The 72,089-nt window shown below is 42.0% G+C and overlaps 1 protein-coding gene across 1 annotated transcript; it reads left to right on the top strand.

Annotated features, from left to right (window-relative positions):
* The first annotated feature begins 8,227 nt into the window (after nt 1–8,227).
* On the top strand, nt 8,228–40,654 carry RBM47 (RNA binding motif protein 47). Its single transcript, XM_087816896.1, has 5 exons — nt 8,228–8,291; nt 29,068–30,227; nt 31,061–31,267; nt 33,767–33,951; nt 37,938–40,654. Exons 2-5 carry the CDS (start codon nt 29,099–29,101, stop codon nt 38,172–38,174), a joined length of 1,758 nt encoding a protein of 585 aa, XP_087673022.1. The 5' UTR covers nt 8,228–8,291; nt 29,068–29,098; the 3' UTR covers nt 38,175–40,654.
* Nucleotides 40,655–72,089: the final 31,435 nt, after the last annotated feature.

Here is a 72,089-nt window from a genome sequence, read left to right on the forward strand (position 1 = left end):
TAGTGTGCGTTGTTTTTTACAAAGACCATATCTTTAATCAGAACCTAATGATTTAGTTTTATATAATATTTAACATGGGTTTAATCTTAAGACTCATTCTGGATTTTGACCCTGTACTAACCTGGTATTTCCTAGTCACTGTTGATAGCTTCAGATTGTATTACTGGCGAGTAATAAAACTGTCTCTTTTTAAAAATATAGGTAGATACATAGATTTAAAACTTTTTCACTCTGGCCTTTTTACGTCCCCTCTAGGCTACTTCATATTGCTATAGCTTACAGAATTTACCAAGGTTAACAATCGCAGAATAACCACTAAGGGAAAGCTGGAGACCACCACTTTGATATTTTTGTTTTAGGAAGAGTTACAAGATTTGCTTCTCTCTTGATATGCCGTGGAGCTCATTTTATTCCTGGTTCAGGAGTTCTCTAATCCCAGGTGTCACAAGGCTTTCAGGAGCCCCCCTGCATCCTCCTGCCCCCATCCCCGACCTCCCCACTGCCTGGACCTAAGTGCTTGAAAGGAGCGTATTTACTCTGCCGAAGGGCCCCAGGTCCTTCCCATCGGTTGTCATGTGCAGGCTGTTTTGGTATCACCACTCCCTTCTCTCTCTTTCTACACCCCTTCTACTGTTCTCCAATTTTTACCAGTAAATCCATTTCCAGCTCCAAGTGGATAAAGTAAAACAAGATGAAAGTTCAGTTGATGTGTTATTTTTGCCTGTACTCTTTTCCTTCCAGGCTTATCATAAACATGATTGTCGGTAGTGATTAGGAGGGAAGGTAAAGTGTACTCACTCCAGCCCACACCCCAGAAATGTAAGAAAAAAGCAGTATTTGCTAAAACTGTAACATTTCTAAGAAACCCATAGTAACATACATTTTTTTTTAATACTGTCTATATGCCAAGAAATTTCCTAAGCACTTTACACGTATTTTCCCTTCAGCCCCCATCACGAGCCGGGTGAAGTAGGAATTCTCTTTCTTGTCTCGTCCAGCAGCGCAGGTAGCCGGCGCCCATCATTCTAGGAAGGTGCATTTAAAAAATCATTCGTTTCCTTTTAATCAATACTGGTGTTTGGATAAAATATTTTGGTTAAATTTCCTTCTCTGTGGAATGCCAGAGCTTCTGTCTTCGGTCGCATTTCCTTTCGTTACAGTAGCACTTCCATGAAGTTTTCGGGCTGCTGGTGAGCATTTCATAACTTCAGTGTTAGCACCTCCCTCTCCCCACTCAGAGCCCACTCCAGGTGCCCTTAGCAAATGACTCCCAAGGCGTTTAAGTGGCCAAGGCTCGTTGACCAATGAGGACACGTGTGTCGTGTTATCAGAGTTACGCAGTTCCTGGGATCAGGAGCGAAGGTTGCTTAAGCAAAGCTTTTGTTACTATTAGCCTGTCGCATCCAGATTTCAGGACTGGAAAGGTAGGGGACACCTTATTTGTCTTAATTGTACAAGAGGAGGAGATGGTTGTGTTTTGTTAAAGTAATTTAGATCGGGTCGAATGAATACATGAGCCGTTTTGTTTGTTTTTAATTGAAGGCAAAAGAAAAAAGTGATGTTGGTGAGAATTTCAAATGCTGTACCGTTTATCTTACTAGCAGCAAAGCCAAAATTCTTAAGTTACGAACATTTTTTTAAAAGATCAGTTCACCTGGCAGCTCTTTACTATACACTATAGAAGCTAGGACTTTACAAAGTCATTATTTCATACATTGCTGCTGTTTCGACTGCGAGATAAAAAGCAGGATTTATCAATAAGGTCCACAGTTGTTTTCCACAGACATTCCAGATTCAGTCTCTAAAAGAAATCTATGATTTTAAGCTATGAGATAATGAAAATTTTTTTTAAGTTAATAGAATTAGCATTACGATAATTATCACATAAAGGTCAGCCACAATGCCGTTTTCTCTGAGAAAAGTTTTGGTACAAGAAGACTCCTGTATCAATCACTTTTTCAAAGTAAGGTTTATGAAACAGGATCAGTTACCTGTAGATTTTATGCTTTAAAGACTACAGAAAAGTTTCACTTTCATTAAAAAGAGTAGTTTAGTTATATTTTATGTGCTGTTTGAGATTTGTTCTAATATTATCTCAAAGAAACAAGAGAAATGGAATCATTTGCTTCTTTCTACCTGGAAATGGAGCAGTTTGAATAGCATTCGAAGCTAATCCTCAAAAGAAAAACCTTCCTCATTATGAATAAAATGATAAACCAATGTTACAATGAAGTGTATACATAAAAAATGTATGCCGTTATTGTCATTAGCCTACATCTAATGTTTAGTAGTAGAAGTAAATTTGGGTTCGAAGAAAAGTGTAACTGGTTTCCTATTATTGCTTTTCCCCCAAAGATGGCTTAATATGGGTTGTATTTTATAACAGAAGTTAGATAATACGTTTGTTTATTTTTGTCTAATTTGTAAAGAGAATTTTTTTGTCTAATTTGTAAAGAGAATTTTTTTAGTGCACATATCACTGAATATAAATGCCCAAAGATTTAAGTTATTTCACATTCCTCCTTTTCTTATTATTTTTATATACTATTTAAAAGTCTTGCATCCTGAAACTTTCTACGTTTATTAGATTTGTTCCAAATGCCATCTTATGGTAAGCCACTCTCAAGATCCCCCTCACAGCCTCTCACTCTGTTTGGCTCCTTGGGGGAGGGAGATGGGGTTGACCAACAGTCAGGGAGTTAACTATTCACAGCAGAGAAGCCCTGCTAGCCATCTTCTCCAGCACAAGTAAATGCTGTTTCTCAATTCCAAGCCAAGGGTCAAAGGTTTTAGACTAACTTCACAGATCAGAGGTCAGGCATGAATTGCTGCAATTTGTAGTTCAATTCTGCCGATATGACAGAATTTCACAGCTATGATGATTGCTTTTTTTCCACTTCTGCACACAGGCCAGGCCAGGCAGTTAACAGTGTAATTTGTACAAGTCAGCCCTTGGCACCCGAGTTTAATGAGTAACTAGCTGGTGCCTTAGGTTTCACTGGTACAAGGTGCATATTATAAAAAGGGTCAAATGTTAATGCACCAAGATGGGGTGGGGGTGGGGGTGGGGAGTGATAGCTCAATAACCACCACCTGTGAATCATATGTAACGAATTAGTAATTTGTATTTATTTTTAAAATCCTGTTTCTGTGGCGTGAATGTTAGTATGTTCATTTTCTTTGCTGCTAAAGAGGTAGATAATTTTTTAAGTGTAGCAAGAAAGAATGGTCTGATTAGAGATTATTGACTGAGCAGTAGAAAGTGAAATTGCAGGTTCTGTTTACTCCTTTTGTGGGTCTCTGAGGTTTCTCAAAAGCTTTCCAAAATGGGACAGGTTTTCAAGAATCTAGGGAACAAATTGGATAACCAGGGAGTTCTGAACCTAAGATATTTATGATATCCGGCATTCTCCTCAACAAAAAAATTAAACTCTTATATTTCTAACCCAGGTTGAAATTATCTTTTACTGCTTAAAGTTGAATACTGGGACTCTTGAGAAAGAAATTCTTTGACAGTGGGCCTTGACAATCCATGGGTTTGCCATTCACAGTTTTGAGCCATAAATGACTCTAAAGCTGCAATATAAATGCATATAATTCACCATTTTTGTTATAGCACAACTTTACTCTTCCAGACTCGGGTGCAGAAGCAATTGGAATTTTCCATGGAGCAGAATAGTTAAGAGCACAGATTCTGGTCTCAGACCTCCTGAGTTTGAATTCCAGCTCATCACTTTCAGCTAAGGGGCCTTAGCCAATGGGCAGCTTCCCTGTGCCTTAGTTCCCTCATCCCCAGAATGAAAATAACCATAGAATTTGCTTCATGGGATTGTGGTAGTGATTAAATAAAACAGTACCTGGTGCATAGTAAGCACTCACTGAATGTCATCTGTTGTTAACACTATTAATATTATTGTATCATGTAGCTTGTGAATAAGCCCAGCCTACCCCATACGTCATCCCAAGTTGGCTTAGTCTTGGTCTTTGCTCCATTCATGTCATTAGGGACACCACATACGGCATAGTTGGACAAGTTCTAGTCTAGCACTCTTTTAGATGCTATCTTTTCCCCCACTAGCTGACTTGCTGTTGCACGTGAAAGCTGTAAAAAGAGAGAAATCCAAACCATCTGGTTTCCTTTCCAAGTTGTTTTCATTCTGTCCTTCGGTGAGAAACATTTGAGTTAAAAGAAATTCATGAGCGATACCACACCAGGGGCTAATTTTATCCCTGATGATATGTATTATACTTACTAGGACTCATGCTTTCCAGAAATGCCAAAAATGAAAATCTTAAAAAGTAAATTTTTCATTCCATTTCTTCCCTTTATTCCCAAGGCACTTAGAAGTAGCATTTGAATAAAAACGTAATTTTTACTACCAGGGACAATATAAAAATTATGTGCTTAGCATTAAAAAGGTAGTATAACATCTCACATTAGTCAAAAAATTAAGCACCTACTGGGTGCTAGGATGGGGTGTGGGACACGGGTTATAGTAGTGAATCAAACCTAGATCTGTTATACCAAGTATTGTAAGGGGGTTAAACCAAATAAAATGGCCAGTAGTCTACCGTTTCTGTCCTCCTTCAGCTTCATGTGATTCGGCCTCATGTTATTGAGGAGTGCTGTGAGGGATTATAGGACGTTACAGGAACGTATCTCGGGCTCCAGGGATGACTTCGAGGGTGAGCTTTAAGGATGAGTGTAAGCTGGTTAGGCAGGGGCGCTGGCGAGGGTTGGAAGCGTTAGGAACAGCTTGTGTAAGAGGGAAAGTGACACAGGATGAGGCTGACAGAAGGAGCCAGTCTTCCTTTATTTATTTGTTTGTTTTCCAAAGTCTTCCTTATAGGACCTACAAAGAATATTGACTTTATCCTACGGCAGTGGGAAGATTGTTTAGAGGCTTAAGCAGGAAGGTGATATGATCAAATTGTGTGTTTTTAAAAGGTCACCTTTCCTGCCTTGGGAGCTACATTGACTGCAGTGGGCAAGAGCAGATGGGACAAAGTCAGTTGAGAGGCTCCTGCCAGCATCCAGGCAGGAACTGGTGGTTGGCAGTTTGCAAAGTGCTTTCAAATGTGCTATCTTATTTTATCACTGTAATAGTTCTTCCCTGAGGTGTTAATACCAGCTTCAGTCCAATGGCATGCCCATGGTGAGCTGGCGCCGGTGGCAGTGAGAACTAGAACTCATCTCACTCTTGCCCCGTGGTCTCCTGGTAGCATTAGGCCCACGTACCAGCATCGCTGGGTGTGCACAGTTGGTTTCTCTTAAGAAAGGATTTGCTTTTAAGAAACAGAACTCTCATTCCTTGGGGTGGAGGGTGGGGATGAAAGGGTTACTTTGTTAGCTTAGGGTTATGACTGAGAGTTGAAAGCAAGCAGAATGTGACCTGGAACTTAATATTGAACTAGAACATCTTTTTGGAAAAAATACATATATTCATTTCATGTATTTATTTCCTGCCTCATCCCCAAAATGGACTTGATACAACTTTCAAAACTACATATGGTACAACAAGAACAGAAGGTAAAAAGTCAGGGCAGGCACATTAAGATGATGCCACAGGTATCTTAAGTCCACCAAACATTTGCTGAAGAGAGAATCATAATCAACTCTAAGATTCATATACCCCAAAATAAAAACAAGCCAAGTGTTCTACTCAGAACAGCTTTTCCTTCTACTGGAATCTAGAAAAATTTCCCCATTGGGTCTTCATAAAGACTCTATGCTATAGCAAGCAATATCCGTACCTGTTTTACAGAATGAGTGAGGGGATTGGAGTGAGTTAATTAACCCAATTCATGTCTGGAGGCCATTTCTTATTAGTATACCAAGTTATGAGACCATTGATAAAAGTTTCCTCCACAGTAAAATCAAAGATATGGACTAGAGCTGGACTTCTCAAAGTGGGTGCCGTGGGGTACCTAATAATGTGTCAGGAGGAGTGTGAAGCCACAGGACAAAGTGGCATATGGGTTGTGTTTGAAGATTTTTATGACAAAACAACATTAAAATTGTTATGAAATGTGTTTGGAGTCGTTCTGGAAACAAACAACTGAACCTAAGTGTTTCATTTGGGGGAAGTTTTCTGTTTCTTGAACAGCCACGAGAGGCACATCAATAGCCCTTCTTTCCTTCATAAAGATATAATAAAAAACTAAGTAAAACCTATCATTTTATTAATATGTTAATAGTTTTCAATTCATGGAGTTTACGTGTCCATTGCCATGATCCTATTTTTTAAAGGGGGAAATTTTGCCATTATGTGAAAAGAGAAAACTCACAACTGTGCACAAACAATACGTGCCAGAATGGTGCTTGATAAATATTTTCTCTGTTCTCCATACAGTTCTGCAAGGAATTATCTCCACTTTTATGGATGTGGAAACTGAGGCTCAGAAAAGTTGAATAAATTTGTCTGGATTCACTTAGCTAGTAAATGAATAGTGCAGGAGTCTACATTTCATTTCGTTGCCAGAGTAGGGTAGGATTAATTTCAGGATGCAACTTGTACATTTGCATATTTATTTTTCCTTAACAAACATCGTGATGTTGATCATAAGGTGTTATCCAGGATGCAGCATTTAGGAAATCATCATCACAGACCTGGGTGTAGGTTATATACTTTGAGCAGTAGTTTAACAGCTGTTACTTTATGATTTATTTGAGGGTATGGTGCTCTCCCTCCCCCCCAGTAAATCATTGATAAAAATGATTAAAATCAGCTCCTTGTTTGGTCTTATTGCGTGTGTTCCCATCAGGTTGTGGATCCCATTGAATGCTTTGCCAGTCATTGCAATATAAAGATAGTTACAACAGAATAATTTTGGAGCTGCAACTATCTTTAGAGGCCATTTAATCAGCCGGTTCCAAACCGTGCTCTCTGTAGTCCAAACGGCCCTGCGGGGGCCCCCACAGCCCCTGTGGGCGGTGGAGCAGAATCGGTAGTGAGCTGGAGGGCCCTCCCCATATCATCCCCTTCCTCCACTTCAGCCAGCTCCTGTTTTCTCAGTTTTGTTTCTGCACCGAGATACATTTTTGGTGGAAGAAAGCGTGCTACACCTAAAAAAAATGAAGCAAAACAAATATTAAAACCGTTTGAAAACTACCAGTCATCCAACTCCTAATTTTCTTCAAGGGAACAAACTTTGGCTCAAATAAGTGAAGTGATTTGCCCAAGAACACAGAAAAAGGCACAGCAGAGCCAGGATTAAAACTATCAAACCATCAGATTCTACATTTTAAATATATACAATCATATTTGTCAATTTATTTCTCAATAAAGTTGGGAAAAATTAAAAAACAAAACAAAAACTAGTCTTCTAGCCCCCCAGTCTGGTCCTGCAGCCACTGTGCCATATTGAATCTTAGGGGGCTCTGTGAGGGCTCTCGGTAGTTGGGAGGGAATATTCTTAAAGTTGGGCAGATTATGTATCCAGATGTGAAATATAGGTAAAAGTTTTGTGCTTAGGATATACTTTAATGTCTCATCCAAAATTTCCTTATCTTGAACTCTTAAGTCTACTAAATTTGAATATTTTCTATGTCATGACTTTAAAGGTCCTTTATCCTAGGACCCCCAAATCCTGTGGGACTTTCCATGCAAAGAACATTCTCAGCAGAATCTCAGCTGCACATTTTAGGGCAGAATATCAAGTCACTTTGATAGCAGCTGTCATCAGTTGGCAGTGATGGTGGTTCCTATTGCAGTGGTCTTGGGACCCTCTCTGGATTCAGCAGGAAAAAGTGTGGTGATCTATCAGTGATGTGTAGCAAAGCCCCCAAGTGGGGACGGGGGCCCATGAGTTAGATTTACCATCCCTGTAAAGGGAACCACCTCATTTTTTAAGGGTCTGTAAGCATAAAATATAGGCTATATCTGTGTTCCTTCCTAAATATGTATTGTTCATCTTAGAGTCATGGGTGCTCTAAAGAAGGCAGAGGGGAAAAATAAGAAATGGAAGAAACTGGTCATTTTCATATTCCTGTTCCCTGTTCAAGGGCAGGAAGAAGAAAAGGGGTTGCGTTCCTTGGTTTGTGGAGAACATGATAGAGTAATGGCAGTCCATTTTTTGAAGAAAATGCTCCAAATTTCTAACGCATGTATGAAAATTATATTGAAATAGAAAACATTTCTAGCTTTTTTTTTTTTTTTATCCATAAGATCTGCCTTAAAGGGCACTCCGAAAATTGAACTGAGAAGCCCCAAGCAAGCTGCCTGAATTTCCCTGCGTGTTCCCACTCTACATCCTGTAAAGGACCAGACAAGTCAAATTGGTGGTTTTTGGTGAGTACACCAGCTGTGTCCTTAAGGAAAAACATAAATTTTCATTCCTGTTGACCGAGTTATCTGCTACTTAGCGTGCACCTGGTATGTCATTATGTGGCAACAGGAGCGGTTATACAGAGTAAGTCATTTTGAACCCACAACATAAATCCTTATTTCTTTGTTTCGTTTACATCTTTGTGGCTTAAGAGGAAAAATATTGCTGCCATACGCATGTGTGAGCATCTTAGGAAATAAGAGGTGAGGAATAATTATGTATTGCTTATAGTTTGTCTTTTGCACTCTCCCAACAGGGGTCAAGGGTATTTCAATCAGCATTGTCTTCCGAAAGGGCTGGACACAAGGAAGGGTCCTTTGTACAAGCTATGGAAGATGATTATATTTTCTTGAACAGTCCTCATTCCTTTTCTAATTTGTTTCCTCACTTGTCATATAAAGTAAAAGTAATTGTCATGTCAGACCCTAACTCATGGCAGTCCAGTGAATTACAACATATGTAAATACACTTTGACAACTCCATAATTCTCTACAGGTAGAAGGTAGTATTCTGTGGCTGATCATTTTAAGCACACTGTGGCAGGGATGGGAAGCATGAAAGAGAGGTCATGTGTATCGTCTTCATCTGGAACCCTGCATGGCCAGCCCTCCCCAGTCGCAGCCACAGCCCTCACATAGATCTGAAAGGTAAAGGCAATAGATCTTGTATGTCAGGGAGGGGTCCTAGTGACACTGATGTGCCCAAAAACTCCTCACCCCCAACCCCACCCCAAAAGTTCCTTCTTTTCATATCCTCTAGGGTGGAATCTGAACTGAATCAGGAACTTGGAGAGCTGATTTTTTTTTTTTTAATTATAATTTTTTTCTTTTTTTAAAAGCATACTTATTAAAGGAAACCTAGAAAAATAAAGCAACAATATAAAATTACTTAAAATCCCACGTACCAAAGAAACCGCAATTAACATTACGGTCTATTTATTCCTTTTTCATTGTTTTAAATATTTCATATACATTCTAAAATATGATTTTACAAAGTTAACATAGTTGAGAACATGAAATTAATATTCTAGTCTACAACTATCCCATAATTTATTTAGCCATTTCCATACTGTTGAAAGCTATGTTTGTTACTCACAATAGTAAATACAGGCTATTCTATTCATTACATTATGTTATAAATACCACTGTAGTGAACATAATTGGCTATAAATTTTACTTGTGTCACTGATTATTTTCTTGGGGTGAATTTCCCTAAATGGAACCACTGGACTAATGAGAATGAACACTGTAAAGCCCTGGATATATTCCAACTGTCCTCCAGAAATGTGCCAAATTATATTTGTCCTCTCGTGACATATGACACTGTTCGTTTCACTGCATGCATGTGATGATTGCGTTCTATCGCTTTAAGAAAGTTTAAAAATCAAATATTTCTACGGAAGCTCAGGAAATAAAAACCTATTTCCGCCCCCTGGCCCACCCCAGCCTTAACCAGTATCAGGTCCCTGCAGTCGAAGACAGTGTCATTGGATTGGCATTGTGTTTCAGTAGCAATTTCTCAGACCTGTTTATGGGGAAAGCATGTGTGAGCTTGTGGTCATTCGCTGGGTATTTGTTATCACCGCCTCTGTTCATTCTGTACTGTGTCCTTCAGGAGAACAGAGGAACACCCTTTCATTGTGAGAAGCTTCATTCAGTCGGGAGTCCAAACAGCAAACTTAATACTTATCCTAGGATAGGTCACTTACCTTCTCAAGGCCTGTTTCTTCTTTAAAGTGAGAGGCTCAGTCTGTCTGTATCTCAAGAGTGTCTGAAGTGGTCATTAGTAAACAGCGGTGAGTGCACATGGGGTGAAAACAACAGTAAAGGTCATTATGTAGGTTTCTGAACTTGACCGCGGACACCGTGATGTTCTGTCACTTCCGTTCTCCAGCAGTGAAAGCACATCACTTTAGGACAGAAATTAGGAGAATTTTTCAAGTTATTTTTTTTTAAGTGTGAAAGTAAATAGGAAAATCCTTCACTATGGCCTCTAAGGTTTCCTTTAGCTCTGACATCTATAATTCATAAATAACAGATAAGCTACCAAAGACTAAGCACCCCCAAAGCAAAGGAAAGGCCAGTGGGCTTCACAGAAGGGTTTGTATAATCATGACTAGAATTTAAAGGTGACAGATTCTACAGATTAGTTCTGTCTGATCTTCATCTTCACTCCAGTACTAGTTGCCCTCCGCCCCCTGCCAAACACACACTGAAAGACGACACTTGCACTGTTCATGGGTTTTTATCAGATTTTCAAGCTTTGGAACACACCAAACAGGTTTAAGGGGTAAATAAAATAACGAATATTTAGCTATCCTTCACCATTACCACCTACACCTGCCAGAAATGTTACAATTGTTGACTAAACTACTGAGCAATTTCAGGGAGACTGGGCAAACTTTGTGAGAAAACCTGCCACCTTCCAAGTGGTCTTTCTGATGTAGATTGCCCCTTGCATATTAATATAGAGTAGGTACTTCATAAATATTTTTTGGATTCCTCTCTACTCTTTTTTTTTTTTTTTTGGCCACTTTGTAATACTGGTTTGCTTTGTACTTTAAAATATATATATTTACATTTATGTTGGGACAACTTCCAAAATCTAAAAGCACAAAGGAATTGTAATAGTTCCCCAAACTGGCTCTAATCTTAATCTTGGAACAACATGGACACTTTTTTTTTTTTTTAAAATATATCTTTACTGATTTCAGAGAGAGGGAGGGAGAGAGAGACAGAGAGATAGAAACATCAGTGATGAGAGAGTTGTCATTGATGGTCTGCCTCCTGTATGCCCCCAACTGGGGATCAAGCCCACAACCCAGGCCTGTGCCCTGACCAGGAATCGAACTGTGATCTCCTGGATCCTAGGTGGATGTTCATCTGCTGAGCCACGCCCAGCTGGGCTGGACACTTTTTGACTATATCTCATACAGGAAAAAAGTCTCATTTGCTAATATATTGGTCATTTGTCTCTCTTTGCAATTTGAATTGCAAACATGAAGAAAAAGCTATAGCACCTAGAGCATCATTTTTCTAATCATTTCCCCACCTTCTCATAAAAATCTGCATTCTTTTTATTTCATATAATAACTCTGCTTATTTTCCAGGACTCTCTTGTTATTTATTGTGGTAAAATATATATAACATAATATTTACAATTTTAACCATTTTTAGGAGTACAGTCCAGGAACATTAAATACATTCACATTGTTGTGCAAATACCACCATTCATCTCCAGAACTTTTTCATTTTCCCAAACGGAAACTTTGTACCCATTAAACAATAACTCCCCATTCCTCCCTCCCCTCTGCTCCTGGCAACCACCTTTCTACTTCCTGTTTCTATGAATTTGATTATTCCAGGTATTTCATATAAGATGAATTATACAACACTTGTCATTTTGGGTCTGGCTTATTTCACTTAGCACAGTGTCTTCATGGTTTATCCATGTTGTTGCATGCGTCAGAATTTCCCTTTAGAGGCCGAATAATATTTTGTTGTGTATATATACCATATTTTGTTCATCCATGCATTGATGGACATTTGGGTTATTTCCACCTTTTGGCTATGTGGATAATAATGCTATGATCTTGGGTGTACAGATATCTGTTTGACTCCCTGCTTTCAGTTCTTTTGGGTATATACCCTATAGTGGAATTGGTGGATCATATGATAATTCTATGTCTAAGTTTTTAAGGGACCGCTTTAGTTTTCCATGGCAGCTGTGCCATTTTACATTCCCATGAGCAATGCACAAGGATTCCATTTCTCCACATCCTTACCAGCACTTGTTATTTTGGTTTTATTTTGTTTGTTGTTGTTGTTTTTAAAGTAGTAGCCATCCTAATGAGTATGAAGTGGTATATCATTGTGGTTTCGATTTGTATTTCCCAAGTGATTAGTGATGTTGAGCATCTTTTCATATTCTGGTTGGCTATTTGGGTATCACCCTTTGGAGAAATGCCTATTCATCCCTTTGCCCGTTTTAAAATTGGCTGATTTGTTTTGTTGCTGTTGCAGTGTAGGAGTTCCTTGTGTATTCTGGATATTAATTCCTTAATATTTTAAGGGATTAGTTTCTCCCATCCCATCGGTTGCCTTTTCACTCTGTTGATAGTATCCTTTGATTCATACAGGTTTTTCAAAGAGGTACTTTTCAGTCCGCTGAGTCTCAATGAAGATGTGTGTCAGCCAGTTAAGCACATGGCACACATTGACATCTAATGCTCATCCTCACTTATTTCTCTGCCTAGTGTCGGCTTTGGTGGTTTCGCAGCAGACAGGTGAGAGAAAGCTGAAGCAGTCGGGGAGCTAAGCGCTCAGCTGGTCAGCCCTTGTAACTAGGATGCAGCAGGGAGCCCGCGGCTGGGGTCAGGATGCGCGTTTTGATGTAAACATGCTGGATGAAACCCCCAGCAAAAGAACAGCAGAGTCGATAGCGCTTAGACTAAAAAGGGAAAAGTATATGTGTGATATGTATGTATGTCTTTTTAGCAGCAGAGGAAAAGAAGCAGGTCATGCCGCACTGAATGTGGCTGTGAATTATGGGCGACAGGCAATATTTATTTATTTTTGTACAAAAATTAATCTCTCCATGTTGCTTTAGAGAAACAAAACTTGTTTAGCCACATAAGCTGGATAGGTCTGCCTCGCCTTCACTTGGAGAACCTCGAGAGGTGAGAAGGACCCACCAGGCCCTGTAAACTACCTCTCCTGGTGTCGCCAAGGCCAAAGGTCTGCGCCTGGCTGGCTGCCCTCTGATGGGTTTGGAGAGAACAGCCCACGAGAACATAACTCAGAGCTGCAGGATTCTCCACACGAATTAGATTCTCAACATTAGAACATGGTCTTAACAGTTGGGTGTCCAAATCGCAAATAAATTAGTGTTAAATCTACTAAGACTCTGGCTTCAGGACCTATGAGAAACACACTGTGAGCCAATCCGCCCCCTCTTGGTTTTCAGGAGGACAGGTTTATGAGAGAGAAACCCCATTTGCTGCTGTAGGTCCTCATTTTCTCTTTGCCATAAAAGGGGATTTGGAGAAAGAGGAGATAACTTAGCCAAGTAAGTTTCTCCCATGCAGGTGGGATAAGATAAACCGTGCTTTCTGAAAACATTTTGCAAGACTGGTGTGGTATATTGTGTTTCCCTCGAAGCATTTGAAGTCATTTCACGCTTTATTAACCCAAAGAATATCCACTATTTTTCTTTGCAACTGGGAATAAATGACTAGCTAAAATCAGGGACATTTTTGCTGGTATATGAGTTTTTCAACTGAAATATTAGCTCAAGTGCACACAACAAAAGTACAGAATACGTAAGACATGAATGGCAGTCATACTCCAACACTAGTCCCAGGAGTTAATATACCTGGAAAATCATAAGCTTCCCAGCACTTGAACGTTTCATTCTAAATTCTCTGGGTTTCGTAGGACTGTGGATATGTAGGGTGTCCCAAAAAAATGTATACACACTTTAACAGCTCAACTGATGTTTCTTTCTTTTCAGATTTAACCCATTGGAATTAATAATTATTCAAAGCCTGTATACATTTTTTTTGAGGACACCCTGTATTTTCTGTTCCTTTCCATTCTTAAAATTTAAGTCTACATTTCATGAGCTTCTTTCATTAATCTAGTTCTACTTTCCATGTAACTTTTATGTTCCCCCCGCCCCTCTTCTCCTCTGTAAATAAATATCTTTCCTCAGAATAGAACAACTTTGTCTTTTCCAAAGATCTTCAAATTCCACCTCAAGAAAATGGTAAATTTAGCATTTAAGTAATGTGTAATTGACAAACTCTTTTCCCATCCCTAGTTTTAGATGATATTATTACTACATTTTGTTCAGATGGTGAATACCTGTTAAAAACTGGGGTGTGTGTGTTTTATTTAAACAATGATTAAAGCAAACAGCTAATCAGATGGTAGCATTGCTCTATGCCTATGCATTACTCTGGGGTACTTATTAACCAAGGTCATAGCATTATAAAAACAGTGGTCATACAAACACACTGCTGGACAAGTCTTGGAATGACTATTTGTGCACAGTCCTGGATGCAGGTAAACCACACAAGTTACATATAAATAGGTATATGAAAAAAAAATTTTCCAAAGCAATTTACTGGTAGTTATATATGATGATAAAACTATTTTTGTAATTGTATCCTGCCATGTTTCTTATAAAACACAATGCTCATTCATTGATTCTTTCATTCATTCCTCCCCTTATTGAAACATTCTTTCCTGCAGTGCTAGGCACTGGGGATACCAAAATAAGGGTCCCTGCCTTTGAAAAGCTTTGATCATAGCTAAAAAAACACACAAACATATTGCTTTAATTTTCTAATATAATTCAAACAGTGTAGAAGTGGAAATATCCTCAAGTATCTAAATCACTTCATAATAGGTGAATTTTACTTTTTGTGTTATTAAGGTAACATCTCTCTTAGACAGCCCCATTTCTAATAGAGCCCTTTGAAAAAACTGAAAAACAAATGAAGTTGATAAAACGTGCCGAGATATTCACAAATAGCCATCACAGGTTCCTTCTCAGACCAATGAATGTGTGGTCTTACATTCTTTCCATGTTTTTATAATAAAGAATCAAGCTATTGGGTATGAGGGTTTAACCTTAGCCACCCTTTTGCTTAGAAGGACCTACCTCTTCCTTTGTTTCTCACAGTATACCAAAAAATAAAAATAAAAATATCTAAGTAGCACCAGGGAACAAAGCTAGAAAGGTAGGAAAGGGAGAACAACACTTAAACATTCAATGAATAAAAGCAAATGTATTTTCTGGGTTAGTTTCAAGTAGCATTTTTAATACATATTGTCTTTTGTCTCCCACTGGAAAGTTCACTTCCTTTTATATTTTTTCTCATAAAGAGCCTATTATAGTCATATTGTCATGAAATGTTGTGGTATTTGAAGATATTTTTAACTTCAGAAATACCTCACATTCAACTTAAACATTTATAGAAGAAAGCAGCCCAGTATCTCAGTGTTGAGAGTATCCCTGGCCAAATGCTATTTCACTGTAATCATTGCCTTGAGGCATCCTAGTCAATGAAATACAGGAACATCAACATTAATAGGATCTGTTTTTTCTGTGGTAGCAGATATTGTTACACAGTCACAACTGAAATGACTAATGTTAACCAAACCAAATGTGAAGGTCACACCTAAAACTGAAGCCAATGTTTGACTGTGTCACTCTATTTCAGAGCCTTTGTTTGAGGACAGGCAATTTGTCATTTTTCTTACAAAGAGACCTGCGATATTCTTGTATACTACTCTTTGACACCACCAGAAGGTAATAAAGGAACATATCTTGTAGAGTATTTACTCATGTATAATATGACATTGTAATAATAGACCATACTAATACTGCATTACTACTTGCAAACTACCAGTATAGTTTGAAATTGGGAAGAAAAGCACTTACACATCATAAAGACTAAAAGCTTATATTTGGCAAAGTTCACTTTCTAAATCTGTTTTGGCATAAATTCAAGAAATCAAACAAATGAAAAATATCCTTTACAGACAAATTCTAGAATTTTAAAAAAGCTATTAATATGTGGATCTCTATTGTATATGGACTATCTGGGTTTGGCTTTGTTTCAAATATAAGCAGACTCTACTTTCAAGTAGAAGTTAAACTAGAGACTGTCACACCAAAGATGAGGCTTCTTTATTAAATTATAATCCCAAATTTACTATTATCTCATTGTTTTCAGCTAAACACATGATCACCTTTGTTCTCAGTTTCTTCATCAAGAAAATGGGACTGATACTTTTGCATAGTGTTGTAGGTATACAGGGTGTCCCCCAAAAATGTAGACACACTCTAACAGCTGATAGCTCAATTTTGAAAATGAAATGTATTTTAATCAACACTGACTTTATAATTCAAAGTGTGTGTATACGTTTTGGGGGGATACCCTGTATATACATACACAGGGAAAGTACATAAAGGGAAGATAGATAATACACAGATAGATAACTTGAATCAGACTCTAAATGACATGGAGGACTTCGGTCTAAAGAAATCCCTTTACAAATTAAAGAATATATATATATATGTTTTAATCCTCACCTGAGGATTTTTTTATTTTTATTGCTTTTTTAGAGAGAGTAGAAGAGAGGGAGGGAGAGGGAGAGAGAGAGACAGAGAGAGAGAGAGAAAGAGGTGAGAGAGACATTGACTGGTTGCCTCCGTACATGCCCTGACTGGGGACTGGGAGCGAACCCGCAACCGAGGTACATTCCCTTGACTGGGAACAGAACCTGAGACCCTTCGGTGTGCAGGCCGATGCTCTAACCACTGAGCCACACCAGCCAGGGCTAAAGACTATTTTTATAATAAAAAGAATCATTCATGAAACTGCCAATTCCCATATTCAAATGCTGGCACATAAAATTTTTCTGAGAATATTATGCCCAGGTTTCTTCCCCAAACTTCTTTTGGTAATTTTGATATCTCATGGTTAATAAACAATATTTAGGACCTACTACATTCAATGGGTAGGAACAAAACATCAGTGTAGGTATACTAAGTAGTATAAAAAATATAATATACAATTGGACAAATATCAAAAGAATATAGTATTTGCTTTTTGTGTAAGCATGGGTTTTAAAATGCATCATTATAATCACACATTTCACATGTACAGTGACTTTTTTTTAATAACAGTTTATTAAATTAATTGGAGTGACAATAGTTAATATGAACATAAAGATTTCAGGTGTGGGTTTCTATGTTACAGATCTGTATATTGCTCTATGTGCCCACCACCCAAAGTCATATCTTCTCCCGTCATTATATAGTAAGACGCCCTTCACCCCCACCCCCTTCCCTCTGGCAACCACCACACTGCTGTTAGTGTCCACAAGTTCCAGTTTTATATCCCACATAGGAGTGAAATCATACGGTTGTATAGCGTCTTAAAGCACTTTTCCCTATAAATATAGAAGGTACTAGTATATAAGTTCCCTTCCAGTTCGTCTACAACTTTTTGGAAGTAAATTCGCTAAGGTTCTTTAACTTTTGAAATTATATTGTCAAGCAGAAACTTTGTGATTCTGAGCTGTGATTACTATATAGTTCTCCACAAAGAGAAGATCCTTGGAAAACATCTGTTTGCACCAACTGAGATAATGATGATACAGAGATTTGAGCATTTACTGTAGCCTAGTACTTTTCTGTGTCTTTCATAGATGATCCCACTTAATCCTCACATCGTGAGGTGTGTTATCACCATTTTACAGATGGTGAAATTGAGGCTCAGGGAGATTAAGTGACTTGTGTGATGACACTTATTTCTCAAGTGCAGAAGCCAGTATATGAAGGCGGGCCGTCTGCCTCCAGAACCTGCGCGTGTGACCATTGTCCCCGCAGCCTCCTCGTAGTCCCAGCTCTCGCTTAAACATTTGGATTACGTGAATTCTAATCCTTAAACATTTCCATTTAAGAATTCAATTCCATAAAAGTTTAAGTCTAAAAAATAGAATTCAAGAATGTGAACTACTTTATAAAGGGCCAGAAATAGGCCTTGGAACAGTTTGCAGAAGAGGGGTGCGGCGCGACGAGGCACGTGGCAGGAAGGAATGGTTCCAGCTTCACTGCGGATCTGTGCTTGACTTTCCTTCACCTGTATCCGCCGGTGTCCATTTCTCACTGATAGTGTTTTCATTGTCAGCACTGTCTGTAGCTAACCCTGCTATCGCTAAGAAACCAGCAAAAACTGTACCATGGTAGAGAAGCTTGGGCTTCGTCATCAGCTAAGTGTCAATTCTGAGTGACTTTGGGCAAATTATTTGATTTCTCTGAGCCTCAAGCTTCTGAAATTTAAAAGGGAGTAACAATAGCTAACATTTATCAAGCCCTTGACTACGTATACTGTCCTCATATAACATCATCCATAGATTCTGCGAATTTAAGCGAAACGATGTATAACAAAACCAGTTTTACCACAGGCTAATTGATACAAGCAACAATTAAGTTCCTACCCATCTCATCAACATTCTAACAACGACAATGAGTAAAGTGATGTTATCTGAGGACCCACTGCACTGAGCTTTGTTCTAAGCCCTTGGCATATATTATCTCCTTTATCCCTCACAGTGATGCCTTGAGATGGTGATGATTAATACCACCATTCTCATTTTGCAGGTGAGGTTGGTGAGGAACTAAGACTTTAAATAAATTACCGACATCACCAGCTACACAGCGGAAGAGCTGGGGCTCAAGCTGAGGAAATCTGTCTCTAGAGCATGGCTCTTTTGCTGTAAAGGGCCAGACAGTAAATACTTTAGGTTTTGCAGGCCACACTGTCTCTGCTACAACAGCTCGCCTCTGCCACAGCAGCCACAGACAATAGGTGACAAAGGGGCGTGGCTGTGTTCCAGTAAAACTTCGTAAGAACAGCCAGAGGGTGGCATTTGGCCCACTGGTAGTAGTTTGCTGATAACCCCACTCGAGAGTCCACATTTGATGTCATAAAAATCAAATAACTTCCTTAAGGTATTTTATAAGTGCTCAAAATGGTAGCTATCATTAACTCAAGAGTTTTTCAACTATGCATTAAGGAAATTCTTTGAGAGAATATTTCTAGTCCATCGCCTTCCCACCAGGGAGAATTGTATTTAATTCACCTATACTCTTAGTGCCGCTCTCTTATCATGTGAGTGAAATACAGTCTACAGTCACTTTTCAAGAAGTACAGGACATGCTGTGGGACAGTGTCCTCCTCAGATCACCTCGCGGTGCTAAAAGATGGCAGTCAGCAGACTATCCAGCTCCTAAAGACACTCAGTGGAATGGGTTTTGATTTTCATGATTTCATTCCTTCATTACAGCATCATTGCTTATGTGTTATGTCTGCAACCACGTGGCGTATAACAGGATGAGTTCTGAAGCGTGGGAAGATAAGGAGAGCTCCACGCTCGCAGATTTTCCACCGCTAAACGTAGTGCAACTGGGCACGTGCCTGTGTTCAGTCCTTGCCCACCTCCTATACCTGCGTCGCTCCTTGGGTTCTGTTTTGACCCCTGGTCCATTGTTGCTTGCACACTTCACTCAGCCGCTGTTGTAGCTTTGGCACGCAATAAGATGTTTGTTGGAAGAGCAAATGTGACCTCCTAGGGATGAACAACCTTATTGGCTTCCCATTCTGCTCATGGTGGTCCCTCTGCTCTCTCTCTCCCTTTCCCTCCTCCGTCTACCCTTGGTAGACTAGGAGTCCCAAGGACTATGGAATGTCACCACTGTTTCCCCAAGCCCCTTGTATGGCCTGGCATACAGCAAATGTTTAATCAGTGTTTGAATGAATGAGTGAATGAATGAACGCATACATAAGTATCATTTGTCTATTCTATCAGACACTTTTTGCCTAAGGGGTAGAGAGGTTGGTGTGTTAGTACCAGTGAATTGACTATTCCAGGAGCGCGTTTTTAGTGATTGTTCATAGTATATCTAAAAAAAAACAAACACAACACCACACAAAAATCCACCTCTGAATCTTAAATGAGGCTTTCTACATTATTGAAGAAACCAGCAGTGACGTTTGAGCAAAGTCCAAAACTTTAAAACCAGACTGTCAGCAGTTTTCGTGTGTCCATGAAGCAAAGAGGTCTGAATTTAAATGAGGCACATCTACAGCTTGGCAGATCCTTAGCCTGATTTCAAAAGTAGTGGTTGTGTGACCCAGGCTTGTCTGTTTGTGATGACAAATCAGTTTGACACCAAATTAAATGGGTAGTTTGGCATCATAGAGACACTGCCTTGGACCTTTGAAAAGTGTAGCACATTTCTCAGTCTTGACGGCCTTGACAGTAAGAGCCAGGTCAAGACATGGAGCCCCTACTGAGGGTGGAGAGTATATAAAATAACAACTTCTCTATTTGATTTAGTGCCTGCCATGTGCAAGTATATAATCTGCTAATAGCGCCAAGACTTGGCCAGGAATTCTCAACAGTGAGCAGTTTGGGGTTGTCAAAGTGGGGGTGGGGGGCTTCTTGCATCTAGGAGAGAGGGTAGGGATGCCATGCACAGGACCACCCCCCACAGCACAGAATTATCACAACCCAAATGTCAGGGAACAAGGTCAAGAGACCCTGCATTAAATGATACCTAAGGTCCATCTGCAGCTCAGAGTCTGGGATTTGATGAAATTAAATGTATATGTGAAATAATTTTATAAATTGCAAAACACTTTATAAATGTAAGCTGCTATTACATGAGCCATTGCTGCTTCTCCCCTTCCTGCTCCGTTCTGGTATCTGTCTGCTGGTCAGCCTTTCTTTTCCTTGCCAGATCCTCGAAGGTTTAGGTCAAAGGAGCCAAATAAGGAGTGAAACTAGAAGTCTCTCCTCCTGATTGTTCAGAGTTTGGGAAAACATTAATCCACGGGGCAGATGTGTGCCGAATTTACGGGTTTCATTATTTTCAGCATTACCCCATCAACCTGTTGAGAAAAAGTGTCAGTGTGTAATGCTTATTTAAAGGGAACAAGATAACAGATTCCTAACGGGTATTGGTTTGCTGCCAAACGCCCGTGCACAGCCCCCTCCACCCCTTTCGGGCGGGTGACTTGATCCCTGGGAACCCACAGCAAAATGCCTCATTTTCAGGGATGTGTTGATAGAAATGCCTGGGAGAAGTGAGCCCCTTGGCTCTGCATCTGTTTATCAAACACAATCATTCATTGAAGGATATGCTTTGCCGTAACGAAGTCTATACAGGCATCCACACAGTTTAAGACCCAGTGGGAATGAACTCTTCTCACGCTAACCAGCAGTGGACACAGGTATGGCCCAGAATGTCGTTACTCCACTGCCTCTCTATCTCAGGATTTTACCGAAAAAAGAGAGTCATGGAAGGTTTTTATGTGTCCCGAGGGCCATGCTCTTACATAGAAGAAGGTTGCCTTCAGCTTATTATTTGGACTCCCAGGTAAATTCCAAGTATTTGCCTCCATTTTGAGCAGAACTTCTACCCTTTCAAACTTGGAGGTAGCAGAAATGTCCCCTGCCGGAGGCCTGCCTGCTAGGGGGGTGCTCTCCCCGCTGTTTACTCTAGTGGGTGGTGGCAGCTTGGCTCAGGGTGAGATAACCGCTCAGGGTGAGGCTGAATCTTGGAAACCTTTTGCAGGAGCTGGCCTTCGACTCCCGCCCCCCGCCACATACACCCCGGTCTGTGGCATTAAATGTCCTTTAATCCTGAAACTAATCCTCTGAAATGGGTGCTATCACTAGAACGGTCTTAGAGATGTGGGAATGGAATTCAGGTAATTCCCCTTGTATAACATGGACAGTAAGTGGCACAGTCCTGATTGGAACTTGCATTTCTTTGGCTCCCAAGGCTTCGCTCTTAAGCAGTATGGTATGTGCTCTGTTGTACCTATGTTGCGTGTATGTCAGGTCATGCCTATGAAGCAACTGTTTAGGAAAGACAAAATTTTCATGGTATGAATAAGGAACATCAATATAGAAATCTAATCACAGATGTAGAATTACCTCTTGGATAAATACATTTTAAAACCTTCCATTGAATTAAACGCCAGCTAGTGCTGGCAGATGCTGCTCCCCACTGAATATATCTTCAAACTGCAGTGTGTCCGCTGGCCAGCAAATAAAACTCTCCCAAGAATTCCAAATTGCATATTAATTTCAAACGTACACACCTAGAGAAGTGAACCAAAGTTAACCAGCGGTTTGGATAATTCTAGAGTAAATGCAGGCCTGTTTCGGTTCCTAGATAATGATGGGTTGGTAAACCTCAGAAGTATTTTCCTGTACAATGGTATCCCTTGCCCTCTAAAACATCCCATTTCAAAGTTAAAATCCTACTGAAAAGTACTCTGACCCATACTAAGAAAGGAATTCAAATCCTTGATGGTTTTTGCTTTACGTCTGAGTTAATCCTGAAATTTTATTTTACCCTGACAAGCTCAAACTCAACCTCAAACAAAGACAACAAAAATTCTAGCTAAATAGTTCAGAATAATAAATAAAAGCTTGATTTGAAAGGATATGTTTCTCTGTTTTATATGCCAAACTGTGCATAAGCGATTTGTTTCAAATGTAGTGCCATGTTTGTTTAACGCTAGCAACCTTCTGTGAACACCAATGTATTTTTAGTGTGTGTGTGAGAATGGCTGTGGATTGGGAGGGTCCTGCCTCAGGGGATTTGGCATCCACGTGGATGACTGATTGGACCTTTTGCATCCAATTCAGCAAGTCTCTTCAGGTTCATACTGGAAGAGCCTTTGCAAACTGCTCTGGCCAAGGGTTAGATGAGAAACAGGCTTACGCTTGGGTGCCTGAGCCACACCACCAGGGGAGAGTCACACTGCCAGGCAGCTTACTGCTGTGAATGGGACCTGGGAGACCCTGGCACACCAGTCTGCACCAGAACTCCCAGGCTGGGCTTCTCAGACTGACTGGTTTAAAGCTGACTACAATAATCTCTTGCCTGTTTCCCTGTAAAACTAAGAATCCTACATAGGGGCAAGATTCTTACAAGTTCAAATACTTTTTTTTTTTAGTTCGAATTTCTTAGGCTAAGATTTCTTGAGCACATAGTGCTAGGTTCTACACTGGGAGCTTTACAGGGATCACTGCATTTACTCTCACCACAGCCCTGTGATGAGGGTCACTCAGGGGCAGCTGGAGCAGACTTAAGCCAGGGTTCAAAGACCATCTCTGATGCTCATGAACTAAAAATCTACTAAAACTCTCTGTGCCTCAGTTTCTTTGTAAGGTAGAAATCCTAATTCCCATACGAACGTTGTGAGGATTGAAGTCAGTTAAGTACATATAAAGAGCTTAGCACACTGCCTGGCACATAATAGGCATTCAATAAATGTTTTTGTCACCATTTTAAAGATGAGAATATTGAGGCTTAAAGTAGTTAAATGGCTTTTTCCCGGGTTCACAACTAGTAAGCAGAGGAGCCAAGATTTAGAACTAGGTCCCTCTGACTCCACAGACTGTGTATTTATTCAGTGGGCTAGGCGGCCAAAATCAGACCGTCTGGTCCATTTAAAAACTGTCATATGCTGAATGAATGAAATTGGGTAATTATGTGTCATTTGTCCAGATTTTTAAAATTATGATTCACATACAAGTTTTACCTTATGAAGTCGGCTTATTAATCATTGTGTCCACACCTTTATCCCAAGGGTAATACTGTCATTCAAAAGGTAGTATTTCTCACTACTCAGTCGGCCTTCCCAAACACACACGCACACACATAATTGCACTCTCACCTTTGTAAAGAGAGTTTTTAAAGCATAATTCTGATGGTGGCTGGGTTTTAACTTCAGGAGCTATAGCCTTATGAGAAACAAATTGTTAATATATTGAGTACAACTCTTTTGAAGCAGTCTCTGGTCCTTGAGCACAAGTACAGAATGCCTTCAGCCTAACACTTTTGTATTTGAAGCATAATTCTTTAAGTAAGGAAAACTTCTTACTTAAATCTTTTCTGAGGAAAACTCCATGAGGACAGGGTATACCAGTGCCTCGCACATTCTAGGTGTCCAATAAATATTTGTTGAATGAATAAATGGACACAACCCCTCCTATTTGTGTCTCTTCTGAAATCTTAAGAAATCGTTGTTTACATGCGTTTTAGGAGCAGAGCCAACAACCTTTACCAGATGCCTTCTCTCCCAGGCATCATCAATTGGACCATGCAGTTAAATGGAAAACAGGTTAAAACGAGGGGGAAAAGGCAGGTCAGGAAGACTGTCTTTAAAATGTTAGAATTGAAAAACTGGTCCTGAAATTCAGTCTTTGCTCACCATAAGAAACAGAGGGAAAAGTGACTGTAATACTTAGCATTAGGAATCTACGTTATTTATCCTCAATGATGTTATCTGCACATCTCTTAGAGTAGAGGTTGGCAAACTTTTCTATACCTGACCAGGTAATAAATATTTTAGGCTTTGCAGGCCATAGACTGTCTGTGAGAACTATTCAGCTCTGCCATTGTGGTGCAAAATCAGCTATAGATGATACTTTTTTTTTTTAAGGGGGGTATGGCTGTGTTCCCTAACAAAACTTTATTTACAAAAACAAATGGCAGGCTGTATTTGGCCCACGGCATGGCTGAGGCCTGGTCTAAAGCATGTCTAATTGTAGTAAGTTACACATTCTGTTACATCTCTAAGAGAAAGGTCATGTTAGCTGTGTATTTCTCTTTTTAAGGCATTAAATAAATTATCTTTTATGTATCTAAACTTTGGGCTCAAATTCATTGCACAGCACACCATATAATTTTTCAACTATGTTATATTAGCTGTGAAGATAGGAGAAGAGAATTTGTAAACCATAAAATTTTCTTGAATGTGTTAAACTGACTCGATGTACCATTTTTTTTATGGCTTCCAATGACATTCTAATTTTATGGAATCTTATTTTTTACCATTTTGCATCTTTGAGTCTCACCACTTTTGTTTTTTCAGTTTTTAAAAATTGTGGTAAAAATATATATAACAAAATGAACCATTTTAACCTTGTTTTTTTAAGATTTTTAAAATTGATTTTTGGAGAGAGAGGAAGGAAGAGGGAGAGAGAGAAACATCGATATGAAAGGAAGACAGCTATTGACTGCCTTCTGCATGCCCCCTACTGGGGACAGAGTCTACAACCCAGGCCGGGAATTGAACCGGCAACCTTTGGTGCACAGGATGGTACCCAGGCAACGGAGCCACACCGGCCAGAGCACCATTTTAACCATTTTAAGTGTACAGTTCAGTGGCATTAAGTACATTCACATTGCTGTTCCCATCACCCCTAACAGACTCAGTAAACACTAATTCCCCTCTCTCCCTTTCCCCAACTCCTGGCAACCACCATTCTTTCTATCTCTGTGACGTTGACTATTCTCGGTACTTCATGTGTAAGTGGATCAGACAGTGTCTGTATTGTGTCTGGCTTTTTTCACTTAGCATAATGTCTTCATGGTTCATCCATGTTTTAGCACATCCATGTGTGAGCATGTGTCAGAATTTCCTTCCTTTTTTTTTTTTTTTTAAATCCTCACCCGAGGATATTTTTTCCATTGCTTTTCAGGGAGACTGGAAGGGAGAGAGAGAGAGATGGGCTGGTTGCCTCCCATCCTGTATGCTCCCCAACCAGTTCCGGGGATCAAGCCTGCAACCCTTGGCTGGAATCCAACCGGAGACCCTTCAGTGCCCAGGCCAATGCTCTAACCACTGAGCCAAACCAGCCAGGCAGAATTTCCTCCTTTTTTAAGGCTTCATAATATCCCATTGTGTATATATACCACATTTTGTTTATTCATTCGGCAATGGACATTTGGTTTTTTTCCACCTTTTGGCTGCTATGAATAATACTGTTATGGTCATTGGTGTACGAGTCCCAGTTTTCAATTCTTTTGGGTATATACCCAGTGGTGGAATTGGTAGGTCATATGTTTAAGTTTTTGAGGAACCACCACATTGTTTTCTAAAGCAGCTGCACCATTTTACATTCCCACCAGCAATGCGCCAGTGTTCCAATTTTTCCACATTCTTGCCAGCACATTTTGATTTTGTTTTAAGTAATTGCCATGCTAATGGGTGTGAAGTGGTATCTCACTGTGGCTCCACTTGTTTTTATGCTAATGTTTGTAGTTAATGTAATGGACAGTTTAGATACTACATTAGTGAACATCTGGTGCAAATTAGATTGATATATGCCTCTGTGTGTGTGTGTATGTGTGTGTGTGCATCTATTCCTCTCCTAGCTCCAAAATTATGTGAGATGGCTTCTAAGCACATGTAAACAATAAGATGAATAATATAAATAGCTCTAATCCTGGCATTGGGAATATAGACTAAAAAATAAAACTAGAGCCAAAATTAGATGAGCTTGAGAGTGTGTTGTAATGTTCTATACAATTACTAAAACTGAAGTGACAGATTCAGTCCTGAACTTGCTAATGGCCAAAGACAAAAGGGAAAGGAGGCCAGTAATGTGATTCATTTATTCCAGATGGTGAAAGTTTCGGGGGAGGGGAGGCTTTTCTTGACTTATAGATACAAGAAATAAGCCATAACTATTTTAAATGAGATGATTATGTTACTGATACCAGCAGATTTCAGACCGAAAGCAAATAATTTTTGGTGAATATAATGGGGCTGGAATTGAAAATGACTCCCATAGCCTGACCATTGTAAGACTTTTTTGTGTGTAAAATGGTAGTTTCAAAGTACAGTTAGGAAAGCAAAAAGTCAACTTCACACAGCTCAGCAGAGTGATAAGCTTCATCTATTCCTTTGGACTTCAGTTGATGTTTTAGTAGCACCACATATAAGATCTTGAATTGCCTCATACATGTTTATAATATGTACTTAACATTTACTTCCCCAGGGCAAAGACTATAAACACATACGTGCTTATACATAGTCTACTTATCTTCCATTTGGAAGGAGGAAAAGATCTTCATATTCAAATCTGATAATTGAAATTTTTGTTTCAACTTGAAACTATAAGAACTAATGTTTCATTTTCAAATGAATACAAAAAAATCCTCATGGTAACTAGTTGTCAGACGAACTTTCAAGCACTTGAAGAACAAAGAAAATAAAAAAGAAAGACTAGAAGCCATATCATATAGATGTTTTTAAAGAACTGGGAAAGTGTCGAAATTACTCTAAGAGAATTGGTCTAAAGTTTTACCCAGAAGTCTGGATGAGAGATAATAATGACATTTTCTGAGCATTTACAATGTTCTGAGTACAGTTCAAAGTGCTTTGTATATATTGTTACTCTTCTAAACTTAATACCATCATCAGCATTCCCGTTTTATAGATGAAGAAACTGAGGCATGGAGCAGCTAAGTATCCTTGCCCCAGGTCATACAGTTAGGAAGTGTTAGAGGTAGGATTCGGGTACAACCATGCAGTCTGGCTCCAGAGGTCACACTTTCCCACTAAACAATACTGCGTCTAGATGTTACAGAAAATAAACCAGGGAAGTACTGCTTTAGCCAACTGGCAAATAAACACCTCAGATTTCTGTTGTGTCATTATAATGTTTTGTTTTTTTCTTTAGATGAATTTAATTATTCTTCACATTTCCTTTAATACTCTTGTATACAATTCCTCCTAGTGGTAAATTAAAAAAAAAAAAAAAAGATTCTAGTTAAATGATGAAACCTTAGCAAGCCATTAATTTTTCTGTTTTTTACCAAAAGTTTTAAGACGATGGAGGAGTGATTACAAAATGAAGTAAAGCAGCAGGATATTAATTTGTTAAAAGCCAAGCTCCACCCACCCACAAAAACCTATTTTAAAAAAAGATGAGAAGGTTTAATTTTGGCTATCACTGGGAAGCAGAATTAGGAATGATTTCTTATTTACTTTTCTTGTTTATAAAATTTGCTTGAATACTTTATAATCCAAAAATGAAATAACTTCATCTTTCAAAAGGCCAATCAGAACTTTTCATTACAAAAGCACAATATGCAGCTCCTAGTGGTAATCTTACTGTTAATTTAAAATCATTTCCACTGAAAAAATAAAAATAAAAATAAAATCATTTCCACAGACCCTTGTGCTGTATGAGTGAAGGTGGCCCAGATTTGGACCCGTATTGGCATATGTAATAATAAATGAATTAATCCTATTTAATTCCACATTAGTTAAAATTAAATAAAATTATAAACTCAGCTTATCAGGCGTGCTAGTCCCATTGTAAGTGCTCCGTAGCCACACTTGGCTAGTGACAGTTTTTCTATCATCACAGAAAGTTCTCTTGCAGCACTGGTTTAGAAGAACCCAGAATCTCGGGCCAGGCAACTTGGAATCAAGTCCTGGTACTAGCTGACAGTTGCTCTGTGAAATGGGCAATTTACTCAACCTCTCTGAACTTACTTCCCACAGACAAATTGGGACTAAATGATAATATCACTTACCATGTAAGGTGATTAAGATCAAATAAGATAATGCGTGTGGCACTTCTCTGAAAACTATAGTGTGGTTTACCAGGTAGCTGGCGCTTCACAGGTCTGGTTTGAACTTGATCTCTTTGTGGACTAACTCTGAATCTAAGAATTCTGCTTGAATGGCATCTTTAAAATCACAGTTCGCAGCTCTTTACCACAGCTCCTAGGCCAAGTCCTCGGCAATGTGGAAGTTTCTTTTCTTCCCTATAGAAAGCTTCCGCACAGAACTCTATCTATCTTGTGTAACACCTCAAAGTTTTTCTTAACAATGTAAATACACTGCTCCATTTCCATTCCTAAACGGGAAAAGACTGTCTTAAAAAAGAAAGCAAAGAAAGAGGCTTTGCTTGCCAAAGCAGCAAAGGGGGGCAAAATGCTATAACCGAAAGGAAATCAATCTGACTTGACGGTGCAGGAATGAAGCAAAAGATGTTGCCATTTGCTGCGAGCACGTAAGATTTTCACCGACAGCGGCGGCCGTTCTCTGCGCTTCAAAGCTGATTAAGCGGAAGTACTTGCTCATTCACGTCTGAATTTTTTTTCCGAGCCACTTCTGGTTTTTGTGTGAAATCCCACTTGACTGATTTAGCCTGTTTTAGAGCGGCTGTGTTTCCAGAGCAGTCTTCGCCTTATTTCTCGTTTCACCCACCTGATGGTTAAGCATGAGTCTGGTATATCTTGAAAAGGAAAGGGGTGGAGGGGAGGGCCTGGGGGGGTCCAGGGCCGACTCCCCCGAGCGCGGAGCCCACACTCACCCTCCCTCTGCCCCCCCAGGTTCCCACCAGCCGTGGATGCCGGTGACATTATGACTGCAGAAGACTCCGTGGCGGCCATGAGCAGCGACTCGGCGCCGGTGTCGTCGGCCAAGGCGCCCGAGGGCCTGGCGGGCGTCCCCAACGAGGCGGCGCTGCTGGCGCTGCTGGAGCGCACGGGCTACTCCATGGCGCAGGAGAACGGGCAGCGCAAGTACGGCGGCCCGCCGCCCGGCTGGGAGGGCCCGCACCCGCAGCGCGGCTGCGAGGTCTTCGTGGGCAAGATCCCGCGCGACGTGTACGAGGACGAGCTGGTGCCCGTGTTCGAGAGCGTGGGCCGCATCTACGAGCTGCGCCTCATGATGGACTTCGACGGCAAGAACCGCGGCTACGCCTTCGTCATGTACTGTCACAAGGGCGAGGCCAAGCGCGCCGTGCGCGAGCTCAACAACTACGAGATCCGCCCGGGCCGCCTGCTGGGCGTCTGCTGCAGCGTCGACAACTGCCGCCTCTTCATCGGCGGCATCCCCAAGATGAAGAAGCGCGAGGAGATCCTGGAGGAGATCGCCAAGGTCACCGAGGGCGTGCTCGACGTGATCGTCTACGCCAGCGCGGCCGACAAGATGAAGAACCGCGGCTTCGCCTTCGTGGAGTACGAGAGCCACCGCGCGGCCGCCATGGCGCGCCGCAAGCTCATGCCCGGCCGCATCCAGCTGTGGGGCCACCAGATCGCCGTGGACTGGGCCGAGCCCGAGATCGACGTGGACGAGGACGTGATGGAGACGGTGAAGATCCTCTACGTGCGCAACCTCATGATCGAGACCACCGAGGACACCATCAAGAAGGTCTTCGGCCAGTTCCACCCGGGCTGCGTGGAGCGCGTCAAGAAGATCCGCGACTACGCCTTCGTGCACTTCGCCAGCCGCGAGGACGCGGTGCACGCCATGAGCCGCCTCAACGGCACGGAGCTGGAGGGCTCGTGCCTCGAGGTGACGCTGGCCAAGCCGGTGGACAAAGAGCAGTACTCGCGCTACCAGAAGGCGGCCAAGGGCGGCGGCGCGGCCGAGGCGGCCGCCGCGGCGCCGCCCAGCTACGTGTACTCCTGCGACCCCTACGCGCTGGCCTACTACGGCTACCCCTACAACGCGCTCATCGGGCCCAACCGGGACTACTTCGTGAAAGGTTAGTGGGGGCTGTTCTCCCGGGGAGGCCCCCGGAGCCGTGGCCGCGGGCAGCCGGGCGGGGGGCTCGCGGCCGTCACTGAGCCGGTGGGCGCTGGCCCCCTGCCCACCCTCCTGGGAGCGTCGGCTCCGAGCTCTGTTCTTTGCGGGCGCGCAGGGCCTGCGCCGCTGCAGCCCCGAGGGGGAGGCAGGCCGGTCCTGCGTATGGAGTGAGCCGTCAGGTCACGGGGGCATGCAAGCTCCTCTTGCAAGCTGCCTTCCTAGGGTCTGCTCAGTTGGGGTCTAGTCTCCAGGTGAAAGCTTACTATTTGTGTTTGGGGAATAGAGGGTGCATGTTGTTGGTTTGCTTTTTGTTTGTTTGTTTTTTAAATCATTGGCCAGGGTACGGTGTAAGCAAGTGTTAGGTCAGGAAACAAAATACCAAGGACTCTGGGTCCTGCTCTGGGATGGACTGGCTCTGTGACTCTGGTCAGTCTTCGCAACTTCCCCAGGCTTGTTTTCTCACACGTAAAATGAGGAAGGTAAGCCAGCAGTTCCTTCCGGTTCTAACATTTTTACAACCTGTGACGTTTTTCTTTATCCAAGTTGCAGTCGCAATCCCAGGAACTCACCCTGCAAGTTCATCTCTTGCATCAAGCGGACATACTCAGCATGTGAATCTAGGCTAGAAGGGAATGTTTGAAGCACCTTTACCAGCTCACTGAAGAGCAGAGGTGTAGCCCTCTGCGGCTTAGACTCAGGGCTGACACCCGAATGCCAGGACCCTTGAGCTGAGGTCTGCCTCCTGCACTGTCACTGTTGGTTGCTCATCATTTTTTGTGTTGTTATTATAAGCAGGCAGCATAAGAGGCCGGGGCCGAGGTGCGGCTGGCAACAGAGCCCCAGGGCCCAGGGGTTCCTACCTCGGGGGATATTCTGCCGGCCGTGGTATATATAGCCGATATCATGAAGGGAAAGGAAAGCAGCAAGAAAAAGGATTTGAACTTGTACCGAATTTGGAAATCTCTGCTGTCAATCCAGTTGCCATTAAACCTGGTACAGGTCAGTATAAACCAGAGCAAAAATGCATCCATTCAGCCTAAACCCCAGCCCTCTCTTTGAAGTAACCCCAAGCCTACCTCAGGCTCTTGCACATGGGTTTCTCTTCTCGTAGGCAGCCAGGAATTAGGCAAAGACTGTGGCCTCCTGGCTGTTCTTAATCTGGAACTTAAGAGGATAGTTTAGTTTTGACCATATTCAAGTCAAACTTCCCAATAGTGGATTTTTCAAATGTGTGTCACCGGTTGTTAGGCTTTTTCTTGCTCTATGACTGACTATGTAGTTTTGGGGGGGTAAGGGGATGAAAGAATATGAGGCTCTTTTGTATCTTCTATCAGCTAAAAACTGTCTTTTCCTTACTCAAGCAGATTTCTACTCCAGCCATCAGAAGCCAGAGGGTGCAGTTTATTGCCATTCTGAAAGTTATAGAAAATTCCCCTTCTGGAACAATTAGCACTACTTGTCCCTTGTCATGGACTTAACCAACCAGGACCACCTGGGAACAAGGGAACAGTGCAGCTACTAATTGCCTGGATTCCAAATCCCAGCACTCGTTTCCTCCTCTTGGGGCTAGGGGTGCTCAAGTGATTCAATCTGGGGACCTTGTACTTTGCTTTCACTGCCAGGTCTCACAAACCAGGTTGCCAATGTTTTTAGTGCCCGTTGGTAAGAGAGGCCTTCTTTCTGACCCTGACCTGCAAGGAACTTAACTCCACTGTTGAGCACAGCACAACTCCATATTAGCATACACCATGGAAAACCCAGTTGTAGATAATCAGAGTGCCCCTCCTCCTGACCTCTTCCTGGTTTAATTGAGGGTAAATTGAAGAGCTCTCTGTGAAAGACCCCTCACTTCGAAGTTCAACTACTCTGATTTTCTTTTGGCTGATGATTGTATGCTCCTTCTAGCTAACAGCCAAGAACTGCATATATGGGGCATAGGTTTACATAGGCCACATAGATAGGGCTTAAAAGCATTTTCCCAGTAGAGCTTCCTTTTGAATTAATTCAGTGATTTGGGTTTTTGTTTTGTGTGTATGTGTTTGTCTAAGCCTGTGAAAAATTCCTGCAATTAAGTAACTCCTTCGACTGGATTTCCTTATAAATGCCACTGGTGTTATAAGCATTGTAAAACTGATCCCATATCTTTCTGTAATTCCATAAAACAGAGCCTGGAGACAGGAGTTGTCACTTCTACTTGTTGGAAAAGGGACTCCTCTTGGCAAGTTGCAGTAGCTTCGGATTTAACTAGAGAAATGTGCATAGTTGTGTCCTGGGGCCCAAGGTAGAAGTTCCTACGGGCTGATTACCAAAACAATCCAGAGTTGCTTAGCACAACCCCACTGTAGCTGAAACTCACAACCCTCTCTGGGCCCCTTCCCCTTTGCGTCTATTTCTGTTTGACCCAGAAAATTAGAAACTTCTCATTTTAGGAGAACCACCAATGCAGTGGTGAAGTGTCTGGGCACAAGACCATGTGGTTGGAAAGGCCGGTAAAAGATTTGGTTAAAGTTTTAGGTAGATTATTGAATGACAATGCCACTGTTTAGCCTACAGTCAAATTTGTCTCTTTACCTTATATCAAGTCAGCTTTTATTAGAATAAATGTACCTACAGTTGGAGAAAAACCAAACACCATAAATGAAAGGATATTTCATATATGTGTTTCATATTCTTGTTCATCCTCTCGACATACACACACCACCCACACTCTCGTACAACCTCCCCCAAATCAGGGCCAGTATTTTTTTTCTTTTTACCTCCCTGTATCATACACTGACATTCAATAACTCCCATCTGTTTGAATCTCTGGTTGAAATGAGTTTGGACTTTACTCACAGAAATACCTCTTTGAATTGGCAGGTCTCATAAAAAAACTCAGCCCCTGTTGCTTCGCTATTATGAGCGGATATTAGAAAATTAGGGACTTTTTCATTTTTTATTGTATATTTTTCCTTGAATCAGTACTGTTGAAATCTGATACACAGGGTGGGGAAGATATACACAGCCCTCCGAGTTCTCAGAATGAAACCCTCAGCAGCACCTGCTTTGTGTACCGGGTGAAAGTGAAAAGGCAGCAGGTCTGTCTGGTGATGGGAGAGGTGGGTGAGAAGGGGAGCCTGCTCTCACACTTGTCTGGCCTCAAGCCTCGATCTCACTTCTTATTCTGAGCCTGTTTTCTGAGTGAGAAGGCCCTTTAGCTCTGTAATACATCAAGAGAAAGATTCAAAATGAGATTTTTCTGTAGAGGCCGGAGGTGCAGAAACCTACCTCTAGACTTTCCTTCCATGATGATCTGTGGGGAGCCTCCCTCCGTGGCCGTGTGGTTCCTTTTGAAAGACCAGCTGGGGGAGTACCTGCCACCTCCCCTTTTTCCTCTTGAGTAACACCTCACCTGTACTGAGAAGCGTAAGTCAGGGAGAAGCCCATGGCAGCCAAACTGGGTTTTTAAAAATATCAAGAAAGTGATGGACCTGTGTTTCCCTCTTACGTCTCTTGCAGTGGCCATCCCTGCCATTGGGGCCCAGTATTCCATGTTTCAGGCAGCTCCTGCTCCCAAAATGATCGAAGATGGCAAACTCCACGCAATGGAGCACATGCTCAGCCCCATCGCGGTGCCGCCAGACCCAGCCAGCGCAGCGGCCGCCGCCGTCATTCCCGCAGTGTCCACGCCGCCTCCTTTCCAGGTGGGTTCCTGCCGCCCTCGTTGTAACTGATGCGTAAGGCCTCGCTTTCCATGGATTCGTTTACTCCTCGCAGGAGAATTCATTGTGTGCCTAGCTCTCTGTTAGAACTGTGGAGTCGGGTGACAGAAAAAGGTTTTAATATAAATCATGACCGAACAGGACAGTTTTAAATAAAATAATAATTGTACTACCCTAATATCACCACTGTGTTAAAGATGGGAAGCAATATGCCAAAATGACATGTTTCATTTCTCAGTGTCATAATATTGTGCTTGCTTTTTTTATGACACTGGATAATTTTTAACCCATGCTCTTCTTTAGTTAAAGTGCAGATGTCTGGGAGGTAGTTCCCATTTGCACATTCCAAATTGCAGTTCAGTGAAGAACTTTTAAAAAAAATCTCTCTGTATGAATATACACATGTATATATATAAGCATGTGTGTACATAGAGAAATATCTGTAGAGACAGAGATATGTAAAACTGTATAAAATCTGCCCTTAATCATCTCCTCCAACTGTATCCAGCTATTCCTGTATCTCTCCCAACCCAGTGTCACCATTCCAGCTGCCTTCCACACCTTTGTTCATAGTGTTTGTTGTCTTATGTGTGGCTTCCTCCATCTCATCTCTTCTGTAGAATCTTCCCCATCTACCTAGCCTTGGAAATCTCATGACCTACATCATTACTTGGCATATGATTACCAATATGTTCTCCCTCCCCAGGTAGAATGAAGCTTCTCCACGCCGAAAGCTCCATCTTATATTTCCTTGTACCTTTAGTGCTTAGGACACAGGGAGTACCTATAAGTGAAAGTCGTTCATCCAAAAAGACACAAAATTTTGTTAAAGCCATTCTTTGTGAGGCAGTGCATCTCAAATGCCTTCTCAGCCAACAAGCACAAATACTCAGACCTGGGGGCTCCTATCTAATTGGATAAGAATTATCCAGGGAACAGAGATTCTTTAGACTCAGACCTCAGAGGATCCCAGTCATAGAACTGAGCTGGGGTTCTAGAATCCATATTTTGTACAAGCTGCTCTGTGATGCTGAAACTGAGCCAGGCTTGTGAACCTCTGCAGTGGGATGCTGTTTACTTGCATTTGCCTACTCGAGCACCAGTCTTTTTTATTTTATTTATTTTTCCATTGCTTTTTCAGAGAGAGAGAGGGAGAGAGAGAGACATCGATGTGTGAGACAGACACATCAATTGGTTGCCTCCCACACACGCCTCAACTGGGGTTGGGGATCAAGCCTGCAACCGAGGTTATGTGCCCCTCGCCAGAATCAAACCTGGGACCCTTCAGTCCATAGGCCGATGCTCCAACCACTGAGCCAAACCGGCTAGGGCTTGAGCACCAGTATTGACTGCATATTTCAGAAAAATCGAAGTTTATTCATCTATCAGTATGTCATCAAGTATTCTCTAACTTAGGACTTCCTGCAGCCAAAAAAGGGAATAGGTTGTAATTGATTCACACTGTAGAATGACAGCTAAGTGTCCTTACTTCTTGTGGGATGCAAATATCTACAGTAACTTACAAGCAATATGTGGTGGAATTCTGGTAATAATATCTAATTCCTCTTTATTGAGAAACTCATGAACTTCTTCCTTTGGCATGTAGTGTCAGTTCTGGTCAGGCCCAGATTCCAGGCCTCGCACTCATGTTGAATAGCAGACTGTTGCTATCTTTTGTCAGTCTGCACTGGATGTCACCTTCAGCTTCTTTATTTGAAGTCTTTGCATAAGAATTTGCTCAATGTACAGTCATCAGTTGATATCTTTGGAGATTATTCCCTCAATATATTCTGCAGAATGCCTGGTGCCACTTTCTTTTTAACCTGGGAATGGCTTCTCTGAGCGTGTTTGACCTTGGTGCTGTCCGTCAAATCTCCATGCTCTGTGTCCTGCCTCTCAGGCCTTTGACCTGGGTTCCCTGCCGTGTTCAGTCCCCCACCCCCTCTGTGTTCTCTGCCAAACTGCAGCAGAGGAAGGAGCTTTTTAAGCATTGCTGGTTGGTGAGTAGAACACATTTCTGAGTGCAAATGAGTTCCCAGCACGGCTTCCAGAACCTTCCTGTGGAACACCTTCAGTCATCCTCTGTCTTCCAGGTGTCATTTTATATCCAGAATTTCATATAACCTTAATAAGGAATGCAAAAAAAATGTTTGCTGGTATAGACAGTCACTTTTTCATATTGATGTCTCAGTGTTCTCAATCTTTACAACAAATCTGTGGTTTAGGTAGAGCAAGTGTAACCATTCTTCCTTGAGAGGAGAGAAAGCTGAGGTCTGTTTTCTCTCCCTCCCCGAGTTCCCCACATTCAGCCCCGCCCTATCTCACACACCTGATCCCCAGGTGTTGGGCTGGACTGGAGCATATGGAAAAGTTTCTCTCTGATGTCGCTTTCCCTGCAGTTACCTCCCTTTGTGCATTTGTCATTAAGTGTATGTCCACGCATTTGGAAAAGATTGCTGTATCTTGCTATGAACCACAGTCTCCCCTGTTCGAAAGTTTCTCTCCCAGGGTTGTAAACCATCGCCAATGAGATACTCGTTGTCATAGGTTACAGGAGGCAAGATAAAAATACAGGTTTTTAAAGTGCAGGCTCCAGAGTCGCAGCGCCACTGCTCAAAAGCTGTTCCACCCTGTGCAAGTCACTTAGCACATCCAAACCTCTCCATGTAATCACAGTTCCATCTTCATTAGTGTCCATAATTTCATACAAATAAGGCACTTAGAATAGTGTCTGGCCCACCATAATCTCTCAATTATTATTATCATTAGTATAATTATTATTTTGGTTACAGTTGAAAAAAATGACTCTTAGATTATGAAGTTCCTTTGAACATTTTGTCACTGATCTGCAGATTTTGTAAAGGAATGATAACTTACTCCTTTATAAAAATCTAGGAGGAAATAAATTTTTAAATCTGAGTCTCCATTTCACATATCCTGACTTATTTGAAGATGCATTGAAACATAGAGACCATAGCAGCATTTGCTGTGGGCCATTCTGTGCAAGATAAAGTGCTCCAGATATTTTGTTAAATGTTTTGTCTTATTTTATCAAAAATCCCCTTCTCCGTAGCAAACACTTTGGGAGATACTGAACCACAGTGTGCCCTCTCTACTCCTCTTTGCTCTGAAAACATAGTATGTTGCACTTTCCAGTAGAGAGGAGGAAGTAGCAGGGACTTTTACAGTCAGTGGTGGCATCTACAGAGAGGCAGCTTTAATTAGCTGTTTTTTCCTGATTCCTGCTGCTATGAAAACTCCTCCTTATCCTTCAAAACCCAGCTCAAATGTCTCTACTCTGAGGTGCTATCTCCAACCTCCCAGGTTAGTTGGTTCCTTTTGTAAGTTTCCACAATTTATTTGTATAGTGGTGTTATCTCTTAGGTAGGAGATGGTTGAAACCATTACATTTGTTGCAAATTGTGTACAGTCACAATTTTTTGGGGGGCGGGGAGAACAGCTTAAGAAGTTTCCCCTTTGGAGATCTATATACTTTTTTCCATTAAGTTGTCAGCCTATTCTCTTTGTTTTTGAAATATCGTGTTCCTTCAGTTAAGTTTGAGTTGAGGCAATTGGCATGTATTTTAGGTCCCTGTTTTAGGAAAATTTTTAAATTACAGTGAGATCAACTAAGTAAAGGGTAGATTGTCAGCTCCCTTCTCTAGCTCCCTCCGGGGCATATGCTGATTGAGTGGAAGGGTAGGTAGAACCTTCCTTTAGCATTCTGGCTCTCTCCCTTTCACCGGTTGAATTTTGAATGAGCCTTGAGGATGCAGCTCCCCTTCACCTTAAAGGCTCTTTGCACACGCCCTTTAAACAAGTCATTGTTACTTGTTTACCCCTCTCCCTCCCTTCCCTCAGAGTGGAGACCTTTGTTTTGCTATCTGCGAGTTGAAGGAATGAATGGATGCCCAGATGGGAAAAGGTTCTTCTGATCGGTGAGGATTCTTTTTCTCTCTGCTCCTCAGGGCCGCCCCATAACTCCGGTGTACACCGTGGCTCCAAACCTTCAGAGAATCCCCGCTGCCGGGATCTACGGGGCCAGCTACGTCCCGTTTGCTGCTCCGGCCACCGCCACGATCGCCACACTACAGAAGAACGCGGCGGCCGCGGCCGTCTACGGGGGCTACGCGGGCTACATACCTCAGGCCTTCCCCGCCGCTGCTATCCAGGTCCCCATCCACGACGTCTACCAGACGTACTGAGCCCGGGGACCGGGCCGCCCGCCGAAGGAACACTTGACTATTTATGAAGAAGGAACGTGGGGGATCAGCACACACACGAAACCCGAAAGTGACAAAAGGAACCAGATACCATACTGAAATATTTTATACACATGAAGTTTTTGCTAGTTTTTTAAGACTATTTTCAATGTAGCAGGCCTGTGTTCATACCTTCTAAGAGACTTGCGACGGTCTGTGCCTTAATACCATCTCTTAAAAATTTGTATGCTGTAGTACGTTTGTATAGAGGTTTTTGTTTTTGTATTTTTAAGGATATATTTTCAGTATGAAGGTTATTTTCTTAACTTCTGCACTCCAGAGATTTCTATTTTGTAGTACCCTCAATAATATATCAGCTATATATGAAAAAGCACATTGAGCAGCTAGGGAACTATTTTGAAAAATATATTCAATATTTAAAGATACAGACAATAGTGCTTTAAAACTACTACATGAAATGTTATTTTAAAAATTATACTGGAAAGTGCAATTTTAAAATGAGTAAAACCTCTATTTTTGCTGGCATTAAGGGTTACCATGTGTTATCCATGATGGTTCTATTTTTTTAAAGAAATTAAACACTCAGTCTCTCCTTAAGCCAACACTGAAAAGACTTGTCACACTTCTGAGTCCAAACACTGGAACGCTCTCACCTGCCACCATTACCCTGGGCCCCCGCTCATTCTCTGTGTGTCTCTGCTCTTAAACTTAATGTTTCCTCCTCACGCCCCTACTCATCCCTTCCTTCATTCCCCAGCCCCACCTCCCTGTGTGGCAAGTCTAGAGCAGGTGGATTACTCTGATAGAGAAAACGTTGATGGCTTTTATATTTCTTCTTGGGTTTTTGTTGGGGTTTTTTTGGTTTGGTTTGGGACGTATTTTCAATAGCACAGTTTGTGTAAGCACAACATTTTAATAGTTTTCATAAGACATCTTTGCCATAGCTATTTAATTGCCCGATATAAAACTTCAGTTTCTTTTCTAATGCTTTTATTCATTTGTGAAGTATGAGTTCATAGAGACGATGAATGTTATTGTAGCAAGGCCCCCAGAGACTCTTGTTGCAGAAAGTGATGCTTCTAGTTGCCTTATCATGTTTCATACAAAATGCCTGTTGTCGCCAGTTGGTGTTAGAAATATTATATCTATTGAGCAGGGCTTTCCTCCATTGCTGTGTATGAGGCAGGTGAACTTAATTGGGGCCATGCACATCCAGGAGGAGGGGAGACCTGCAGCAGTTGAGAGAGTTTGTAAATACCTCCTAATGCTCATTTTAGTTGTATGTGTTTTTATGTTGCAGAAGTTCATGGTATATAGTTTAATGCAAAAGGAAACCATTTTATTTCAATGTTATTAAAAGCTTTGTTTTATTAGGAAGTAAATATGTTGTTGCAGTGTTTTGTGCCGGCTTTTAAAGGCTTTTGTTTAGCAGAGTGAATGTAAAATACAGTAAAATATTAAGATTGTCACCTACTTTATGAAATACAGCAACTTGGAATTTTTTAAAGGCTCTATCAAGGAAATGAGGTGTGCAATAGATAGCAAGTAACAGTTGTGTTTCTATGTAATATTAGAGACCCATGAAGTCTTTCCACTTGCTGAATTTTTGCTGATGGCTGAATTCTTATTTGTGGATTAATACTAGGATCATGCCTCTAGCAGATATTTTAGTTTTGTTTAAAATTTTTAAATTAAGAGATTCCCAAATGCCTCCCTGCACCCCAATTTAGGGTGGGATGAATTTTTTATATATAAGCAATATTTATTTATTGTGTAAAATTATTGAGTGCCTGCAAAGGCCTTTAAACATTCCTAGCATTTCTTCCCATCATCCTGAAATGACATAAAGTAATTGTGCAATGTCCCTGATGATGTACCCAGCAAGCTGCATCCAGACCCCAGCCTGCTGGAATGAGTCTTCCAGCGAAGTGCAGCTTGGAGCAGGCCCTCACCCCTTGAGTCTGGGTGAAAGAAGTGGTCCCCTTTCAGCGTCGGGTTGGCACAGAGGTTCACTGGATGAGACTCTGAACCCGTGGTCTTACTGTATTTTACATGTGCGTGTACATTATTTGGTGGGGGAGGGGGAGAGTAATAAAAAGAAAGGAAAAAAATGATATCTTAACGTGGCAAATACCAAACTACCTTAAAAACAAATGTTGGTGACGGCCAATTAAGTATCAGTGAGCCTCTTAGCTGTTTCAAACCCATTTCACATACACTACTGAGGTAAGTTTATAACTGGAAATGTGAACTTTTTTTTTTTTTTTTTTTTTTTAGGGTTAAGAACAAACTATAGAAATGTTTTTAAAAAAAAAAAAGCTTTAGAGTTCTCTGTTTTCAAACATGCTAGCAGTTTAGCTCTCTTCGGTTGCTTTGTATTTGAAAAGCTTTTATTTAGATCTTGCTCCATTTACAATACATTCTTAGGATGTATGTAGTAAATAAAGCTTTCTTTAAAGCAATTTCAAGGCCTTATTCTAAATTGTGTTTTCTTTATACTGATTTTTTTTTTCCTAACAAAATTTGAAAAACCCTCAACAGCATAGAAGGAATAAACTAATTCAGTACTTTCAGCTGGAGAAACCAGCAGGCTTCTGTCATGTGTTTTGGTTTGGAATTACCGCTGAAGATGGGGTACATAGTAAAAATTGTGAATTATTACTGTTTCCAACTTGAGCTCAGATGGTTGAAGGTTGAACACTCGGGTACTACTCAGCATCTGGATTGGATTAGGATGTGGCAGAGCCTATCACGACTCACTATTCAAGTTTGTTTATGATCCAAACAGCTTTACACCCAACTCTAAATGGAGGCCTTTGATGTGACACTGAGTTGTTTGGTGGCTTCGTGACAGGGCTGGGTAACCTGCGTGCCCGTCGCTACATTGGAACCAAAGCCACTGTGTTTCCTTTTCACGGTGCACTGCAGGGTTAACAACTCCTCCCCTTTTCTCTCAGGTTCCTCACGGCTTCGCACAGTGTCCACCAGCAAAGCCAGTCAGATTCAAGGGACAGTGATGGGTTGTCAATAGAATTACTTCTAAGAATTGCCCCACGTGGGTTTGCCATTGATCAAGAATCTTACCTTAGTCCTGAGCTGCCTGAGTTATGGCGTCAGATCCACATTCCTAGGAATATTAACTTCTTGTTTCTCTTAAAAAGATAAAGACCTTTTTAGAGGGAGAAGAGGCTGGGAAACTTTCCCAGAGGACAGATCATTAGGCAGTATTTTCAAGGGCAACAAGATCTGCTGATTCCTTCTTGTCCTGGAAGAAGAGTACAGATGCCCTTTAAGTTGCAGAGTCACGGGAGTTTTATTGATCTCACTAGAAAAAGAATTAACAATCATACAAAATGTGTATTGAGAGAATAAATAAAATAAATCCCAGCCAGCTTGGCTCAGTGGTTAAGCATCAACCTAGGATCCAGGAGATGGGGGTTTGATTCCCCGTCAGGGCGCATGCCCGGGTTGCGGGCTCGATCCCCAGCAGGGGGCGTGCAGGAGGCAGCCGGTCAATGACTCTCATTGATGTTCCTGTCTCCCTCTCTCTGAAATAAAAATATATTTTAAAAAATACAAAAAACTGATGTGTCGTGGGCACTGAACAAATACTTCCCTTCTTTATAGACTGTAGTGCGACTGTTGTGCTGTGGTAACTCCATTAAGCCTTTTAATCGAAGGCCTTTTTCTTCCTTTTCGTTTGTTGAGTGCCAGCTGTGTGCCCGCACAGCGTGAGGCACCGGAGAGGCAGTGATCCACAAAACTGACCTCTGCCCTCCAGAAACAACCAGACATGACAAGACCATGTAAGCTGTGAAATGCTAGGGGACACCCACACAGGCTTGGCCAAGGGGTGAAGAAAGACTTGGGGAAGAAGTGGCATCTGAGCATGTAACCTACAGGATGGGTGGAGTTAGGGCAGATGAGAGGGAAAAAGAAGGAACAAGGTGCCACGTCCAGAAGAAAACACGTGGTATATTCAAATACCTGAAAGAAGTAGGGCTGCCTGGAAGAAGGGAGAGGGTGTGGAGTGAAAAAACTCAACCTTTGTTTGGTTCAATATTAAACATGGTTCATGACCTGTGCTAACTGTGGAAGAAAGAGAATTGGTCCCTATAACAGGGAAGTGGGAAGAGCCCTAAATCATTTCTTTCTCTTTAGGACTTTGAGTTTCTTTCAGAAAATGGTGGAGCTCAGCACTTAACTGCAGAAGCTGAGGGATTGTCTGGCAGCCAACAGCATGGTGCGTCTGAGTGCGCCCCCTAGTGGGCAACGCCCTCCCTTCGGCTTTCCAGGCCCCAGGTGATGCCACCGACCCTGATCTGGTGAGAGAGTTTGTAGGGACAGCTGAGGCTCTTAGGGTTTCCCACACTTTCCTTCCTTTAGATCCAGGTTGCAGCCTCTGGCTTGATTTAGCAGCTACACATGTTGGCCAGGGTGTTCCCACACTCCCTCTGGAGCCCTACAGGAATGCAGACTTCTCAGCAAAGGTGATGGGGGCCTATAGTCTTCCAAATGACTCTGAGGTCAGAGGGTCCCAAGTAAAATCTTCAGAGGTGCACTGGCTTCCTCAGTGGGATTATATTCCTTCAACTCCATTCCACACTCAAAAGCAACACCAAACCCTACATTTGCAAGAAATATGACCTTTCCTGAGCTAATTTTTAGCTACCCTTCTTTCTTGGCTTGCTCTACTTTGTTTGTCAAAAATCTTCATTACTGATTAACCAACCACGAGATTTAAATAGTCCTTAGTCATTCTGAGACAGGTAAGACAAGTTGCTGAAGCTCAGTTGTTTCTGAGATGACCTTGCTGGAGGTGCTGGGTCAAGGCATTTTGAGCTTATGGAATTATGATAACACTGGGCCATGCAAATTTGGTTTTGCTGGGATTTTTCTCTCCTTTTCCAGAACCTTTATTCCAAAGAGCAGTGGCACCAGGGAATGGGTTTTCTATTAGACTCACCCCCACTCCAATTCAAATACAGTCTTGTGACACTTTCTCAATCTTACATAAAGTGCTATGCAAACTTAGCTCCCTGAGAGGCCCCTGAGCTCCCTTTTCCGAATGAGAAGCTCCCCTAAGAAGAGAGATTCTGGAAATGCAATTGATTCTAAACGTGCTCTAACGTTTATGGAAGGAAGTATTCTGAGCATAACAGACAATACCAAAAATAACTCCAGAGCTAAGGATGTGGGTGAGGGGTGATTATAATCCATCCACCCATTTTGTAAGGACTTAAAGTCATTTGTTTATTCTAGAAGTTACACTGACCTCCTAAAAGAGTCACTTTACCATAAAGGTCATTGGAAAGGAGAGGGGGGGAAATCATTCATGGCAGAACATGGGGTGCAAAGCCTGGCTTCCAAATCTCTTGCATTCTGATGTCCCTTTTATTAAACTTTGCTCTCAGGAAAGGAAGGACTGAACTAATTCACACAGAGGTGTGTTATGTGGTTTTCACTAAGCCACTTATTCAATAAAGTGAGGAATACAGCCCTAATTTTGGAATGTAAGGTCATAGCCAGTCAAGTAAAGAGAATTGCTTCCAGGTTCAGGAGCTCTACCTGCCCATGACATTGTACCACAAAAGCAGCCCAGTGCAGGGAGCTCAGCTTAGGAATTCTGAGTTGCCAGGGGCCAAATAGACTCTCTGGAGAGAACTGAACAGTGTTAAAGACCAGTGTCCCAAATATGAGACATACTGAGTAAAATGCTGGAAAGACACTCTTACCAAGGAACTTCCCTTACTCTACATTAATATCATTAGCTTACCTTCGAATAGATTTCACTGTCCCCCAAAGGCTTTCTTCATGTCTCTCTCACTTGAGTCTCGTGACAATCCTTAAGACAATTACGAAACACCCTTCTTGAGCTTTTCCTCCTCTTCATTTATCCATTCCTTTATTCAACACAGGTTTTTCTGAGCTGCTACAGTGTGTCTGCTGATAGCGGGCTAGGCAAAGGGGTTAGAGAGAGCATGGACTCGAGAGGGTTAAAATCAATAAATGCTGGTGACCAGTTGGTGATGGAGCGAAGGGAAATGAATACTCCTGAATGTCTGGCCTGGGTAACTGGGTGGATAACGATGCTACTTTGTATAAGCTAATATCATATATCACTGTGCTAAGCATTTTACATGAATCGACCCATTTAATCCTCTTATCTCCAGGAGATAATATTGTTCTCATCCCCATTTTATAGACAAGGAACCTGAGGCACAGAGAGGGTAAACAAGTTGCCCAAGGTCACACAACGAGGAAGTTACAGAATCAGGATTTAGACTCAGGCAGTCTGAGTACAGAACCCACATCCTTAACCAGTATCAATGGCTTGCAGTTTACTGAAATGAAGAGTACAGAGGGACTCATAAATTTGGTTGAGCATAGGACAAGACCAGTTTGGGACATGTTGAGCTTGAGATGCCTGTAGAGGATTCAGGCAAAGTCCAGAAGGTAGCTGGATATATGGGGGTAGGGGGCTGCAACTATGGGTTTTAGAAGTATGGCCCTTCATAGAAAAATACTACTTTTGGAAAATTTCAAAGGATGTGTTTTTCACTTGCCTTAAATCATGGTGTTCTGGCACTCCCAGGACCTGGGACCAATAGGATTCAGTGCTTCAGGGGAGAGTGGGATGTCAGCCAGAAGTCCAAGCCACCCCTCAGCTTTGACTATTGGTTTCTTTTCAGTCCATTGCGAAACAGTGGTTTTGAAAGTCATATCAAAAGAGAAGCAGAATTTCTGTCCTGACTGGGTAGCTCAGTTGGTTTGAGCATTGTCCCGCTACACCAAGGTTGCGGGTTCAATTCCTGGGCAGGGCATATACAGGAAGCCAACCAGTGAATGCATAGATAAATGGAACAAGTCTATGTTTCTCTCTCTCTCTCTCTCTCTCTCTCTCCCATCAATTAAAAAAAAAAAAAGACAATTTCTGAGTTGTGGCAGCTCCCTTTTTAAGGGCTAGTCCTGTCCAGTCAGAGCACTGAGCATTGTGATTGTTCAGCTGAGAGCACACAGGTATCAGGTAACACTCACTGTGACTGGTCAGCATCCGTTCTGACTGGTGGCTTCTGTGTCATGACCACCCATCAGGAAGGGAGAGGGGGAAGCCACATCAAGGAGAAAGGAGGTCAGTGGCAAAACCCAGTCCAGTGTCAAAAAACCTTGACTAGCGGGTGAGCATGGATTTTAAAAATATATTGGTGCAGAGGAGCAGGATGAGATAAGTGTTCAAAGAGAGTCAAAGAAAACTGTAGCCAGTGCTGTGCTTTCCTGTGGCATCCAACATGCACAGGGAGGCGAATGGCTAGACAGGTGGGCGTGAGACAGTGCAGCTGGCTCTGGGCTGGCCACGATCTTATGAGGATTTGTTCCCACATGTCCCCCCAACCCCCCCCCCCCCCATGCCCCAGCTGCCCAGTCGGAAAGGTAACGCAACCAGGGTGACACACAGCAAAGGTTGCCACGGACACCAAGGCAGGGGCCTGATGGAGGCTATGCCAGGCTCGAAGGGCCTGCAGCCCCGGCACCCTCACATGCTCTGGTGAGCTAGGTACAGCTCAACCTCCTGCCCATGGCCAAGAAAACCAAGGACAGCTTCGCTGGCCACAGACTTCATTGATTGGCACTAGGATCAAACACTCGGGGATCGGATTATATCAGCTCACTGCATCAGAGACCAGCGTGAAGATCCACAGCTTCTGAACTCCTGCCATGATGTTATAAGAGCTCCCTGCAGACACAGTGCTATTTTGAAGGGGGAGGCGTGAGGGGGGAGAAAGAGCTCTGGCAGGGAGGTAAACTTTAATTTGATTGACTATTTACTTAGAAGAGACTTTTTAAAAGAGATTAATGTAAACCAAAAAAGCCTGAGGTACCTTTAACTGCAAGACCAAATGTTGCTGTGATCCTGGCTGCCCAGGAGAACAAAGGTGCAAACTATTACATAAAATAAACTCTATTTTCTACATCTGAGTGCATATTATTAGCAAGGAAACTATCCCTCCCCCTGGTGTTTCCTTTTCTGGGTAGTGAGCATAACACCTGGCCTCTCTCTCTCGCCTGTTTTCTCTTCACTCCTGGAGTAATGGTTTCACACCTGTTTGATAAATACAGAAATAACTGGGCTTCGAGACCAAACAATTTTCTCTTCCTCTTGGCAGAGAGCCTAACGGCGGATAAGTTCCCCTCTGTTCCTCCCTCTCCTAGGTCCTCCCAGACCCAGTGTTGCCTGTGGGCGGATGGGGTAAGTCTGCCTCATTTGGGGGTTCTCTTATCAGATCCGTTTGGGTCTCATGCCAATCGAAGCCCTCCAACATCCTTCAATTTCCTCTTTCAATCACGAACATGATACTCTTACCTCCACTTTTTAAATTGGGGATAAACTTAACATTATGTTATAAAATTCGCCATTATATTTTAAAGTATACATTTCGGTGGCTTTTATTACATTCACAATATTTTATAACTATTACCACAATATAACCCCAGAACATTTTTATCACCCCTTCCCCCCCAGGAAAAAAAACCTCATACCCATTAAGCAGTCACACTCCATACCCTCTACTCCAGTTCCTGGCAACTACTGACCTGCTTTCTGTCCCTATGGACTTGCCTGTTTTGTACATTTCCTATCAACGGAATCATGACATGTGGTCATTTATGACTGGCTTTTTTCTGAGCATGTTTTCAAGGTTTATTTATGTTTTTGTATGTATCAGTACTTTATTTCTTTTTATGCCTGAATAATATTCCATTGTATAGACATACCACATTTTTTATCATTCAGCAGTTGAGGGACATTTGTATGATTTCTACTTTTTGGCTAGTATGAATAATGCTTCTATGAATATTCATATACAAGTTTTTCTTTGAACACCTGTTTTTATTTCTCTTGGGTATGTACTACTTAGGGGTGCAATGACTGGGTCATATAGTAATTTTATGTTTAATTTTTGAGGAACCTTCAAGCTATTTTGCATAGCAGCAGCACTATTTTATGTCTCACCAGCAATGTATGAGGCTACTAATTTCTCCACATCCTTGCTGACACTTGTGGTTTCCTTTTTGTGTTTATTATTATTATTATTATTACAGCCATTCTAGTGAGTATCAAGTGGTATTTCATTGTGTTTTGACTTGCATTTTTCTAATGACTAATAATGTAGAGAATGTTTTTATGTGCTTATTGATTATTTTTATGTCTTCTTTGGAGAAATATCTATTCAAGTATTTTGCTTCTTTTTAATTGGATTGTCTTTTTGTTGTTGAATTGTGAAAGTTCTTTATATATTCTTGATACCAAACCCATGTCAGACACATAATTTGCAAACATTTTCTCCCATTCTGTGGGTTGTGTTTTTACTTTCTTTATTGTGTCTTTTGATGGCAAACGTTTTTAATTTTGATGAAGTCCAATTTATGTACTTTTTTCTTTTGTTGCTTGTGCTTTTGGTGTCATATCTAAGAATACATTGCCAAATCCAAGGTCATGAAAATTTTTTTCTAAGATTTTCCTAATTCAGCTCTTGCATTTAGGTCTTTGATCCATTTTGAGTTAATTTTTGCAGATAGTGTGAGGTCGGGGACCAACTTCATTCTTTTGGATATTTTGTTGTCCTAGAACAATTTGTTGCAAAGACTTTTCCTTCCCTATTGAATGGTCTTGGCACCCTTGTCAAAAATCAGTTAATCATACATGTATGGGTTTGTTTCTAAATACACAATTCCATTTCATTGATCTATGTGTCTATCCTTATGTCAGTGCCACACTGACTTGATTACTGTAGTTTTGTAGTAAGTTTTGAAATTGGGAAGAGTGAGTTCTTTGACTTTAGTCTTCTTTTTTTAAGATTTTTAAAAATTTATCTTTATTGTTGAAAGTATTACAGATGTCCACCCTTTATTCCCCCATTGACCCCCTCCACCCTGCTCCTACCCCCTCCCAGGCCTTCACGGCACTATTATCTGTGTCCATGGTTTGGTGCATACATGCACATAAGTTCTCTGGTTAATCTCTTCTGCCCCCTCTTACCTCTAAGATTCTTCAGTCTGTCGAATGCTTTCATGTCTCTCAAGATTGTTTTTGACGATTTAGGGGTCCCTTGCAATTTCATATGAATTTTAGGATCAGCTTTTTCCATTTCTACAAAAAAAAAAGTAGTTGTTGGGATTTTGCTAAGTATTGCTTTGGATCTGTAGATCATTTTGTGGGATATTGCCATCTTAACAAAATTAAGTCTTCCAATTTATGAACACAGGTTGTCTTTCCACTTACTTAGGTCTTTTTAAATTTGTTTCAGCAATGTTTTATTGTTTTCATTGTACAAGCCTTATTAAACTTATTCCTAAGTAGTTTATTATTTTTAATGATATTGTAAATGGAATTGTTTATTTTTGGGTTGTTCATTCCTCGTGTGTAGAAATTCATCTGATTTTTGAATGTTTGCAGTATCCATTTTTAGCTTCTTGTTTCATTTCTCAGTTTATTCAGAAGATGACAGGGAAAAAGAGGTGCTAGTTATTTGGACCCTTTCAGAAACCAACAAATATACATATATTTGGTAGCTGAGACCAAGGAATGAAGGTCAGACAGGAAGAGTGTGCACAATGACAAAGGAGGAGTCAAAAATGGAACTTTGGTGAACACCAATGATTGGGGGCAGTTAGAAAAAGAGTCACCAAGCAGGGGTCTGAGAAATAGAAGGGTAACTACTTGTTTTGTTATTTGTTGCTATGGCAAAGTTCATAGCTTAAAGGCACAAAACAACAACTAAGCCATGTCTGCTTTCCCCTATGTCAGGTACTAGGCCTCTCTAGTATTCGAAAACATAGTTTTTCCCAGTATAAAAAAAGTCCGGAGACCATTAAATTACATTGATATGTTCTTTTAGTCCAAAAATTTAAAGGTTTGGTGTCTGGGCTGAGGAGGTAACGGGATAGGGCAGTGGTTTGCTAGTAAATGTTGAACAACTGGCTCCCCAGAAAGAAAAAGCCCTGATTTGTAGTCTTTGCCAATTCCCATGGTATAAATAGTCCTACCATGGCTGATTTCAAGATACCAAGGTGCTATCACTGAATGCAGAGTTGGGAAGAGAGTGCAATAGTCCAGCTCTATTCAGTATTTCCACCATATAGATAAAATAGGCATAAATAACTTTGACAGCATAAATAATAGTGGCAAGTTTTGAGTATTTTTACCTTTGTTTTTAATATAATTTATTTTATTATAAGTTAATATAATTTGGTTTTTAATAATGGCTACGTTTAACAACTGGTTCACAAAATTCCTGAAAATTAAACAATCCATTCTCACGAACTAGCATAAGTCAGCTTCAGTCTGGGCTAGAGGCACGCTCTGAGCTAAGGGACACATATCTTTATATCAACAGAAGAGCATGGGCAATGAGGGCAGACTGAGCTCTCTCAGACTGACTTCTGAGAATTTGGGAAGTCACTTAGTCTCAGTTCCTTCATCAATGAAGTGGATGGTGATATTATTCCCTCAAGGTTGTTATAAAAATTAAAAATCAATACAGAGTCTGATCCATAAGGGGTGTTCAAAAATGATAGTTCAGTATTATTTTTCCATAACTTTAAGCATAGCTTCAATTTTTCTTTGTACACAGAAAGACACTTGAGAGTCATCCAGGGTACAGCTGAGAGTCACCAAGTCCAATATTAGACGTGACACTTGCGTGAAGACACAGATGCAAATAAGTTTCACTAACTGTACACTTTGCGTGGGCAGAGCCTTGGGAATCTTGCCCCTGGGAGTTTGGGAGAAGGGGAAGCAGAATATCAGGCTCCTGGCAACCCTAGAATTGGGTTGTGACATGTGTCCTCCAAGTTCTTCCTGACTCCCCAAATATATCCCCAGCAGACTGTTGAAAAGCTCAACAATTCTACCCTTTACATTTCAAATCGTTACCTCAACAGAGCACATCACAGGGATCAGCTGATGAGGAGCCTGCATGGCAGAGAGCAGGGCGCCAAAGAAACTTCCCCTGTGGCACTTATGTGGGCATGCGACGGGGGCGGGACGACTGGGTCAGAGGAATAGGACTTTGCTGGGAGCTGTTGGGACATGAAGGTAGGAAAAGATACCAAGCAGCAGTGAGGAGGAAGGGTCAAAAAGAGACACAAAACCAGCTCTGCCGCACCTCCCGGGGCTGCTGGAGCGTCCAATGTCACAGCACCCGTGAGAAAGCTGCCACCCTCTTCACTCTCTGTGCTCCCGCCTGCAAGCGCCAGGGATTTGGTTAATCAGGAAGCAAACCACAGTGGCTGGCACCCGATCCACCTTCAACCCGTCCGTCAGCATTTTGCAGACTCTTTGGAGGAGCCTATGGAAAGATGAGCTGAGAAGTATAATCCTTTAGCCCTGGGGAGGCCAGGTGGTCCCCCCCACGCTGCCCTGGAATACTGGTCACTTACAAAACAGCAGTTTTAACCTGTCAATCGTGTTTTAGGGATGGAAAATCCAGCCATCTGACAGCCCACCAAAACAGGGTCTTACTTCAGAGAATGGTGGCCAAGAAAAGAGTGTGTTGGGAAACCTGGCTTTGCCCTCAGCTGGAGGTCCCTGGCTTCTCTAGGCTTCTCTAGGCTTCCAAATCCTTTCTGTAAACCAGAGATAATAGTACCTACCTTGCAAGGTTGTCGTGGGTGACATAATGCAAGTAAAATGCTTTGCCCAGTGGTAGTAACATATTAGGTGCTCGATAAATTAGAGCAACTGGTCTATTACTACTGCTTGGGACCTTGACAAGTTATTTCATCTTTCTGGGTCTTAGTATCCTCATTTGTGTATTGGGGACCAGGTGACCTCAGAGGCGCCCCCGGTTTCAGTGTTCTGTTATATTCCACGACAAACAAGATTCTTTGCCTCAGCTCTGGCCCTCCCTGTCTCCAGCAAGAGATTAGGAGGTTTGCTTCTGCTGTTGCAATGCTCAAATAGCAAAGACCTTTGACAGGGGACCTGTTTACCCCTCTCCTTGCTTCCGTATCCTTTCTGTAGAAAGAGCTCCAAGGCTCTGGGCCAAAGAGCAAACTGGGGTGTTTCTCTAACCACAGGATTAGAAGAGGGGACAGAATGCTAGGCAGCAGGGCCTGAGTGCAGTGGAAACAACGCCCTCAAGATGCTGCCTAGAGGGGGATCGTGACAGACATGTGACCATTTGTCTGGAGATCCAGCATCATCTGCTGGGGTTCTACTCTCAAAATAGTGGTGTGGAGAAGGGATGAGACAGCTCTCCACTTTCATAATAAAATTCCCCTCTGGACTCTGGCTCAATGAGGCAAAGCTCTTTTTTCTGATCGGAGCTCTGGGAATGGTTATAATAAAGTGAGACAGAGAGAGAAATGGGTGGATGGCATCAAGCCTCTATCTCCGGGCTGGAGGAAACAGAGGGATAGGTTGAATGAAGCAGACCCCTATTCATGCTCTTAGTGCTGCCTAATATTTTGAATTGTCCCAATGTCCTTAACTAAGGTACATAATGGGACAAGGATTGAGTGCCTTGGCCACAGGATAGAAGGAAACTCTTCCTCAGACCTGGGTCCCTAATGCAGGATTCTAAGAAGTTCAGGCTGACTTATTCCCAGAATACTCTGGGTCAGCCCCATCTCCATTTAAAAACAACAACACAAAAACCCACACAACTTATGATTATGTGTAGGGCACATTTTCTACCATCTGTGTTTTCCCAGAGCCTCATTTCTTTAGGGGCCTCCCCTAGCTTCCATTAGAGATTTCCAGATGCCAGTTAAGGAGCTGGTTTCCAACTGGCAGCAAGCATTGCTCATTAGGAATATTCACAAGACCTCAGGCCTTTGGGTGGCAGCTCACAGAGTTTCTGTCGCCTTCCCAACTGGCAGGTATCTGCCCAGTGGCAGACTTCCTGGTTTTTCCCTATACGTCTTGGACTGTGACAAACTTTCAAGATCGCGTTTCAGTTTTTTTATACTGTCCCTCATTTTATGCCACTAATTCCCAACCTCCCCGTCAGTGAGAAAGAAGCATCTGTCACAGAAAAATGGATTGAGTGGGCAAGGGACACCCCCTACCCAGCCACAATTCAGCTGCCATCTCTGTGTGCCTCTGTCACTCTGTCTCCTGCCCGAATTCAGAAGAGTGGGATCCCGTGTTGCCACTTAATTCCAGCGGGCGCACTGATCCATGGCGCATGGCCACACTTTTGTGCATAGTGGTGGCAATACACTCAGCATATCCTCAGACAGGAGGATCAGCCTTGGAGAAGGCCCTTCCCTTTAAACAGTGTGCACAACCCGAAAATTACATAATGACAGCCAGTGTTACCCCAATACATTTAATTTTTTAAAAACGTGTGCCCACAATGAGCTCCAGGGGGTTGGGGGTGGGGTCTCTCTTTAACCATGGAGACTTCACTTGCGCAATTCTATTATCTGGGCACAAACCAAGAAAGGTGAGTATTGGTTTCCTAAGGTTGCCATAACAAAACACCCCGGACTGAGTGGCTTAAACAACAGGATATATTTCTCACAATTCTGAAGGCTAGAAGTTCATGATCAAGGTCAGCTGGTTTGGTTTCTCCTAAGGGCTTTGGCTTTGGCTTACAGGTGGCTGTCTTCTGGCTGTGTCCTCACCTGGCCTTTCTGCTGTGTTCATGCATCCTTGGTGTTCCTTGGTGTGGCCAAATTCTGTCTTCTTATAAGGACACCAGTCAGATTGGGGTTCGGCCCTCCTTAATGCCTTACTTTAACTTAATCACCCCTTTAAAGGCCCTGCCTCCGGATGGAGTCGCATTCTGAGGGTGAGGCCTTCACATATGAGTTTGGAGGGGACCTATTTCAGCCACAGCAGTGAGCTTTCCTGCTCTTGTTTTTTTTGGGGGGGGGAGGAGAGCGTACTGTCGGCTTTCAGAGGAACATGAACAGTCAGCAACTATCCGGACATTAGCAACCAGAACCAAGAATGCAACATAAGGAGAAAAGTAACAAACTCAGGTCACTGGGCCTGAAATAGAAAAGGTGCTTTTCTCCTATTGAAATGCAGGTGGCCGCTTAAATATGCTCACTATACGACGCAGATGTGCAAGGAAATATTTTCGTTGTGTTGTCGTCTTATCCGTTGTGACTTGCTAGGGAAAGAGGAGAAATAGAACTGAATGACCGACCCAGCCTCCACCTAGGTTGAAACCGATCATGCCATTGGTCCCTTTTGGGTCCTACTCAGGTCTTGTATGTTGCTGGCGTCTCCCCCATTCTCCCTAAGGGGTGTCTGACCTTTGGCCCATGGCACCATTGTGGGGAAGAAGGCACCTTGGTTTTCTGCAGGCCCTCAGATGGCTCCTTGTCTCTGGGGTTCAGCTTGTTCCACCACTGATGCCTGCAACTAATGCAGCGCCTGGCTCCTCACCTCACCGCAGCTCCTTCTGAAGCTGGGGAGCCTTCAGATCTCTGCCCCAGCCTCCGTCTGCCATCTGGGTGCAGCGAGTCAGGGCTGGCTCACTGGCTCTCCAATGGGAATAGAGAGGGCTTGGGACTGCAAAGTGAACCCCCTCTCTCCGCCTGACAGGCAGAGGTTAGCAACCAGAACCAAGAATGCAACGTGGTCTTTTGTACCACATTGGGGTGCCCACTCTACCCTCGACCTGTCCCAGAGCAGAAACTGCTACAAGAGCTCTCCTCACGGCCTTCAACAAACAGGGAGTGGGGGAGACCTGTCTTCTATGTGGCTCCCAGCTTGTCACACATGCCTTTCAAAAGGACATCAGAGCATGGACCCCACCACTTCCCCTCCTGACTCAGCCTCAGTTCATGGCCTCTTCTTCCCACAATGTCCCAGGACAAGAAGAGGCAGTGAAGTCACTTAGTTCCTCGGCTTTCCAGTTTCCTGCTCTAACCTAAGCCTAAATTGTCAACAGAGTTACCTTCTCTGTCTATCAGAGAAACTCTGTGATCTAGACCAACTGGGAGCTAAAGTTATTTAGAAAAATATTTTCTCGCCCCAAGCCTTGCATTCAGTCAGCATCATGCTGTGAAACCCTATTTCGAATGTCAGAAACTGAAGTCTAGCTCTCTTTCTCTCGGAATTCCTTCAGGGAGCATTCTGTTCACTTCTGCAGACAAAAGGGTCCAGCAGCCAGTAGGGGGAAAGCAGAAAATGGAAACACATTCGTCTCCCTCCCACGGTAGCAGCGTGTGTATACTTGACGGGCGATGGCAATTCCCCAGCGCGCTTGCTTAATGTTCTTTTAGGAAATGGAAGAGAAAAGAAATTAATATATTGAAGATAATAACTAATTACCCCCTGTTTTGATAGGGTAGAATAAGGGAAATTTAGGTTGGCTCGAAATGGAAGCTGTTGTGAGCAGTTTGAGAGAAGCTGAGCATGTGCCCGTCCTTGGGATTGGAGTCAGGAAGGGTAACTGTGCTGAAGGGCAGAGATGGACTAGATGACCTCTGCAAACCTCTTCCAATCCATACTCCTGCTCTCCCAACCCTGAGAAGGCCCAGGGATGATGTTAGAACCATCTCTTTTGGAGTCCAGTGTATGTGTGTGGTCAGAGGGGCCCACCCAGCATAGTGGCCTCTCTGAGAGCAGAAATATTATGGGAGCAAAAAGGTTTTGGTTCTACAGAGAGCCTGTGAAATCCTTCTTAGCAAGGGGATTAAAGCTTGGTAAACTTCAGGAGTCTCAGGGGCTTTGGGAAAGAAGAAAATCAGAAAAGCAACAGAGATCCCTTTACCCCTGGAGATTGGGAAGCTGGGGGGATTTGGGAGAGTGAACCAACTCCACCAGAGAGCTTGTTTGGTGATTCTATGGGAGCTGATAGACAGGGCTTTAGAGATGAAGGTCACTTGGCTTCTCCATGCCCCAGTTTCCTCCACAGAAAGAGAACGTTAGCACCTACCTCCTATATTTATTGAGATAAATACATGAGATAACATAGATCCTGTACCCAGCACAGGTCCTGGCACACAGCAAATTGATAGTAAATGATAGCTGTTTTATAACTGCCATTATTTTCAGTGACCCCCCCCCCCCCCCCGCCCCAGCCCAAAACAAAACAGTACAAGGAAGGCAGAGTGGAAAAACCTGCAAGAGGATCCCTGGTATATAAAATAAACAAAAGATTGTTTTGTATGGCCTTCCCCCCTCTTGCTGGGTAAAACCAAGGAGCAAAGATATGATTCTGAGGCTGCAGTCCATGTCGAAGAGGAACATAATGTAACCAGGATCATCTGGGTTTTTCTAAGAAAAGTGACAAGGATATTTGAACCCACATTGCAGAGTAAGGATCACATGCTGAGAGCTCAGCTCCTCTACTGTCTCTTGTGACCTCTGGAAAGTCAGAATCCTCAGGCTGAGTGATTGGGGGTAATCTATGTATGATACTGAGTGGGAGGACTCTGGGTTGAGTAAAGAGTGGAAAATTCCCATTTTTATTGTGGCTCCATAACTGGTGAGTTAAAAATGAACCAAAGAGATAGAAATAATGCAGACCAGAATTAGGGGTGGGGGACCCAGGAAAGTCTGGGACCCAGGAAGTAGAATTGAGCAAAAAGAACACTCGCGTTAGAACCATAATCACTGTGATTCAACAGCTCCAGAGATCTTTACAGTCATCACGCCTGTGACTTTCCAGATAAGAAAACCGAGGCTATGAAAGTCAGATTACTTGCCCAAGTCCACAGTTAATGAATCTGAGTCTCCTGGCTTCCATCTAGCCCTCTTTCCATATCCAGGGATTAGAGAGAAGACTCTCTGAGAGAAGACCCAAGAAAGGGGGGGGAAAGGTCATTTCTATCCAAGTCCGGAGATCTATGATTGGTTAGCTGGCAACTAGCAGCTCCATGAAAGGAAACCTGACTCCAAGAACTGCAGCCAGGAGAAGGCCTTAGGGATGGAAGCCCAATGTTAAAACAACAAGAGGTTGGAGTTGAGCAATGGATGGCAGGACTCCAGGCACCAGAGGGGAGCAGATGCACCTGTTCAGGTACTGAAGCATAACAAGACCTGGGCAGCCCTGACCCCAATAGGAGAGAAACTATAGGGAGGTAGAGCAAAGGGCTTGGTTGAAAAAACTCACTTGACAACACTGTCCACAGTTCTCACATTCGGGGACATTTTTTTAACTTGCTGGCCAGCATGTAAATCCCCCATCCTAATTTTGAGGATCCCCCATGGTGAGACAGAGCACTCTTCTGGCACCAGCATCTCAAGAGTTAACCAGAGGTTATGAACCCAGGATAACTATGCTGTATCTTCTGACTGTTAACCAATGCCACATAGTACAGCCATGAAAAGGCAGGAATCCTTGCCCTTCTTGCCCTCAGCTGCCAGAGACCACACAAGTTCTAGGTCACCACCACTGAAGACTGTGAGTTATGCAGTCAGAGAAACAGTGATGTTGGATCCGTGGTGCCAGCTAAGGTGGTCTGGCATTAAAATCAATGTCCAAGGATAGTGCCCATGGTTGGCAATAATGGTGGCATTCTTATCACATTTCATTCATTTCTTTCCCACCATTGTCGGCCAGCATCCAACTTCAGCCACCTGGCTGACTGGCGGGCCCCATGTCTCCCCTGCGCCAGGAGAGGCCAGGGAGCTTTACAAGGCTGTGGCTCAGCTCAGCTGTGACTCTTACGAAGGCAGATGTTAGAGCCCGGTGGAAGGTAAAAAGCTTGACAGAGGAACACATTCTGAGGAAACGCATCTTAAAACCACCTGTTGTACTTGCTAAAACCACTAAATGATGTTGGGGGGAGGATTGGGCTGCACAGACCTGCCTCTACCGCTCTCCTTAGGGACAGACCCACAGTCAAGGTGGAGGTTTAGAAACTTGCCCAGGGTCACACAGGTAGCCAAGTGACAGAATGCTTGGAAGCTGTCGGTTTCCACTGAGCTTTGAAATGTCAGGAAGAAAAGAGGCTTTGGTTCCTTTTAAAAAGAAGCATTGGATGCTAAAGGTCTGCATTATACAACCTGCACCATGGACTTCCTCCGCTCCAGAAACAATGAAGCATTGATTGAGGGAGGGAGGGGGTTGAGAGCCATTTCCTGATGGGAACAAAGAAGTCAACCCTAGGATTTTTAAGCCCCGCTGAGAAAGTTACATATCCAGACGTCTCCCTGTTTTTTCATGCTGATCATAAAAGAGGAGGGAGGAAGAAATCCATGGTAGAGTTGGGGAAATGCCCTCCGATCCACTGTTAGGCTCCCATTTTCTAGGTCCAGGCCCTGGGCTCACCTTTCCTTCTTTGCAACAAGCCCCAGGGACTTGCCCTGTGTTAAAAAGAAAACCACAGGCCCAGAATGGTATCACTCATGCTAAAGCCCAAACCTAGAATGTTACCACACCTAGAATGTTTAATACCTGATTTAATTGTAGTTTAAACCTCTCCCAGAAATATAATCTTAATCAACCAGTCTGTAATATTTAGTCAAGCACCAGTAAGATAATCCCTCATGTAGGCCCTTTCCACTCCCCATAAGAAGAGGCCATCTGGATGAGGCCATCTGGATGCTAGTCCACCATCTCAACTTGCTGGTTTTCCAAATAAAGTCACTTTCCTTGCCCCAGTGCCTTGTCAGTCGACTTATTGTCTGTCATGTAGTGAGCAGTATAAGCTTGGACTCCCCCACCTCCTTCAGGTCTTTATTCAAATATATCTTTATTAAGAGGCCCTTTCCGAGTACTTTATCTAAAGAAACACACACACGCATTTTACCCCATCCTTCTCTATCTCCATTACTTTGCTTAATTTTTCTTCATTGCATTACTGACTCTCATTGACTCTCAGCCCCACCAGAATGGAAACTCCATCTAGGCAGCAGTTTTTCCTGGTTTGTTCACAGCTATATTCCCACTGTTAAGAACAGTGCTTGACACAGAGAGGGAACTTAGTATATAACTGTGAATGGATGAATGAATTTCTCCTTTGCAAAATGTCAGCTCAACCACACCATCTTTTTTTGGGGGGGGGGGGGATATATGAAACAAAACAGGTTATCATCAACCAAGACATATCCAACCTAGGACACCAGGCGTGACTTAACTTGCTAAAGAAAAATACTAGTGGATAGAAAAAAAAATACCCTCTCTCCTCCCTCTTCTTCCCACTTCCCCAGCCCTACTCCAGAATATCTAAAAGGAGATGAATTCTAAGCACAGGATGCTAAATTAATCCTGATTGTCCCCTGGTGAGGTGCCTTGTTCAGTTTGGCTTTTACAGCAGTGGCGCAGGGTGTTCCAACCAGTGCCATTGAGAACATATCCTGCCGAGCTCCATCCATGTTGCAGGAAGCCACACAATCCCAGCCCAAAGTCCAAACAAAATCAACAAAGGCAAGGAGGAGAATTTAGGACAGAATCCACAATGGGCCGTCCTGTGCCTCTCATTACCAGAATTACTGGGCCCTTGGTTTGCAAAGGAAGTGAGGCAGAGGAGGAATGAAAAGGAAGAAATGGATTTTTGTTTAATGCATTTATTTTTAAATACACTTTTCATATAAGTAATGTGTTGGAGAAATTTAGGAAAAATCGAAAAGTAAAATGAAGCAAATAATGTTTTATAGTCACACTCCCCTTATATAACAACTGCTCGGATTTTGGGGGGTGTTTTTACAGTCTTCTTCCTATGTGCTTTTTGTTACTCATGTAAACAACACTGTGGCTTCCCCTTTGTTGGCCAGATTTCCTATCATTTCCATAGTATACTGCTCCAAAATTTGCACCCAAATGGATGGTCATTTTTAAGGCATTTTGAGATGCATTGTCTAGTTGCTTTCCAAAGCAGTTGAGCTGATTTACATTCCCTCCAGCAAGGCATAAGAATACATACCTCACCTGGCTTCACCCAACTCCCCAGCCTCACCTCACCCCTGCTGACCCAATCACCTTGAAAACGCTTGAATCAAAACACAGTGCAATGTTGTACACCCGAAACTAATATAATAATGCACGTCAACCGTAAATAAAAATGTCTTGAAATTTTTTTTAAAGAAAAAGAAAGTGTAAAAAGATGAAATCGACTGGCCCTCTGGCCACCTAAAACTTCCCAGAGAGACAATCAAAAGGCAAAAGATAAAGCTTGATAGACTGAGATGCCCTCTTAGTCTTACAAAAAGCGCTTCTCATGATCTGCCTTGGTCTTTTATAACCTGCATTAACGGCCTCCCCAGTTCTCTTATTGGATCTGTGGCCAATCAAGCCTTGTCCCCAGGGCTTCTGTTCTTCCCGAAAGTCATATTTCGCTCTTTTTTTGTAATTTCCCTGCTTTAACGCCTTAGGAATGTCCTGAGCTCGGAGCCCAGCGCCCTGCCCTCTTGGCTTTCTTAAGAGCTCTCATGTTTGGCCTTTTCCATTCCTGATTCGCAGCATTTCTTTCTCTTCCTCTGTCATTTGGAGACTAGGAGAAAATATGTGAGCATTCCTACCCTGGAGTCTTCTTCTGTGGCGTGTGTGTGTGTGTGTGTGTGTGTGTGTGTGTGTGTGTGTGTAAGGACTCAAAATATGTCCGAGATCATGGCGATGATGGTGGCGCCTGGCCTTGACCGAACATTCCACTCACTGTGCTCAGCAGCCAGATACATGCGTCCTCTTAACCTTCACCCTACAGGATGAGCACTATTATTACACCCATTTTACAGATCAAGGAGATTTAGGGACGGAGGTTTGATTTAGGTCACTTAACCTGTAAATGGCAGAGCCACAGCCAGAGCAAATGTCTGACTCCAAAGATGATGCTCGTAAACCTTCCCCTGGGTTTTCAATGTTTCCATGCCAAGCATTCCAACCTTTCCACTCAGCCATTCCTTCACTGACATCATCATCATCATCATTATCGTCATCATCATATCTTGAAATCACATCTTATATATTAGCAGGACATCTATTTCCCTTCCAAAGATTTCTCAAAATCCTGAGGAATGGAGAATGGTGTCCCCTCACTACAGGCGGCTGCTCTGGGCTGCTTTGCGGCTTGCTGCTGCCTTCCCATAACTTTTCTCCAGGCTGTGGTTCACCCCAAACACCCCGAAAACTACCTGTTTCCCAGTGCGCACACAGCTTCACTCTGCCTTCTCCCTTCATGACACCCCTACACCCCGTGTTGGATATAGATCACTTGCTGAATGCTTGGGTGGAACAGACGTTTATTAGTGGACAGAACAGGAGTGCTTGAGGTTATCAGACTTCATTGCTATAAAGTCTGGTGATGAGACACACTGGCTGAGGTATATGCAAAAGTAGAGGCTCTGGGCCCCAAGTGTTATCAGACTGAACAGGGATGAGGCCTGTGCCTACGCAGCTTGCACCAGGGTCCCCTTGTTTGGATCTGTGGGGATGTGGGTTGGAACTGTCCTGCCACCATACCAGCCTCCAGCTTGTGGAGAGGACTGCCCCTGACCCAGGAGTGCTGGCTGCTGGTTGGCAGGAGGGCCTGCGGAACCTCATGGCCTGCATCCTGAAGGAAGGTCCAGCCACCAGTCCTAGGTGACTGGGACTGGTACTGAAGGAAGGTACCAGCTACCAATCCTAGGTGATTCCCACCGCATGACTGACTTTTAATGTTTGTGTTGAGAAAGTGGCTGCCAGAGGACACTCAGTTGAGGTCCATGCTGTCTCCAGATTCTGAAGAGGCCCACTAGCTGCTGTGCTTCCTCTTTATCAGAAGGCAGTGACAGTGACTTCTGTTTAACCTTCTCTGGAATACTCCGTTGCCCCCTGGTGGTGTCCCCTTGACCACAAGCAGTGGTAGCTGGACTCCTGCTGTGATGACGGCTCAGTGGTTGCCTTGAGAAGGGCTCTCACCCAAAACCACATCATAAAAACCACCCATCTTCACACAAACTGTATCCTTCAAGAACTCAGATTTAATAACTATCTTTACCTAGAACTATAAAATTTTGCCATTATAAAAGTAATAATTTGCCTGGCCAGCGTGGCGTGGCTCAGAGGTTGAGCATCAACCTAGGATCCAGGAGGTGGCGGTTCAATTCCTGGTCAGGGCACATGCTCGGGTTGTGGGCTCGATCCCCAGTAAGGGGCAGCCCATCAATGACTCTCTCTCCTCAATGAAGTTTCTCTCTCTCTCTCTCTCCCTTCCTCTCTCTGAAGTCAATAAAAACTTTTTTTTTTAAAGTAATAATTCCTTTTTAAAGGAAAATCTGGAAAAGGAGAAACAACTTCCTGTGTTGTAACCTCACCTCCATGCAAAGGTGGAATGGCTGAGACCCTAGTGCACTGCCTCCTACCCCATTTTACATATTTGTTTGCTCAGTTGCACAAAGCTGTGTTCATGTTAGTGTTTTGCTTTTTAAACATAATATGTAAGTATTTTACATGTGTGTGTTTTTAAGTGTTATCAGTAGTGGGACCATTGGGGTTGCTTGAAGAGGCCTCTGTTTTGATTGGTTAGAATTCTTGCTGGCGTCTGTTCTGGTTGGTCAGTTTCTGAGTGTTTCCTATCAATGTCATGCCGGTCGTTCAATGTTTGAATATCACCTTCTACTCAGTGTGTAAATTTTAGCCCATTACTTAAGCACTTTTGGGCTTCGGTTACCTCATCTTTTTGCCAGAGCCCACAAAGCCCTTTGCTTGGAGTGAAGGAGGCTATTAGTGCAGTAACTGGCATCTGAAGACGGCTAGGAAGAAACTTAGAAAATGAGATGGGCCCCGTACATTGGTGCTGAAATAGATCATCAGCCACATGAGCCAAGGCCTATCTAGTGAGATTGGGCCCTGGATGGCACCATTAAAAAATCCTAAATTCACTTGACTGTTTGCTGACAATTACAATGTCATGAAGGCAAAATCCACATGTGGTTATTGCTATAAAAACTCCTCATAGTCATTCCTTAGAGGAAAACAGCTTTCTGTCACCTGTTGCAGGTGAGTGAGTTTCAGATGAATGAATATCAGAAGGTTCTCTGGAAATGAGATAAGAGATTTCCTGGGCAATAGACAGAATTATTAAAAGCTTCTGTTTCAAGACTAAGGTTGCATCAGAGGAAGAACTCACAATAGATTTAACTATACAAAAAAAAAAAAATTCTAAATTATTTTGTTTAAAAAAATCATTAAAAAGCTAACCACAAACTAAAAATACATGTCACAAAATATGGCAAACAAAGAGTTTAATATCTTAATTTATAACTATACCAGTTAGTAATGTTTGTAGGAGAGGCAGTAGCAATACAGAGAGAACATTATCATTTGGACCCTAACTTTAAAAATGGCCAAAGAGCCCAACCAGGCTTGGCTCAGTGGTTGAGCATCGACCTAGGATCCAGGAGATCTGGGTTCGATTCCCGGTCAGGGCACATGCCCAGGTTGCGGGCTAGGCAGCTGATCAATGACTCTCTCATCATTGATGTTTCTATCTCTTGCTCTCTCCTTTCCTCTCTCTGAAATCAATAAAGATATATTTTTTAAAAAAATGGCCAAAGAACATGAATAGATAAAACATAGAGGAGTAAATACAAATGATGAAAAGACTTTTGGAAGAAATATTTTACATTACTGATAAGTAAATAAATTTTAATTAAAAATTATTTGTCTGAAAAATCATTTATTCATATCCATTGTATATTTAAAAGTTGCTAAGAGAGTATATCTTAAAAGTTCTCCTACATCAAACTAAAAAGCTTCTGCACAGCAAAAGAAAACAGCCTCAAAATACAAAGGAACCCCACAGTCTGGGAAAACATATTTGCCAAGGATGCATCTGATAAGGGGCTAATTTCCAAAGTGTACAAAGAACTCATACTACTCAGCAAGAGGAAGACAAACAACCCAATTAAGAAATGGGCAAAGGACCTGAATAGACACTTCTCCAAAGAGGGCATACAGATGGCCAAGAGACATGTCAAAAAATGCTCAACGTTGCTAATCATCAGAGAGATGCAAATTAAAACCACAATGAGGGATCACTTCACATCTGTCAGAATGGCTCCATCAACAAATCAACAAACAACATGTGCTGGCGAGGGTGTGGAGAAAGGGGAGCCCTAGTACACTGCTGGTGGGAATGCAGACTGGTGCAGCCACTATGGAAAACAGTATGGAGGTTCCTCAAAAAATTAAAAATGGAGCTGCCTTTTGACCCAGTGATCCCACTCCTAGGAATGTATCCTAAGAATCCTGAAACATTCATCAGAAAGAATATATGCACCCCGATGTTCATAGCAGCACAGTTTACAATAGCTAAGATCTGGAAACAGCCCAAGTGCCCGTCAGTAGCTGAGTGGATAAAAAGCTGTGGGACATTCACACCATGGAATACTACGCAGCTGTAAAGAAGAAGGATCTCATACCCTTAGGGACAGTATGGATGGACCTGGAGAAAATTATGCTAAGTGAAATAAGCAGGCAGAGAAAGACAAACATCACATGATCTCACTTATATGTGGACTCTAAAGAACTTAATAAACTGATGAACAGAATAGATTCAATGACATGGAAGCATAGATGAGACTGATGAATGTCAGAGGGATGGAGGAGGGTGGGTGGGGGGAGGGGGAGAGAGTAACCAAAGAATTTATATGCATGTATGCACAACCCAAGGACAGGGACAATGGTGGGGAGAGGGATTGGGAAGGGGGAGGGGACGGGGTGGAACAGGTCATTGGGGAGAAAAAGGGACATCTGTAATATTTTAAACAAAAATTAAATTAAAAAAGTTCTCATTACAAGAAAAAAATTGTAAATACGTGAGGTGATGGATGTTACTAGGCTATTGTGGTGATCATTTAGCAATATATACAAATATCAAATCATTATGTTATACACCTGAAACCAATATAATGTTATATGACAATTATTCTCAATAAAATCATTTATTCATTTAGTCAACAAATAAATATTGAGCACATACTGTGTGCAAGTCATTTCAGATCCTGGAGCTTCAGCAGTGAACAGAGCAGAGAAATCCCACCCTCTTGGAGATTTCATGCTAGTGTAAAAGGCAGACAATAAAAAAAATACATAAAAGATATAATATCTTAGATGGTGATACGTGCTAAAAAGAAAAGTAAAGCCAGGGAGAGGAGGGCTTTAAGGATGGAGAGTGGGGCATGTTCTTTTAGATAAAGTGGCCAAGGATGGGTAAGTAGCTGAAAGAAATGAGGGAGTGAACCACTGAGGTATCTGGGGAAAGGACTTCTCAATAGAGATGCCAGAACATGCAAAGGCCCTGAGGCAAAAGTGGGCTTTAAGTGCAAGGAACAGCAAGGAAGTTGAGCAGCTAGAACAGAATGAGCAAAGGAGAGAGTAATAGGAGTAAGGTTAGAGAAAGGGGGTAAAGGCCAAATAATACAGGGCTTTGTAGGGCACTGTAAGAACTTCAACTTGAACTTGGAATAAAACAGGAAGCCAGGGGAAGACTTGGGGAGAGGATGGTGTAATGTGATATATTAGTTTGCTGAGGCTGCCTTACCAAAAGTCTACAGACTGAGTGGCTGACCCAACAGAAATTTATTTTCTCACACTTCTGGAGTCTCTAAGTTTAAGATCAAGGTGTCAGCAGGCTTGGTTTCTTCTGAGGCCTCTCTCCTTGGCACGCAGATGGCACCTTCTCACTGTACCTCACACGGTGTGTCCCCTGTGTGCATGCACCCCTCCTGTCCCTTCCTCCTCTTACAAGGACACCGATCAGATTGGATTAGAGTCCACCCTAATGCCTCACTTTAACTTAATCATATCTTTAAGGCTCTGTCTCCAAATACAGTCACATTCTGAGGTATTAGGGGTTAGGGCTTCAATATACAAATTTGAAGAGGACACATTTCACCCATAATAACTGATTTACATTTTAAGAGCATCATTTTCACTGTCGGGTTGAGAATAGATACTAGGTTCTCAAGGGCAGAAGCCAGGAGATTAGTGAGAAGGTTATCACAGCAACCCAGACAAGAGATGACAGTGATTAAGTGTTTATCATTCCCACACTTTGTCCCATCTTTTCATTGCGAAATATAACACAAAGACATCCAATTGCATAAGTGAACTGCTTGATGCAATGCTACAAAATCAGCCCCTACGTAGCTAGGTGAAAGACTAGAGCAGTGCCTGCACCCCAGAGTCACGACCTTCTTCTTAAAAACCTTTTTATCTGGATATTTCCTCCCAAATACACATATTACTTTTTCTATCTTTTTTTTCATTTTTTATTCTAGTAAAATGCACATAGCATGAAATTTACCATTTTAACCATTTTTAAGTGCACAGTTCTGTGGCATTAAGTACATTCACACTTTTGTGCAACCATCACCACCATCCATCTCTAGAACATTTTTCATCTTCCCAAACTGAGACTCTGGAACAGTAAACACTCGCCATTCCCCCTTCCCTCCAGCCCTGGCAACCCCCATTCTACTTTCTGTCCCTATGAATTCCACGACTCTAGTTAGGTACCTCATAGAAGTGGAACCATACAGTATTTGTCTTTTTTATGAATCACTTCTTAAATTTAAGAACATCGTTAGCACTTACAAAATAAATTGAACTCATAAGAATCAGTTCCACTTGGTTAAAATCCCAAGATGTCCAACAATAAACAGTTCAAACATGATTTAATCAGCTCACTAGATGTCTCAACCTGACAAGACTTTGCAATTCCTTGGCACAGACATGTTTTTGGTATATTCTTCCCAATCGCAAATTCCCTCAAACCATTAGGGGGGTGGAGTAGAGCACACGCTACAGAACTGGGGGGGGGGGGGGAGGTTTAGGGATGTCAAACCATCATCACAGTGTGCCTGCCACCTCACCCCAAATGGCCCTTGACCTGGAAGTGCTCATAGCAGAACAAGAACTACGTAGGACTATCAATAATTAATCATACCAGCTGTTATCTATTAAACTCTTACTGTGGGTTAGGTCACATTTTGAGCACTCTATAGGCATAACTCATTCAAGCCTCACAGCAGCTCTATGAAGCAGATATGACGATTATCCTCAATTGCAGATGAGAAAATTGAGGCACAGGGAAATTGGGTAACTTGCTCAAGATTATAGAGAGTGGGAAGTCCAGCTGGCTTCTAACTTAGGTAGTTTGGCTCTTTGCTCTTGCTCTTGACCAGTGCTTCTCAAACGTGAATGCACACCAGAATCCAGGGGCCTGTTACACCACCAATGGCTGGGACCCACCCAGGTTTCTGACTTAGTTCTCAGGTGGATCTCAAAATTTGCATTTCTAACACATTCCTGAGTATGCTGTGCTGCTGGTCTGGGGACCACACATTGAGAAGCACTGCTCCTGGCAAGGAGTTAAAGGTAACTACGATGTCATGAGCATCGGCTATGAGTCAGGCACTTTACAAGAACACGATGTGAGGTTGTTCCTGTTTTACAACTGAGTATTTGAGAATCAACAAGATTAAGGACCTGCTCAAGTTCACCGAACTGCAAGTGCTGGAGCCTGTGTTCAAGACCAGGTCTCTGAATGCCAAAGCCCTTGGTCTTTTACACCCCACTGCTCACTGACAGAGCTAGGCTGGGGGCTCTAGGCAGAGCGGTAGTTGGGCACCTCTTCAAAGCAATGTTCAATAAATATTTGTCTGTTGATTGTTTTTGTGGAGATGAGAGAAATGGGTTTTCTATTAATAGAACTATACACAAACACACACAGATATCTTTATGTTCAAAAATAGAATTAATCCCCTGCACTGAACATAGCCTAACATTTTAATCTCTGTGGTAGTGTCTTTCATTTTATACTACTTCTGTCACTCGTAACTGGGTAGTATTTGGTCATTCATAGTCATTAAGAATGACTTAATGGATATAGTTTCAAAGTCTTGTTCAACGTTTGTTAAGTTTGTTTCTTCTTTTTTGATTTTCATATTGGCACAATTTTTCCTTTGTTTCTAAAGTTCTTGTTCCCCCTTCTGTGCTCTTACACAATTTATCAAACCAGACAAATTCTGAGTAAAACTAGTCAAGGGTTTAATTTCAGACTTTCAGTTTGGCTCTAGGAACCAACTTTCTATTATTTTTGCCTGATTGGTCTCAGGGTGGAGGGGTAGGCAATTGGGCTACTTGTCATACATATGTGCCCAGAGAAGAGTTTCGGCTTCTCATTCAAGGTTGCTGTCTAGGGTGAGATTGGGACAAATTTATATTAGTCCTGTTACAGAAAGAGTGGTATGTAGGTACCTGGGTTAATTGGTGCCTCACTTTCTATTTTTTCCAGTGTTGTTGTGGTCCACACTGTTGGCTATCCAACCAAAATCTTTCTTGCCAACAGATCCCTACCATCGTTCAGGTATTGGGAGTGCAGGATGAGGTGAGAGAAAGTGGGCCTTCCCCTAACCCCAGGGAATAAATCTGATTGTTCTAAAGCCAGCCAAGCAAAGTATGGACTAACCTCTGTCTGTGATTGGTCTAGTGATATACATGTGACCAAGTTCTGGCCAAAGAGATATAGAAGGAACACTGCTGGGTGTTCTGGGAAAGACTTTGCTCCCTGATAAAAGTAAGGAAAGCTATTTTACTTATTCTTTCTCATTGCAAAATTTTTATAGCCCTTGCTATATTTGCAGAACATTGTTTAGAATAGAAGCAGTGAGTGCTTAATTCTCTTAGTAAGAGCTGAACCAAATGTTAGAACTGGTTTCCACAAAAACAAAAAACAAAAAAATAGAATGCCTGGAGTTCTGTAGTTTTGACCCTACAATCATTGCTCAAGATGGAGCAGAAACTGGACCGCTCAGGGTCTGCTCCTAGGGACAAAGGACACCTGGGTATGTGCCATCTCTCTGCCTCGTAACTGGTGTCTGGACCTTGACCCAGTTATCTGATATGAGAGTCTCAATTGCTATATGTGCTACAGCTAAATGACATATGAAAGCTCAGAGAGTTTTACAGCTTAAATAACTTCCCACAAACAGCCCGTAAGCATTTAATTAGCTGGTGCAGAACAAGATAAATCCCTATCTATAGGCACATTTTCTGGATCGCAGGGACACCTGTGGGCTACATCTAGGTACTTGCAACTGTTTAATGACTACTGCAGTCATGCGCCACTTATTAATGGAATTAATTAATAAAGCAAGGATTATAGTATCAACTTGGGCCTGGGGAGCAGAGCTCCAAGATCTTGAAACAAGGCAATTCCCTTGCCTTGGGTTTATGTATCAACCTTCTCACCTTGGGACATGCAAGTGGAATTGTTAGTATGTAAATGACTGAAGTCAACACACTTCAACCACAGCCTTCAGGCCAGAGACAGGGCGAAGAAAACCTTTCCTGGGCTTATAGTAAGACAGGGGACCTCACAGACAGAGTTTGTCAAATGCTGTTCCCCTCAGACTTAAAGAACCAGACTGTCGTCGTCTCCATGAGAACACTGAATTTTCTTAGAGTTTATGATTCTGAATTATTTTCTTGTCTCTTCTTCTTGCCTAGTGTTCCTCAGCTTTTTTTCCACTCAGGCCCTCTTCAAAGCTTTCTCACATTAAATTGTTTATCTCTACCAGCCAAGATTTAGTCAGGCTTGCCTCCTGTCGTTGGATTAAGGAAAGCAATAGCTATATGGAATAATCTTTTCTGAACCAGACACTTCTCCATTCTGCTGCGTTTCCTGGAGGTGAGGCCCCTTCCCCAATTTGAGAATGTATGTTCTAGTTTTGAATAATTCTAATCCCTGAACTTTTAACCTGTGGTGAGTCATTTATTTCTAAATATGACTAAGGTGCATACTGTGTAAAGTGGAAATGTTATTATATTTGGGTTTCTCTGACCTGGATAAGGAATCATGTACAAAATAAAGATCTTTTGTTACATCTCTCATGATCCCTACCACCATCCTTACTTCTCTCGTATTTAGCTATATTATTATTATTACTTTACTCCCCCCAACTGGCATGAATTATTGGCTACAAATCAGTGTACACTTTGCTTTTATTACATGTTCCCTTAGATCACTAAAATTTTATTGCTTGTTCTATGAATATTTCTTTTAATATAAATATCCTATGAGTGTAAACTCATTTGCAAATAAGGTCTTCTTTGCAGATGTGATCAAATTAAGATGAGGTCATACTGAATTAAGGTCCTAGATCCAATGACTGATGTCTTTGTGAGAAGAGAAAATTGGATACAGAGACACAGACAAAGGGAGAGAACATGTGAAGACAGAGGCAGAGATTGGGGTGTTGCATTACAAGCAACGTTGTAGGCAACCACCGGAAGCTGGAAGAGGCCGGGAAGGATTCTCCCCTGGAAACTTCAGAGAGAGCATGGCCCTGCAGACACTTTGGTTTTTTTACTTCTAGCCTCCAGAACTGTGGGACAATAAAGTTCCATTGTTTTTAGCCACCCAGTTTATGGTACTTTGTTACAGCAGCCCTTGGAGAGGAATACAATGCCTAAATAATGATAAGCTATAAAGATAAATAAGATACAAGTTTTGTCACCAAGGTCTTCACAATCTAAGAGAGAGCACAGCTGTAGATATTTTTAAATTACAAATTTTTAATGTGCCATAAATGTAAATATAGAAATTTGTACGCTCTTAGAGAGACAATACAAAGAAGGGAGTAATTAGCAAGCTGGGAGTACAGGAGAAGCTCTGAGAAAAATGTGAATTTTTAAAATAATTCTTCCGTATATACAAAAGCCCTTGCCTTTTTTAGTTAATTTTTTCTCCCTTTTTGGTTAGGCCCCCTTCCTTCTCTCTTTCCATTTCAACCCATATCAATCAGTATCCTCCTAGCCTAGTTAATGTTGTTAATACTCTAGTATTTATTTTTCCATATTTTCTCCAAGTTTAGGTAATTTATCATATTCATATAGATATATATGTTGTTATTGTTCATTTTACAAAAATGTAATCATATTGTAGATATTTTATGTATCTTTCTTTTCTCAATAAAACCTTGTAGGAACCCTTCCATTTCAGTCTTTTTTTTTTTTAAGTTTCTTTATCTTTATTGTTGAAAATATTACAGATGTCCCCTTTTTACCCCCATTGATCCCCTCCACTCCACATCCATCCCACCCCCAGGCTTTCCCCACACCAATGTCTGTGTCCATGGGTTATGCTTATAAACATATAAGTTCTTTGATTGATCTCTCTCCACCCACTCCCCCCTCCCCACCTTCCCTCTGAGATCCCTCTGTCTGTTCCATGCTTCTATGTCTCTGGATCCATTTTGTTCATCAGTTCATTTTGTTTATTATATTCCACATATAAGTGAGATCATGTGGTATTTGTCTTTCTCTGACTGGCTTATTTCACTTAGCATAATACTTTCTAGTTCCCTCCATGCTGTGCCAAAGGATAAAAGATCCTTTTTTATAGCTGCATAGTATTCCATAGTGTGAATGTCCCACAGCTTTTTTATCCATTCATCTACTAAAGGGTACTTGGGCTGTTTCCATATCTTAGCTATTATAAGTTGTGCTGCTATGAATATAGGGGTGCATAAGTTCTTTGTGATTGGTGTTTCGGGTTTCTTAGGATACATTCCTAGAAGTGGGATCCCTGGGTCAAATGGCAGGTCAATTTTTAATCTTTTGAAGAAACTCCATACTGCTTTCCCTAGTGGCTGCACCAGTCTGCATTCCCACCAGCAGTGTGCTGGGTGCCCTTTTCTCCACACCTTCGCCAGCACTTGTAGTTCGTTGATTTATTGATGGAGCCATTCTGACAGGTGTGAAGTGATACCTCATTGTGGTTTTAATTTGCATCTCTCTGATGATTAGCAACGTTGAGCATTTTTTGATATGTCTCTTGGCCATCTGTATGCCCTCTTTGGAGAAGTGTCTATTTGGTCCTTTGCCCATTTTTTAATTGGATTGTTTGTCTTCCTCTTGTTGAGTTATATGAGTCATGGTGTCTGATCTGTTTAATATTTTGCTGGACCTGATTTGCTAATATTTTGCTGAGGATTTTAGTATCTATGTTCATCAGAGATACTGGCCTGTAATTCTCTTTCTTTGTAGTGTCTTTATCTGGTTTTGGAATTAGGCTAATGCTGGCCTCGTAAAAAGAGTTTGGAAGTGTTCCTTCTTCTTGGATTTTTTGAAATAGTTTGAGGAGGATAGGTGTTCATTCTTCTTTGAATGCCTGGTAAAACTCCCCTGTAAAGCCATCTGGGCCAGGGCTTTTGTGTGCTGGGAGCCCATTGATTACAGCTTCAACTTCATCAGCAGTTATCGGCCTATTTAGGCTTTCTGACTCTTCCTGATTGAATTTTGGAAGGTTGTATTTTTCTAGGAATTTATTCATTTCATCCAGGTTGTCCAGCTTGGTGGCATATAGTTGTCTGTAGTATTTTCTTATAATCCTTTGTATTTCTGTTGGGTCAGTTGTCATTTTACCTCTTTTGTTTCTGATTTTGTTTATTTGGGTCCTCTCTCTGTTTCTTGAAGAGTCTGGCTAAAGGTTCATCAACCTTGTTTATCTTTTCAAAGAACCAGCTCTTGGTTTCATTGATTTTTGTATTGCTTTTTAGTTCTATGTCATTTATTTCTGCTCTGATCTTTATTATTTCTTTCCTTCTACTTACTCTGGGCTTTTCTTGTTGTTCTCTAAGTTTTTAAGTTGTAGGGTTAGAGAGTCTATTAGAAGTTTTTCTTGTTTTCTGAGGTAAGCTTGTAGTGCTTTGAACTTCCCTCTCAGGACTGCTTTCATTGTGTCCCACAGATTTAGAGTTGTGTGTTCATTTTCATTTGTTTCCAGGAAGTTTTTTATTTATTTCTTGATCTCCTTGGTAACCCATTCATTGTTTAAAAACATGCTTTTTAAGCCTCCATGTGTTTGAATGTTTTTTAGTGTTTTTATTGTAGTTGATTTCTAATTTCATGCCACTGTGGTCTGAGAAGATGCTTGATATGATTTCAGTCTTTTTGAACTTGTAGAGACTTGTTTTGTGTCCCAACATGTGGTCTATCTTTG

Source organism: Miniopterus natalensis, chromosome 1 (genome assembly GCF_054644295.1).
Source record: "Miniopterus natalensis isolate mMinNat1 chromosome 1, mMinNat1.hap1, whole genome shotgun sequence".
Taxonomy (NCBI): domain Eukaryota; kingdom Metazoa; phylum Chordata; class Mammalia; order Chiroptera; family Miniopteridae; genus Miniopterus; species Miniopterus natalensis.

Coding starts and splice junctions, on each gene's coding strand:
- RBM47 (XM_087816896.1), top strand. CDS start 29,099: ATGACTGCAGAAGACTCCGTGGCGGCCATGAGCAGCGACTCGGCGCCG. Junction 30,228..31,060: donor CCGGGACTACTTCGTGAAAG/GTTAGTGGGGGC, acceptor TGTTATTATAAG/CAGGCAGCATAAGAGGCCGG. Junction 31,268..33,766: donor TGCCATTAAACCTGGTACAG/GTCAGTATAAAC, acceptor CGTCTCTTGCAG/TGGCCATCCCTGCCATTGGG.